Source organism: Callorhinus ursinus, unplaced genomic scaffold (assembly GCF_003265705.2).
Source record: "Callorhinus ursinus isolate GAN/ISIS: 27379988/994484 unplaced genomic scaffold, GSC_fseal_2.0 scaffold15, whole genome shotgun sequence".
In the NCBI taxonomy this organism is placed as follows: Eukaryota; Metazoa; Chordata; class Mammalia; order Carnivora; family Otariidae; genus Callorhinus; species Callorhinus ursinus.
The window spans coordinates 35,706,227-35,774,215 of NW_027397077.1; the positions used below are offsets into that span (position 1 = coordinate 35,706,227).

At 38.7% G+C, this 67,989-nt stretch overlaps 1 long non-coding RNA gene across 2 annotated transcripts; it reads left to right on the plus strand.

The window, feature by feature from the left end:
- Positions 1-21,604: 21,604 nt before the first annotated feature.
- LOC141374251 (uncharacterized) lies at positions 21,605-60,566 on the plus strand. Of its 2 annotated transcripts, none has more exons than XR_012380995.1 (3): positions 21,605-21,802; positions 26,605-26,759; positions 60,469-60,566. It is a non-coding gene; the product is annotated as an uncharacterized lncRNA (long non-coding RNA). The 2 variants fall into 2 exon arrangements; XR_012380994.1 differs by lacking the exon at positions 60,469-60,566 and adding an exon at positions 40,748-41,248.
- Positions 60,567-67,989: the final 7,423 nt, after the last annotated feature.

Below are 67,989 nucleotides of genomic sequence, written 5' to 3' on the forward strand. Positions count from 1 at the left end.
TTATTTGGGTCCTTTCTCTTTTCTTTTTGATAAGTCTGGCCAGGGGTTTATCTATCTTGTTAATTCTTTCAAAGAACCAGCTCCTAGTTTCGCTGACCTGTTCTACTGTTTTTGGTTTCTATTTCATTGATTTCTGCTCTGATCTTTATGATTTCTCTTCTCCTGCTGGGTTTAGGCTTTATGTGCTGTTCTTTCTCCAGCTCCTTTAGGTGTAGGGTTAGGTTGTGTATTTGAGACCTTTCTTGTTTCTTGAGAAAGGCTTGTATTGCTATATACTTTCCTCTCAGGACTGCCTTTGTTTTATCCCAAAGATTTTGAACAGTTGTGTTTTCATTTTCATTGGTTTCCATGAAAAATTAACAGTTTAGATAAAACACACACACCTAGGGAAATTTGGAGATAAGTACTTATTTTCCTGCTAGTATATCATTAATATAAATCTTGCTTTCTGTATATGTAAATTTTATAGAAATTGGTGCATGGGGTAAAAATATATGATTGCTGCACTTGCTAGAAGTCTTCTGTGAGGTACTGCATCTTATGTACTCTTTGGGGAGGCAGAATATGGTACAGCCCCACACAAAGTACTCAGAAATGCATAGTTTATACCCTAAGCTTCCTAACATCATGATATTAGTAAAATACCCAACTTCTCTAAGGTTCAGTTTCTTCACCTACAAAGTAAAGATTAATATAAAAAATTGCTTTCTGTGATACGACTTATCAAAATGACAGGCCCAGCTCTGTGGTCTCCTCTTGTGAATATATGTTTTATTAGTCAAGCGGCTATATAATAATATATTATTATTATATGGTTAGATGGTCATATCTGGAAGAGTCCCACCACTGTTATTTCAGGACTTCCCGTTTTGTCCAACTAATTTCCATGCATCTTTGTTATATATTCTTAACCTGAAAAATGAAAATGATTTGATATTTACACACAAATCTGAATAACTTTGAATACAGATCACACATTAATGCTAGAAGTGTAACCAGGTGTTTTGTTGTCATTTTTAATGGAGATTTGCCAGGACTAATTTAAGAGCTAGATTATAAGTTACATATGGGTAGCAACGGTGTCGTAGTGATTTCTCTATCCCCTGCACCAAGTACGAGGTTAGGCACATAGAAGGTGCCCAGTATATGTTTGGCCTGAAGTAGGAGCCATAAACAGCTCTAAGGGTAAAATATAGCCATGATAAGTTTGTATAAAGTCGATGCCAATGGTAAGCATCTCTAAGAATGGAGATGCATCTTCTTACTCTCCATGATAGCTTCTGCAAGTCATTCTAATGCGGTAAGGGACCAAGAAGGGGAAGAGTTCATATAATAGTAAACATATTGTCTGAGTAAATTGGAGGTTTGGGAACAGTTTCACAGTTTCATTGACTAATAAAAGCATCTTCTAGTTGGAACCTACTTTTCCCTTTTCTATTTTAATACCCAATTTTCACATGAAGTGAGAAAGTCTATTTTAAAATCATTTCAAATTTTCCTAACACAGTCTGGAAGCTATTTTGGAGATGTGGCATTCCCAGAAGAATAAAGTAGATTGACTAAATGCAAAATAAGTGTGTTTAAAAAATAGATTAAAGGCACTCAGGTGTCACCACCATTTTGAAATGATCATCACTTAGAATTATAATCTACTTGTTTTACAAGTCAGGTTAATAAATGCGTAAAATATGAATCACTAATAAGACTTTTTTTTGGTGTCACTTAGAGTTGATGGGGCGTGGAAGTGCAGTGTCTGTTAACTAGCATGTATTTTCTTAGGATTTTTAATGGCAAATACATTGCAAGGATTTAGATGCCATTTACTACGTTCAAAGAAATGGTTCTTCTTCAGTGGTCTCCCAGATCTGTTAAAAAATAAGGCCAGCTTCCTGGAAACACCATATATAAGACCTAAAGCTTAGAAATGGATCCCAGGAGACTTGAGATTTTCTGAACTCTGTATGTTCTTTAGCAGTGGTTCTTCACTCTTGTTGCACATCAGAGTTACCTGGGAAGCTTCACAAAAGTGTTAACATCTGGGTGCATCTAGAACAATCAAATCAGAATCTTTCACGGTAGAGACTGGGTATCAGTATTTTTAAAAGCTGCCCAGGGTATTGTGTAGCCAATGTTGAGAATCACTGACTTAGCTAGAACAAAGATGACAAGTTCATGGTACCCGGCTTATAATTTCTCCTATCGCCTGATAGAAGACATTGTCAGTATATCCAAACATATAGTCCTACAGAAACCAGGTTCAGACTCAGAAAATTTTTAATGGTTTTCTCCAGTTAACTTCTATGAACAAATCAGCATAGGCATTCCAGTTAAAAATTGGTTTGCTGTCTCAGAAATATTTGTGCTAATTATTGGGTCCACTGAAGATATTCAATAAATATTTGGGGATTGATCAGATTGACTTAAATATCTCACTAGCAGATACCCTTTTACCCAACTCGTTATTGACTTAGCTTGGGTTGGCATTTTTGAGCCCAAGAGAAGGCATGCCTCTCGTGCTTTCAAAAATTCATAGGCCCACTCCTAGAGTGATTTATGACTTCAAAGTTTATTTTAATCTTTTATCCAAACTGGAATTCTATGCTATATTTCTATTTGATATATTGAAAACCTGTAAAATAATTAAATCTGCATTGTTATTAAATAGGTAACCTTTGTGAAAAGGCATAGTTCACCAAAATAAAAATAACTTGGATTAAGTTGAGGCATGTCTTCCACATTACATAACTAATTTCTACATAAGGGTTACCGAGTTAACCAAGTGCATGTTGGTAGACATTCTGATTCCTGTTTCCAATGCCAAAGGATAGCATAGCTTTAAAAGCATGAACATTAAAGAAGCAATGTCCTTCAGGCTTCAGCCACTGAAGAGTCATCTCCTTATGTTTAGAAACTTTTGTCTTCTACTTACACAAAATTATTACATTATTTTCTATTCTCAAAATAATAAATACAAGTCCTAGTTACCTCTCCTATGGATTTGCATTCTGCCTTTCCTTAATAATTTCTATCTCAGCTGTGCTACAGTGTCCTTAATTAAGTAAAAATACAGAGTTAGTTTGTAAATATCTCATTAACTCTTGAATAAGGAGTTCACCAGTGTCCTCTTGATTGGCAGCCTTTATCAGACAATGCTGTCCAAACTCTCTTACTTCTCCTTTTCTGTAAAGAGGGGCTTTGGGGAAACCTGCAAGTCTTTGATATAGAAGCACTATTTAGCTTCAGCAAGGAATTTAATCTGCTGTATATGCACAATAGCATTCTTGAGCTATTCTTTGGCACAAATCCAGACTCTGGATCCACCTGTTTGAGACATGGTGAGTCTATATAACATTACATAATTCACTTTAAAATGACAGATCCATACACCCAGCTCTTGGTTTTGGCTCAGGTCATCATCTCAGAGTCCTGAGATCAAGCCCCGAGTCGGGCTCCACCTTTAGTGAGGAGTCTGCTTGTCCCTCTCTTTTCCTTCTGCCCCTTCCTCAGATCGTGCACGTGCTCTCTCTCTCTCTGTCTCAAATAAATAAATAAAATCTTTTTTTAAAAAGGGACAGGTCCAAAGGAAGCAACTATATCACATGTTTAAATGTTCTATGAAGTTAGCAGCCATTGAGGGGGGCTTCAGATTTATTGTAGCACTCCTGTTCTGAAATCACAAAATGGGAATGATTTTAGTGCAGGTTATCCTTGGACATTGTGTGGCATCTCTTACTTCCTATGCCACGTCAGGCACCTCAGAGAAGGAAAGGAGTATGGCTCTCACTTTTCTGACAGGAGCTGTGTCACCCCAAGTCAGTCACCAGATAGTCTCCCTCAGAATGTCACCTACTGGATTCAGAGAATAGTGTTCTACCTGCTCCTACTTACAAAGAAATAGTGAGGTAATTTGACACGGTAAAAAAAGTACTTGACACTGTTTGCCAGTGATGAGAATGTCACGGTGAAATCACCCTCATGGAAAGCAGTTCCCTGTAGGTTGCCAAGAGAGATATTCAATGATCTCAAAAGTTTGTTAAAGATCTGAACAGCTCTGCTTTTAGTTGTGCTTCAGTGGCTTGCAATCTGGAAATTTGTGGCCAAATCTCATCTAAAAATTACTATTATATAGGTCCTCCTTTTTCCTTGCTTGTTTCCACTAACCCGGTGTTTCCAACTTTGGTCATGTGCATACAAACACCATAATTATCATCATTTTGTGTACCACCTGTACTATTATAAAGACAGTATTTTTCTTTAAGCTGTTTCCATTTATTTTAGTTATATGGACTTATTTTAAAAGGAAGTTGCAGTTAATGTATGGAATGTTGTTATATATTTTTCTAATCTGTAATTAAAATGAATTATCAAATTCAGAAATGTTTCCCTACATTCCACATAAAATAATTGGTGATTCACTGGGGATACAAAATTAGTACTCTGAAAATTACTCAGATAAAGCAAATTGCTTTTTATTTCTCCTTTATTTCTTTTTTTCTAATTGTTTTTATATATTTAAAAAAATGACTTAGAGGAGGTCATTCTTCATTTATCCAGGTAAAATAAAGCAGAATAGGGTAAGTACATGCCATGGCTATTTGATCAAACCAATGAGAAAACAAATGTATTGAACACACAATATGTATTCAGCACTACTGATCCTCTTTTAATAGAACTCCTTGTCTAGATCCTCAGTGAAGACAATTTACACATTTGGATGAGAAACCTAAATGCTATTTTCATCAGTGCTATTGTGTTTCACATTTTTTTCTGTCCTTTCTGACTGCAATATGTCCAGGTAGAAGGAAACCTGCACTTAACTTGTAAGAACAAATAAGTATCTGCATTCTTTCCCAGTAGGTCTAAATTATCACTTCTTTACCTCTCATTACTAATTGTGTAGAGGTGGATGTCATACCCCACATAAGATTAAAGACAGAATGTGGCATTTGATGCACTGACATCTTACACACAGACAAACATTCTAGTATAGGGGAAATTCGTTGAATTAGGGCAGCATCCCAGCCTGAATACCCAATGGCATATCCTTAAATTGTTCGCTAAGTAATTACTTTTGAGGACAGTCTGTCTCAATGAAGGAAAATGTCCCACATGGTCACGTTCATCTTCCTCAACATTTATTTATTTATTTATTTATTTATTTATTTATTTATTTGAGAGAAATAGAGAGGGGAGGAACAGAGGGAGAGGGACAAGCAGACTCCGCTCTGAGTCACTTTCTTCTTCTCCGATATTTATTTATTTATTTATTTATTTATTTATTTATTTATTTATTTAAAGAGAGAAAGAGAGAAAGAGGGGAGGAATAGAAGTACAGGGACAAGCAGACTCCCCCTGAGTGCAGAACCCAACACGGGGCTTGATCTCATGACCCTGAAATCATGACCTGAGCTGAAATCAAGAGTCAGATGCTCAACTGACTGAGCCACCCAGGCACCCTTGGTAACTTTCTTCTTGAAGGTTAGCACCCTCTAAATGATCAATGTCTTGATATTTCAGAGCATTTAGAAAATCTCTTTAATTCACTACCCCTTATTTGAATATTTGTGTGAGAAATGTAAATGACATCATTTACTTATTTATTGTGTTCTACATTAAGAAAATCTGATATATAAAATTTAGAACTTATAAATTCTTATATTGTAATGATTGCATGGCCAAAAAACTTATTTCCTTAAGATCCAATCTATAAATCTGTTTATAGCAAGTCTGTTCTATACTTTGTTCATATGATTTGAGTAATAAAAATTTATTATTGTATAACTTCTCAGGAAGACATAAATTGCATAATATATTGTGGTCAGATTATTTTTACTCTAGGATTGGCAGGGGAATGAATTAAACAAATGATTTACTAATGTTTTCTATAAATATTGGATGGCTTATCATTATTTTTATTTTGTCTTTTTTTGTTGTTTTTATTTCAGTTTTTAAAATTTTTTTCACTATTTTTATTTTGATTGAATTTTGATTGTCCAGTTTTCTTGCAGATACAGGTATTGGAAGTTGTAGTCAATCACTAACTTTCTGTGTTTTGAGTGTAGATATCCTAAACTTTGAGGAAACAGTGTGTTTCTTTTTGAAATAAGAATTTTGACTCTGATTTTTCCTGTTGGCTTCTTAGCTTTCTTTCTTTTTTTTTTTTTAAAGATTTTATTTATTTATTTTACAGGGAAAGACACAATGAGAGAGGGAACACAAGCAGGGGGAGTGGGAGAGGGAGAAGCAGGCTTCCCACTGAGCAGGGAGCCTGATGAGGGGCTTGATCCTGGGATCTTGGGATCATGACCTGAGCCGAAGGCAGATGCTTAACGCCTGAGCCACCCAAGAGCCCCTGGTTTCTTAGCTTTCTGACCAACCGATTTTAGAGAGTACATTTATAGTAAAGATGACATTACACATTACCTGACTTCAATATTTAGAGACTTTATTTTTATCTACATGTTCCTGGTTTTTTTTAATATTTCATTATTAGTAATTTCTAATTTTCCTTTCTAATAGAACCTGATGATTGTTTTGATCTCTCACAGAAGGCAGAGACTCTCTCAAATGCACGTATAGATGTGGGTGAGAGAGAGCATGGAGGGTAAGATTTGGTCATCAGTAACTCAAATTTATTTCCTAAAGGAACCTGGTCATAAGCTATAGAGTCCAAGGAATTTGCCAAGGCCATGTAGGAAAATTTGCTCCTCTTGCTTAAGACAAGCTGGACACAAGTGCCTGTCCCATGCAATATATCTGATCATTTGAAAATTTTTTTGTCTCCACTACTGGGCTGAGCAACTTGAAGAGATTGATCAAGACTATGATGAAATTACAAGTTGTTCTGGCCACTTATCCCACTACCACTTGTTTTGTTCTTTTTGAGGATCAGCAGCCAGGAAGCACTTAGAGAAAATACAAGGTATGGGTCTCTATTCCTATATTGGCCACACATGTAAAATTAAGCTGCTGTAACTTGGTTATGTCTCTCCATGAAAACAAGATGTTATTCCTGTAATGGTTCCAAAAATCCTCTATTGGAATGCTCAGGATAGAATATGATTTGACACTAGTCAATTAAACAAGTGATTTACAATTCAACCACATGGCTAAGATATATATATATTATATATGTGTATTATATATATATATATGCAAGATTATGGAGCATTTTTAACTTAGGATCAGTGAGAAAGTACTGACAGGTTTCTAAATATAGCCCTTTGATATCTGGTGAACTATTGGTCTCAAACTCCTTGTGCATTCATATCATTAGTTCTGAATTCCCAGAACTATGTTGTCATTAGTGAAATGCTGCTCTTTGACATGGAACCTGGCTTATGACCACTAGAGAAATGGAAAGCATCTTATTACCATGATCATTTCCCACCATCTTATTGGAATTAAGTAGTTTTCCTCAGATATTTTATCTGCTCTCATCACAGGTTAAACAGGTGAAATTGTCTTCACCAAGATTATTACACCAATATTTTGTTTTACCTATGGCCTTTCCTTTATTGGTTGATAAATTTCATATTCATAGTTGTCTCTCTTAAATGTATATTTTTCTTGTACTATTGTCATAGTTAAAAAAGAAATTTAACAAAGGAGAGATTCTCTCTTTATGTTTTTCTCTCCTAAATATCATAAATGAAGAGCTGCCAATTACCGTATATTGAGGGTTCTAGGGATTCTAGGGTTCCCATCTCTAGCGCCAAAATAGAACTACCTAGAAAGCTTTTATAAGATTCTGATGTCTGGGCCTCACTTCTGAGATTCTGATTAAATGGCAATCTTTCAAACATTCCCAGGTAATTCAAACAGCATCAAAGTGCAGAGCCACTGGCCTTGATTAATTTTGTTAAAAGTGTAACCAAATCAGATTTGGGAGCAAGATGGCAGAGGAGTAGGAGACCTGGATTTTGTCTGGTCCCAGGAATTCAGCTGGATAGGGATCAAACCAGCCTCAACACCTACAAACTCAACAGGAGATCGAAGAAAAGAATAGCAACAACTCTCTGAACAGAAAAGTGGCCACTTTCTGGAAGGTAGGACGTGCAGAGAAGTGAATCCGAGGCAATATTCGGGAGGATAGCCGGCGGGGGAGGGGGCCTCAGTCACCACTTCTGGCAAGTAATAGAGCTGCGGAGCACAAAATCGGAACTTTTAGAAGTCGGCTCCGCTGAGGGATGTAACTCCAGTGGCTAAGTGGGGGGTGGAACCCTCTCTGGGACACTCTGGTCTCAGGACCCTTGGGGTCACAGGAAGACCGGGGGTGCCTGAGTGCAACAGAGCTCCCAGGTCCTGGAGCAGGGAAGCCAGCTGCAGAGACGGAGCCCAGGAATGGGCTCTCAGCTCGGAGTTGCCATAACCATGATCTGTGACAGAGTCAGGCCACTCCTCCTCCAGGAGGAACCCAACAAGTGGCAGATCCAGGGAGACTCCCTTTCCTCCCCCAGGAGGAGCGGTGAGGGAGCACACCGCAGGGATCTGCTAGGTTTGGAGACTCCACACTGGGTCGTGTGCCAGAGATAGAAACACTCGGTCACAGGCTGGGTGAGCATGGAGTGCAGCCAGAGACCAGGGAGATGGGAGTGATTAACTGCTTTGTCTGGGGGCTTACTGAGGAGTGGGGCCCCTAGTTCTCAGCTCCTCTGGGACAGAGATTGGGAGGCTGCCATTTCACTCTTGTCCTCCAAAGCTGTACGGAAAGCTTGCAGGGAACAAAAGCTCCTGAGAGCAAATCCGAGCAGATTGCTTAGCCTGGCCCTGGCAAGGGGGGGCAATTCCGTCTCTGGCAGAGACATTTGGGAACCACAGCAACAGGCCCCTTTCCCAGAAGATCAGCAAGAACAGCCAGCCAAGACCAAGTTTACTGATCAAGGAGAACGGGAGAACTCCAGCGCTAGGGGAATACTGCACATAGAATTCATGGCTTTTTCACCATGATTCTTTAGTCTTTCAAGGTTAATTTTTTAACTTTTTTTTTAATTTTTATTTTTCCCTTTTTCAACCAAAATCTTGTCAATCCCTTTTTTAAAAAATCTTTTTTATTTTTCATTTTTAGAGTCATATTCTATACCTTCAGAGTAGTTACCCTTATTTTTGGTGTGTGTATATATATATATAAGTTGTTCTCTCTTTAAAATTTTGAGATACAGTTTCTTCTCACAGATCAAAATATACCCTAAAACTCTAATGTATGGCGTTGTTCTAGTCTCCTGCCTGATCACATTCTCCCCTTTTTTCCTTTTTTTTTTAAATCCTCTTCTTTCTTTTTTTCAACCAACTTCTTATCAATCCCTTTAATAAAATCATTTATACTTTTCATCTTTACAGTCATAGTCCATCCCTTCATTGCATTAACCCTTATTTTTATATATATATATAGATATATATAAGTGTTTCTTTCTTTAAAATTTTGGGAGACACTTTCTTCTAACAGACCAAAATACACCCAAAATCTAGTGTGTGGCACTGATCTATGCACCAGTCTGATTATATTTGATCATATTCTGTTTGGTTTGGTTTGGTTTGGTTTTTGTTTGTTTTTATCTTTTTCTTTTTTCTTTTTTCTTTCTTTCTTTTTCTTTTCCCCCAGTTTCAGGTCTTTTCTGATTTGTTTAGTGTATATTTTCTGGGACGTTGTTACCCTGTAAACTAGCATTTTGTTCTCTCATTCATTTAGTCTCCTCTGGACAAAGTGACAAGATGAAAAAATCACCTCAACAAAAAGAACAAGAGGCAGTAGTGACTGCCAGGGACCTAATCAATATGGACATTAGTAAGATGTCAGAACTAGAGTTCAGAATGATGATTTTAAAGGTACTAGTTGGGCTTGAAAAAGCAGGAAGTTATTAGAGAAACCATTTCTGAAGAAATAAAAGAACTAAAATCTAACCAAGTCAAAATCAAAAAGGCTATTAATGAGATGCAATAAAAAATGGAGGCTCTAACTGCTAGGATAAAAGAAGCAGAAGAGAGAATCAGTGATATAGAAGACCAAACGATGGAAAATAAAGAAGCTGAGAAAAAGAGAGATAAACCACTACTGGATCACGAGGGTAGAATTCAAGAGATAAGTGATACCATAAGATGAAACAACATTAGAATAATTGGGATCCCAGAAGAAGAAGAAAGAGAGAGAGGGGTAGAAGGTATATTGGAGCAAATTATAGCAGAGAACTTCCCTAATTTAGGGAAAGAAACAGGCATCAAAATCCAGGAGGCACAGAGAACCCCTCTCAAAATCAAAAAAATAGGTCAACACCCTGACATCTAATAGTAAAACTTACGAGTCTCAGAGACAAAGAGAAAATCCTGAAAGGAGCTTGGGAGAAGAGATCTGTAACCTACAATGGTAGAAACATTAGATTGGCAACAGACCAATCCACAGAGACCTGGCAGGCCAGAAAGGACTGGCATGATATCTTCAGAGCACTAAATGAGAAAAATATGCAGCCAAGAATACTATATCCAGCCAGGCTGTCACTGAAAACAGAAGGAGAGATAAAAAGCTTCCAGGACAAACAAACACTAAAGGAACTTGCAAACATGAAACCAGTCCTACAAAAAATATTGAAAGGGGTCCTCTAAGCAAAGAGAGAGCCTAAAAGTAACATAGACCAGAAAGGAACACAGACAATATACAGTAACAGTCACCTTATAGGCAATACAGTGGCACTTAAATTCATATCTTTCAATAGTTACCCTGAATGTAAATGGGCTAAATGCCCCAATCAAAAGACACAGGTTACCAGATTGGATAAAAAAACAACCCATCAATATGCTGTCTGCAAGAGACTCACTTTAGACCCAAAGACACCCCCAGATTGAAAGTGAAGGGGTGGAAAACAATTTACCATGCTAATGGACACCAAAAGAAAGCTGGGGTGGCAATCCTTATATCAGACAAATTAGATTTTAAACCAAAGACTGTAATAAGAGATGAGGAAGGACACTATATCCTACTTAAAGGGTCTATCCAACAAGAAGATCTAACAATTGTAAATATCTATGCCCCTAACATGGGAGCAGCCAATTATATAGGCCAGTTAATAACAAAAGCGAAGAAACACATTGACAACAATACAATAATAGTGGGGGACTTTAACACCCCCCCGACTGAAATGGACAGATCATTTAAGCAAAATATCAACAAGGAAATAAAGACTTTAAATGACACACTGGACCAAATGGACTTCACAGACATATTCAGAACATTCCATCACAAATCAACAGAATACACAATCTTCTCTAGTGTCCATGGAACATTTTCCAGAATAGATCACATCCTAGGTCACAAATCAGGTCTCCACCAGTACCAAAAGATTGGGATCATTCCCTGCATATTTTCAGAGCACAGTGCTTTGAAACTAGAACACAATCAGAAGAGGAAAGTTGGAAAGAACTCAAATACATGGAGGCTAAAGAGCATCCTACTAAAGAATGAACGGGCCAAACAGGAAATTAAGGAAGAATTAAAAAAAATTAATGGAAACAAATGAAAATGAAAACACAACTGTTCAAAATCTTTGGGATACAGCAAAGGCAGTCCTAAAAGGAAAGTACACAGTAATACAAGCCTTTCTCAAGAAACAAGAAAGGTCTCAAATACACAACCTAACCCTACACCTAAAGGAGCTGGAGAAAGAACAGCAAATAAAACCTAAACCCAGCAGGAGAAGAGAAATCATAAAGATCAGAGCAGAAATCAATGAACTAGAAACCAAAAGAACAGTAGAACAGATCAATGAAACTAGGAGCTGGTTCTTTGAAAGAATTAATAAGATTAATAAACCCTTGGCCAGACTTATCAAAAAGAAAAGAGAATTGACCCAAATCAACAAAATCATGAATGAAAGAGGAGAGATCACAACCAACACCAAAGACGTACAAACAAGTTAAGAACATATTATGAGCAACTCTATGCCAGCAAATTGGATAACCTGGAAGAAATGGATGCATTCCTAGGGATGTATCAACTACCAAAACTGAACCAGGAAGAAATAGAAAACCTGAACAGACATATAACCACTAAGGAAATTGAAGCAGTAATGAAGAATATCCCAACAAACAAAAGCCAGAGCTAGATGGCTTCCCAGGGGAATTTTACCAAACATTTAAAGAAGAATTAATACCTATTCTCCTGAAACTGTTCCAAAAAATAGAAATGGAAGGAAAACTTCCAAACTCATTTTATGAGGCCACCATTACCTTGATCCCAAAACCAGACAAAGACCCCATCAAAAAGGGGAATTACAGACCAATATCCTTGATGAACATGGATGCAAAAATTCTCATCAAAATACTAGCCAATAGGATCCAACAGTACATTGAAAGGATTATTCACCATGACCAAGTGGGATTTATCCCTGAGCTGCAAGGTGGTTCAACATCTGCAAATCAATCAATGTGATACAATACATGAATAAAAAAAGGAACAGGAACCACGTGATCCTCTCAACAGATGCAGAAAAAGCATTTGACAAAGTACAGCATCTTTTCTTGATCAAAACTCTTCACAGTATAGGCATAGAGGGTACATACCTCAATATCATAAAAGCCATCTATGAAAAACCCACAGTGAATATCATTCTCAGTGGGGAAAAACTGAGAGCTTTTCCCCTAAGGTCAGGAACCCGGCAGGGATGTCCACTGTCACCACTGCTATTCAACATAGTATTAGAAGTCCTAGCCACAGCAATCAGACAACAAAAAGAAATCAAAGCCATCCAAATCGGCAAGGAGGAAGTCAAATTCTCACTCTTTGCAGATGATATGATACTGTATGTGGAAAACCCAAAAGACTCCACCCCAAAACTGCTACAACTCATACAGGAATTCAGTAAAGTGGCAGGATATAAAATCAGTGCACAGAAATCAGCGGCATTCCTATACACAGACAACAAGAGAGAAGAGAGACAAATTAAGGAGTCGATCCCATTTACAATTGCACCCAAAACCATAAGATACCTAGGAATGAATCTAACCAAAGAGGCAAAGGATCTGTACTCAGAAAACTATAAAATACTCATGAAAGAAATTGAAGAAGACACAAAGAAATGGAAAAACGTTCTATGCTCATGGATTGGGAAAACCAACATTGTGAAGATGTCAATGCTACCTAGAGCAATCTACACATTCAATGCAATCCCCATCAAAATACCATCCACTTTTTTCAAAGAAATGGAACAAATAATCCTAAAATTTGTTTGGAACCAGAAGAGACTCCGAATAGCCAGAGGAATGTTGAAAAAGGAAAGCAATGCTGGCGGCTTCACAATTCCGGACTTCCAGCTCTATTACAAAGCTGTCATCATCAAGACAGTATGGTACTGGCACAAAAACAGACACATAGATCAATGGAACAGAATCGAGAGCCCAGAAACGGACCCTCAACTCTATGGTCAACTAATCTTTGACAAAACAGGAAAGAATGTCCAGTGGAAAAGAGACAGTCTCTTCAACAAATGGTGTTGGGAAAATTGGATAGCCACATGCAGAAGAATGAAACTGGACCATTTCCTGACACCACACACAAAATAGACTCCACATGGTTGAAAGACCTCAATGTGAGACAGGAGTCCATCAAAATCCTAAAGGAGAACACTGGCAGCAACCTCTTCGACCTCAACCGCAGCAATGTCTTCCTAGAAACATCGCTAAAGGCAAGGGAAGCAAGGGCAAAAATGAACTATTGGGATTTCATCAAGATAAAAAGCTTTTGCACAGCAAAAGAAACAGTCCACAAAACCAAAAGACATCCGACAGGATGGGAGAACATATTTGCAAATGACACATCAGATAAAGGGCTAGTATCCAAAATCTATAAAGAACTTACAAACTCAACACCCAAAGAACAAATAACCCAATCAAGAAATGGGCAGAAGACAGGAACAGACATTTTTCCAAAGAAGACATCCAAATGGCCAACAGACACATGAAAAAGTGTTCAACATCGCTCGGCATCAGGGAAATCCAAATCAAAACCTCAATGAGATACCACCTCACACCAGTCAGATGGCTAAAATTAACAAGTCAGGAAATGACAGATGTTGGCGGGGATGCGGAGAAAGGGGAACCCTCCTACGCTGTTGGTGGGAATGCAAGCTGGTGCAACCCCTCTGGAAAACAGTATGGAGGTTCCTCAAACAGTTGAAAATAGAGCTACCATACGATCCAGCAATTGCACTACTGGGTATTTACCACAAAGATACAAACGTAGGGATCCGAAGGGGTAAGTGCACTCCAATGTTTATAGCAGCTATGTCCACAATAGCCAATCTGTGGAAAGAGCCAAGATGTCTATTGATAGATGAATGGATAAAGAAGAAGTGGTATATATACATAATGGAATATTATGCAGCCATCAAAAGGAATGAGATCTTGCCATTTGCAACGACGTGGATGGAACTGGAGGGTGTTATGTGAGTGAAATAAGTCAGTCAGAGAAAGACATGTGTCATATGACCTCACTGATACGAGGAATTCTTAATCTCAAGAAACAAACTGAGGGTTGCTGGAGTGGTGGGGGCGTGAGAGGGATTTGGTGGCTGGGTGATAGACATTGGGGAGGGTATGTTCTATGGTGAGCGCTGTGAATTGCACAAGATTGTTGAATCACAGATCTGTACCTCTGAAACAAATAATGCAATATATGTTAAGAAAAAAAAAAAAGAAGAAGAAGATAGCAGGAGGGGAAGAATGAAGGGGCGTAAATCGGAGCGGGAGACAAACCATGAGAGACGATGGACTCTGAAAAACAAACTGAGGGTTCTGGGGGGGGGGATGGGTTAGCCTGGTGATGGGTATTAAAGAGGGCACGTTCTGCGTGGAGCACTGGGTGTTATGCACAAACAATGAATCATGGAACACTACATCCAAAACAAAAGATGTAATGTATTGTGATTAACATCACAATAAAAACATGTATTTCAGGAAAAAAAAAGACAAGAAATATCAAGTGTTAGCAAGGATGTGCAAAAAAGGGAACCCTCTTGCACTGTTGGTACAGCCACTATAGAAAATAGTATGAAGGTTTCTCAAAACATTAGAAATAGAAATACAATACAACCTAGTAATACCACTTCTGGGTATTTATCCAAAGAAAACAAAATATTAATTCAAAAAGATACGTACCCTTATGTTTAATGGAATATTATTGACAACACACAAGATATGGAAGATACATATGTATGTTTGTTTATATGTTTGTGTAATATTCTCAGTCATAAAAAAGAATGAAACATGGTGCCTGAGTATCTCAGTCATTTAAGCATCCAACTCTTCGTTTTGGCTCAGGTTATCATCTCAGGGTCATGAGACTGAGCCCTGCATTAGGCTCTGCATTGAGTGCAGAGCCTGCTTAAGATTCTCTCTCCCTCTCCTACTGCCCTCCTCCACAACTTGCACATGCACACATGTTCTCTCTAAAAAATATGAAATATTGCCATATGCAACATCATGGATGGACCTAGAGAGTATTATACTAGGTGAAGTAAGTCAGAGAAAGACAAATACCATATGATTTCACTTATATTTGGAATGCAAAAAACAAAACAAGCAAACAAATAAATAAAAAACCAGAAATAGACTCAAAAATACAGAGAACAATGTAGTGGTTGACCAAGGGTGGAGGAGAGGGGAAATGAGAGAAGTAGGTAAAGGAGATAAAGAGGTACAAACTTCCAGTTATAAAATAAATAAGTCTCCACGGAGATGGAAAGGAAAGAATAGGGAATTTAGCTAATAATATTGTAATAACTTTATATGGTGACAGATGGTAACTACACTTATCACGGTAAGCATTTCATAATGTATATAATTGTTGAATCACCATGTTGTACACCTAAAATTAATAAAACATTGTATGTCAACTGTACCTCAGTAAAACACTAAAAATTTAAAAAGTTAATCATGTGCAAAGGAAAAAAAAAACCTTCTTCAAGAAAGTGAGAAGACAAGCAACAGACTTGGAGAAAATATTTGCCAAAGACCTATCTGATTGTTGATTGTTATACAAAATACACTCAAAACTTAGTATGAAGAAAATGAACAAGTTTATTTAAAAATGGGCAGAAGAGGGGAGCCTGGGTGGCTCAGTTGGTTAAGCATCTGACTCTCAATCTCACCTCAGGTCCTGATCTCAGGGTGGTGAGTTAAAGCCCTGCATTGGGCTCCACGCCTAGAGTGAAGCCTACCTAAAACAAAATATGGGCAGCAGATCTGAACAGACACCTCACCAAAGAAGACATACAGATGACAAATAAGCATATGAAAAGAAGCTCTGCATAATACATTAGGGAATTACAAATTAAAACAACAATGAGATACCACTACATACCTATTAGAATGTCCAAAATTCAGAACACAGATAACACCAAATGCTGGCAGGGATGTGGAGCAACAGAAACTCTCATTCATTGTTGGTGAGAATGTAAAATAATATATCCATTTTGGAAAACTGTTTGACAGTTTCTTACAAAACTAAACATACTCCTAACAAACAATCAAGCAATCATGCTCCTTGATATTTACATAAATGAGCTGAAAATTTTTGTCTACACAAAAACCTGCACATGGATGTTTACAGCAACTTTATTCATACTTCCCCAAACCTGGAAACAATCAAGATGTTCTTTAGTAGGTGAGTAGATAAACTGTAGTACATACAGACAATGGAATATTTTTCAGTGCTAAAAAGAAATGAGCAATTAAGCCATGAAAAGACATGAAGGAACTTTAAACGTGTATTACTAAGTGAAAGAAACCAATCTGAAACTGCTACATACTGAATGATTCCACCTTTATGACATCATGGGGCAAAACTATGGAGACAGTAAAGAGATCAGTGGTTGCTAGGGCTTAGGGGAAGGAAGGGATGAATTCAAAATACCATTTAGGATTTTTAGGGCAGTGAAACTATTCTGTATGATACTGTAATGGTAGATATATGTCATACACTTGTCAAAATCCATAGAATGTATAATACCAAGAATGAACACTAATATAAACTGTGGTCTTAGGGTAATAATAATGTATGTATATATGTTAATAGATTTTCATGAATATGTCATTCTTTTTTTTTTTTTAAAGATTTTATTTATTTATTAGAGAGACAGCGAGAGAGGGAACACAAACAGGGGGAGTGGGAGAGGGAGAAGCAGGCCTCCCACGGAGCAGAGAGCCCGATGTGGAGCTCGATCCCAGGACCCTGGGATCATGACCTGAGCTGAAGGCAGATGCTTAATGACTGAGCCACCCAGGCGCCCCATGAATATGCCACTCTTGTGTGGAATATTGATAGTGGGAGAGGCTGTGTGAGTGGGGTGTAGGGAGCTTATGGGAAATCTCTGTACTGTACATTCAATTTTGCTGCTCTAAACAATTAAGTCTTAAAAAATGATACAAGTTGAGTTCACTAAACACATAACAATGACAACAACAGACATAGGTTCACAGGGACATCTAGACTAGTGGGTTTGACCAAACCATTGGGTCCCCCGGCCTCACCAAGTTGACACATAAGATTAACCATCACGGCACAGATATATGATTGCCTGTATGTCAGAAGTTGCAATGAGTGGTGGCAGAACTTGCCTGAGCCACATTGATAGTATGTGGGAGACTGAGAAATGGACTGAGATGGCAGAAGAGGCAAGGGAAAGGCACAAGTTGTCTCTAACATCCTGGGACATAAGACAGCCATCTACTTTGGAGTCTGGTTCTTCCTCAAGAACTGAAAGCTTGACATTGTCTGAGCAACTGATTCTAACAGTTTAATAAGCATTTATTGAGTATGGTGTTTTGAATGCAGATGGATTCTCGCTCACATGGAGCAGACAGTCTAGTGAGAGACAAAGATAATTAACACAGAAACAAATGCATGAACGAAAAGGATCAGTTATATACTGTGAAGGAATAAATGGGAGTGGGGGAAGATTATGACAGAGCACCCTGAATTGCTGTAGAGATGGGATCAGGAAGACCTCTCTGAAAAGGAAACATTTATGGGAATCCTGAAGATTAAGAAGGTCATCCACTGTGTGAAGAGACAAGAGAAAGAATTTCAAGGGAGGTAGGAAATAAAAAAGGAATAAGGAAAAAAAGAAAACAAGAATCAAACCGTAGAAGGGCCTTAGAGGTCATGTTAAAGAGTTTAGACTTTAAACAAAATTGTAGAAAATGAATTCTGGCAGGAGTGGAAACACTGAGAAAGAATAGAGTCAGTGGGTAGGGAGCAGATATAGATGTCCTGGGGAGTAAAGGGTGTGTGATATATTTTGGAAGATTTATTGGATGAATTGAATATGTGGCATGCAAGAAGGGAGAAGCAAAGACTCATTTTTTGATTGTTTCTCCTAATTTCTGTCAACTACAAACAGCTATAGGACTGTGCTTTGTTGGTAGAGTTGACAACCACCCCATGAGTACAGTGACTTAGATACAGTTGTATCATTTAACAGATGCTTTCTTGAAGGATTGAGTTCATTTGGTGATAAAGATAAACCATAATCAAAAAGATCTTAATCATTGGGTCCACAAGCTCATTGGTAAACATGAGGCTTTAAAGTATTAGCTGGTGACAACATCAGCACAGGATGATGTGTCTCACATCTAGAGAATAAAGTAGCTCATGTCACTTATTGTATTGTGTCCTCAGTGCACCAAGAGCTTACCATGCACACTCCCAAAGTCACTGAGAGAACTAACATAGCTTATTCTTTCTCCTCCAGATCTTGGCTTCATAAAGCTATTTTTTTTTCCTTGCTTTACTTTAATCACAAACAGTGTACCCACTCAGAGAAATTAATTATCTTTGGCTCCTTTGAAATTACTCTCCAATCAAGTAAATATAAGAAGACAGAGTGTTACAAAAAAATAATTCCTATCTCTACCTCTCATTAGGTACCAATTGAGTAAACAATATGATTTGCTTCATGGATATAAGTTTAGCAGACAGGGAGTCAGGCTGTCTCTAGGCTATTCTGATAAATGTCCTGTTCTCTTTCCAGGATTTTATGATGTCACACATGATGATCTTTCAACATATTGTTCCCTCAGCATATGGTACCATAGCCATTGTCCTAATCCAAATGCACGAGTCTACTGTTTAAAAAATGTGTCTGTCTCCAAGGTCATATGACCTAGTGGATTCATCTGGTTCTCAGGAACATTGCAAAATCCCATACAAAATAGCTTAGTGAGCCTTTAAAGAAACAGAGCATTTTTAGAATTTTAAAAATAGTGATAGGCAACAGAAAGAGGAATATAGATTTGTTTGTGATAGAACAAATACTAGAAACTTAGGTGCTCTACTTCATGCATTTTAATGCTGGATTTTACTATATTGGTAACATTTTGATCATAAAACTGATGAAAATTTGAACTATTTTCTGTACTTGAGGGATGACAATCAAAAGGATAAGGTCAGAATAAACTGGATTCTAACATTAAGATTAGTAATAACCCTACCATTGATATTTAACATCGATATTAATAGACTATAATGTCCTTATCCATAGTATTGGAACTTAGGCCAAAGTGACTTGCCTCAGATCACATAGCTTACAAATCTGGAATCAAAAATAGAACAAAGCTTTGAACATAGGGTTTTTCTCAATATGTCACCCTATTTTCCAAGTTAGTTATGAAATCCACACAATTGGAAAGTTGGGTCCACCATCTTTTGCCATCATTTTGTGTGTTCCTGTGGTCACAAACACGCTAAATATTGCCTAAATTTGAAAAAAAACGGTTATGAATAAAATTTATTCTTAAGTTTGACTGAACAATCTGGTTGCCAAAGCAGAGGCCTGAGGTGAGGGTGGAAAAATCCTTGTTGCTGCTGTGGTCATAATCTCAACTATAGACATGGGATCAGACCCACTATACCCATAGTAGAATGATTCACACAGATTAGAGGAAGGGTTGTACACCAAGGCCAATTAATCTGACCCCGTCAGGGTAGAAAGGGCTATCTACTGCTTTTCAAATAACACAAAGAGTAGAATAAAACAACTCAGACTGGTGTTATCAAAAACTATTAATTAGCTCACATAATGTAGAAGTCCAGGGGGCAGATTCAGAGAGAGTTGGACCCAAGGCCTCAAATGGTGTCATCAGGATCCAGTTTCTTTTTTTCCATCTCTCATCCTAGCTTCCTTTATCTTCTGGCACTTCCAGGTTTATATTTTTACAACATCAAAGCAAACATTCATTCCAGAAAGTTGAAGGATTAGCTCTGATTTGATCTATTTGAGTTATATACTGAAGCCCAAACCAATCATTGACTCACATGTCCACCTGCGATCTCAGGTGCAACCTCTACTCAAACCACATGAAATAAGAGTGGATAAGGGATGAATCTCTAAGAAACATGGGCGGTTGTTAAAAAGAAAGAAAAGTGGATGCCATGTTGAGAAGAAGCCCTAAAGTCTTCAGCCAAGGAATTAGAACCACAACATTCATAACAGTTTTCTCTCCCCTGTATTTCTTAGCCTCTATGGAGAATATTACAAGGTTAGAGGTCCCCCAAATCATCACTTATATGGCCTTTTCCAATTTTTCTTGAGATGCAGAAAATGAAGGAAAATTGATGGTCTACAGTACCAGCTATGTGGTAAAGGAATGTGGATATAGCATGAATTGTGCGAAGTTGTAAATAAACTTGAACCAGATTTAAGTCCCAGAGAGTTCCTTCTTCTGTCTACCCTTCTGATAACACTGACCTTCCTATAATATAAGGGTTACAGCTTTCACTTAGATGACAGATTCCTTGCAGAGGTTTAGGAATAAACATAATTTTTCTTCAAGCCTATCTTGGCTTTCTATTATCTGTCTTGAACCAATAAAATGATGATTGTGGCAAGGACAATCCAAGCCCTCCTTCCTTGTCACATTCAGGATTGAATCTCTGACATTTGTCTCTTTTCCCCCCCCATAGTTTCTGAGTCTCTGTGTTTCTATTTCACGTGTCTGTCTTCTTTGAAGTCACTGCCACACTGCATCATGACAGACTAAATGATAGGCTTCATTACTCTTTCCTGGCAGCTGCCTATGTTTATTTCTTTTGGGGTCCAGGGAAGAGATTCACTCTCACCCTATGATTTTGCCTTTCAGGTCTAAGTATGAGAGGAGGGCAGGTAAAGAGTAGGCAGAATATGCCATTCCATTATCAGGAGAGAAAGGAGTAAAAGCAGAAATAAAGCTGCCCACAATTCTGATGGCTCCTAAATCCATGGTAGTCTTGTTCTAGCACTGTGGAGTTCCCCATCAGGCCTCTCCATTTCAGATTCTATTCATGAAAGATCACTTATGAACTAGCTTTATATAGATTGTATAGGCAGACTGCAGTTTATAAAAATGGTCACAGCAATTTTTGACATTTTTACTGACTTTGGCACTTCCCCATAGAAAGATGGAAGCTCTTTTCACCTCTTCTTGAAGCTAGGTGGGTTTTTATGACATTTGAATGAATAGAATAAAGCAGAGCTTATACTGCATGACTTGAAGCTAGGTCATAAAAGGCTATACTGCTTCCTCTTGGATCTCTTCTTTGGGACAACTCCTCTTAGAATATAACCATCATTTTGAGAAGATACCCAAGCAACACAGAGACATCATGTGTAGGTTCTGGCTACAGTACTAGCTGAGGTCCAAATGAATAGCCAACATCAACATCACACATATAAGCAAATCTTCAGATGATTCCAGCCCCCAGCTTTTGAGTTACCCCAGCTGACATCAAAGAGAGCAAAGACTGACATCAAGCAGAGCAAACCCTTTCAGACTGCTGATTGTGAGTAAATAGTGTTGCTTTAACCACTAAGTTTAAGACAATAAATAACTGGCCCAAGTTTAGTTGATTTAAAAAAATAATAAAGCGTTATGTTCAATGTCATGAATTTGGAATTGATATTTAGGGGAAAATATTAAGCTTCTTCATTAATGATCAGTTTAGCATATTTTTCTCCTTTGTTTCCCCTTATCTCATTTCTTCTTCCTTCCTTTTTTCCTCCCTCCCTCCTTTCCTTTACCTTTCTTTTTTTTTTTCCCTCATCTATAAGGGTACACTATTTTTTTGCTAGAGATAAGGGGATACAAAAATAAAATCTCATTTTCTCCCAGGTGTGAATAGGACAGCTTGGTATGAGACCGAAGTGGCTTGAAAGAGTTAAAAAAATTATCTGAAGATATATTTCACAAAAGATATATTTTACAATTTTAATAATAGGCATAAAGATATAATTTGATTGGTGAATCATGACATTTTCTCCTTAGCTTATTTCTTCATAGCTTTTATTCCTATCCCTTCTTTCCTCTGACTTTTTTTCTTACTCAACTTTGATAACCTCCTATGTGCTTTACTGTGAAATCTCCAAAAGGACTATTTGACATATTTTTAAAAAATAACTTTTTCTGTTAGGACCAACCATTTATTCCTCCATCCATGAATCCATCCACTTAATGTATATGTATTGAATGTCTATTGTGTGCAAGGTACTAGGGACCCAGAGGTAAGAGTTAGACAACCTACTCTTACAAAACTCACAGTCTCATGAGAAAAACAGAGAAGTAAACATATAAATTGATTGACTAATTCAACAAACGCTTATTAAGTCCCTCCTGTTTTCCAAGCATTATGCCAGACTATGGTGTTAACAGCAGTAAGGGGTAGATAGAGCTCTGTGTCCTATGGACTAGGAGTTAGCACAGAAAACCAAGAAACAACAGTGTAGGACCCAATCACGAGTTCAGGGAATGTCTCTCAAAAGAAGTGAAGTATAATCTGAAAACTGGAGACTGATTGGGAGTCAGCCAGAGGAAGGCAAATTTGGGGAAGAATGTACAAGTTACAGAGAAGAGCAAGTGTGAAGATCTAGGAGTGAGGGAGAAAATGGCACATATTATTTGGGAAACCAAAAACAGTTCATTTTGTGATCAGGGGAGGTTGGTTGGAAATACACCTAGAGAGGCAGACAGGGCCTAAAGTAAAGGGAAGCCATCAAAAAGACTCAGCGCCATGGGGAATGATGTGATAATTGTATGTAGACCCCCTGGCTTCACCATGATGAATGCATGTTTGTGGAGCAAGCCTGGAATTAGGAGCCCTGTATGATGCCTGTAGGGATGATCTTCACCAGAGAGGACAGTGGCTTGAATGAGAGTGTTAGCAGTAAAATGGATAACAATGGAGAGTTTTGAAATTTGGAGTTATCCAGGACATGTTTATTGACAGATTAGATGTCAGGAATGAGGTCAAGAGAAAAATCAGAGTAAGTTCCAGGTTTCTAGATGGGATTGGTTTTAATGCCACTAAATAAGAGGGAGACCCTTCTTGTGAACTACTTTGGGTCTAGGAATAAGATAATGGGTACAGTTTGGGTCGTGTCATGTTGAACTTGATGTTCCTGTAAGATATCTAAGTAGAAATGTCAATATATACTCAATATAGCCAAGTAGGGATTCAATATATAGGTCTGCAACTTAGCAAGAAAAAGTGGCCTGGAGATAAGAATCCAGAAACTATCAACATCTAGATGATAACAAAAGTCTTAAGAATGGAAAAGATATCCCAAGATGAACGTATAGGATCAAAGAAAAAGGTGTGGTTTCTGAATGCCAAAACTGATTGACCTTTGGCAGGAGTGGAGGGCTGTTGAATATCAAAATGGAAACACTAGAGAAAAGAAACTAGAATAAAGCACTAAAGAACAAAATGCATTGAGAATGCATGTATAAATTTAGAAAATGTGTAAGTTTAGGAGCATCATTGGCCAGAGGTTTAGAAACGTGGGCTAAATTAATGTCACTGGTGATGGAGAAAGAAGAGATACACTAGGGAGATAACATGGACAGGGCTTAGAACTGGATGGGAGGTCTTTCATCCATTTTGAGTTTATCTTTGTGCATGGTGTTAGAGAATGGTCGAGTTTCATTCTTCTGCATGTGGCTGTCCAATTTTCCCAGCACCATTTATTAAAGAGACTGCCTTTCTTCCACTGCATATTTTTCCCTGCTTTGTCGAAGATTATTAGACCAGAGAGTTGAGGGTCCATATCTGGGCTCTCTATTCTGTTTCATTGGTCTATATGTCTGTTTTTGTGCCAGTACCATGCTGGCTTGGTGATCACTGCTTTGCAATATAGCTTGAAATTGGGCAACGTGATGTCCTCAGCTTTGTTTTTCTTTTTCAACATTTCCTTGGTGATTTGGGGTCTTTTCTGATTCTGTACAAATTTTAGGATTGTTTGTTCCAGCACTTTGAAAAATGTCATTGGAATTTTGATCAAGGTGGCATGGAAGGTATAGACTGCTCTGGGTAGCATAGCCATTTTAACAATGTTCATAGCAGCTACGTCTGCAATAGCCAAACTGTGGAAAGAGCCGAGATGTCCTTCAACAGATGAATGGATACAGAAGATGTGGTCCATATATACAATGGAATATTACTCAGCCATCAGAAAGGATAAATACCCAACTTTTACATCAACACGGATGGGACTGGAGGAGATTATGCTAAGTGAAATAAGTCAAGCAGAGAAAGTCAATTATCATACAGTTTCACTTATTTGTGGAACATAAGGAATAGCGTGGAGGACATTAGGAGAAGGAAGGGAAAAATGAAGGGGGAGGAAATCGGGGGGAGAGATGAACCATGAGAGACTATGGACTCTGAGAAACAAACTGAGGGTTTTAGAGGGGAGGGGGGTGAGGGGATGGGTTAGCCCAGTGATGGGTATTAAGGAGGGCACGTACTTCCTGGAGCACTGGGTGTTATACGAAAACAGTGAATCGTGGATCACTACATCAAAAACTAATGATATATCGTATGGTGACTAACATAACAAAATTAAAAAAAAGAGAGAGAGAACTTGTTGGGAGGTAAGGAATACAATGGGGGAAGGCGTACAAAAGGAATTCCCTGTTTGTTCCAGGCATCAAGGAAAATTATGGAGGCTTCCTTACCAGTCAAGTCTATCATGTTTGTTCACACTGAGTATTTTTAAAGAACACACACGCAGAGTGTTTATATGTCCCTGTGGATCCTTAAAAAAGAATCTGTTTTTAGCATGACCAGTTTTTACTGTGTGGCCTTTGCAACAATAAAAGAAATAACACAGTGAGATACTTGAAGATGCTCAGTAGAAAGGCATTGGCAAAGCTGCAGGTCTCTAAATGACATTTTTCCCGACAGTTTCTTAAGTTGGTTTTGGGTGTTTAGTATTGCATCCCAAAGAACACAATCTGCTCTGCTCTCTCCTAACAACCAAATGTAATTGTTTAAATTCAAAGGAATTGTTTGTGATTCCGCCACACAGCTCATCCCTCCCTTGCTAATTTTGAATTGATTAAGAACTTACTTGATCCTAAGAGCTAGAAGAGCATTCTGAGTTTCTTGCAAGTTTCTGCCTAGTTGTTACATATAAGGGGCATGGAATTCCTTCCCCTCTCCCTCCTTCCCACCCTCCCATCCTTCCTACCTTTCATCCTTCCTTCTCCTTTACTCCATCCCTACCCCCTCTCCACCTCTTGATTATCATAACTTAATGTTGTGATAATATCAGGGCCTTTAGGAAAGAAGACAGAGCAGAAGAAAACACAGGTTCTACCTACACAAGGAGATAATCGAGGGCCCCTGGCTTGCAGGGTCAGAGAGCATGACCCTGAGTTTGGCAAGTTCTCTTTGTGTTCCAGTGAGATGCTTATTTCATCATTTGCAACTCAAACACCCACAACACTGAGCACATTGCAAAAACTCATGCAGCTTTTAAGATAGCCTCACCTAGGCATTGTGTTCAGTCAATTAAGAAGGAAAATGGTTTAGCAACTTAGCACATAAAATGGTCTAACCTGTTTGTGCATAAAAGTCAACTTTATGTTTCCCAGACCTTAAGGAGGAGAAAATTTGCCTTACCAATCACTAAATATTCAGAAAGCTTTGCAAACCATTACTCACTCCCACTAATAACAAGTGGTCCAAGATCTATTGTTTTAGGATTATTTCACTTTTGGGTAGGAAATCTTAATCTGTCCTTGATCAGGGTCTATTTTTTTAAATTAGAAATTGCCTTAAAAACTAATGAGAAATGAATAAAAAAGTGGACTTTGCACAATTTCTTTTCATTATTAATAATCCACTTTATATATTTACTATGAATATCCTTGTAATAATCTTTTCATCGTTTTGATGACTAACATGTGTTGCTAATTAAAAGGCCTTGTTGGGGCGTCTGACTGACTCACTCGGTAGAGCATGTGACTCTTGATCACAGGGTTGTGAGTTCGAACCCCACTGTGGACATAGAGCTTACTTTAAAAAAAAAAGAAAAAAAAAAGCCCTTGTTAGGCTGGATTTTATCTCACTATCTAGTATCCCTATAATTTATCAGGTTTTCTTTTCTCCACTGACTATCAGGCCTTGGCCTCTTTGACTTATTCTTTCCAGCCTTAGTGGTTTTCTAAGCACAACGTGGGCAGGTTGTCATGAAATTCTGCTGTTTGCAAAGCTCATATTGCCCAAAAAAGGAACCAAGGGAACATTACCTTGAAAACTGGCAATGCATTTTGTTCAGTGGGTGCATTGGAACTCTATTCCAGAAAGTCTACAAAATTGAAAACTGGAAAATATGGCTGTTGGAGATAAGGAAGAAAAAAGAAAGAAAAAAAAAGAAAGAAAAACTTGAACCATTTAATTGAAACCCCAAGTGATGGAAGAGAATATTGAAACACATAGATGTGAAACAATCTAAAAGGTAAGTCAAGTAAACAATTGGCAAAATCAGTTATTTTTCCATCATGAGGCCAATATATTGGAACAAAATACTTTGGTAAGTTTGGATCTGATCCCCTGGGGTAATTTAAGGAGATGTCTGCTTTCCATTCCTACTGTATTGGAATAACTTGTGAAAAGAACACGAATGCCTGAAGTTCAAAGGTCACTTGTTCATTCATTCAGTCATTCATTCATGTATTCAACAAGTGTCTATCAAATGCCTACTCTGTGTCAGACTCCATGCTAGGCACCAGGGTTGCAGCAGTGGACAACAGTATCCTTCCCTGAATGGAGCTTCCTTTGTAGGAGGAGCCAACAGACAATAATTAAATAAGTAGATAAAGTATTTTAAGAGAGCAATAAATACATAAAATAATTTAAGAGAATGACAGGAGGATGAAGAATAAACCTTGACTCCTCATTCCCCCACAGCTCATATTCAATCCATTAGCAAAACCTGTTATGCTAATTGTATCCAGAATCTGACTCATTCTCAACCCTCAACATCTCCACCCTGGTCCAAGCAGCATCCTCTCTCATTTGTATTATCACAGTAGCCTCTAAGTGGTCTCTCTGCTTCAGTTCTTACCTTCCCTGCAGCTTACTTTCCATGCAGCCCGAGTAATACTTCTACTATGAGTGGGGTCATGCCACTAAGTTCAATAGCTTATGACCTCCGAGTAAAAGCTGAAGTCCTTGCAGTGGCCTGTCATCAGCTGCTGCGCCTTCCTCTGCCCCCACCACCTCTATGTCCTGATTGCCCAATGCTCTGGTTGCCTGTGGAGACCTAGAACACTGGCTTCCTTGTTATTCTTTAAGTACAGGAGGTTTGCTTCTGCCTTATACTCTGTGGTAGGCAGAATTCCAAGATGGTCCCCTAAGATTCCTAGGCGCTGATGTACACACACCACCTGCCAGTTAATTAGCCAAACACAAATCTAGGTACTGCTGTAAAAGGATTTTGCAGGTATAAGTCAAGTCCAAAACCAGCTGACTTTAAGATATGGAGATTATTTGCGGGGTGGGGGCGGGAGGGCTGGTCTGATTATATCAGCCTTTAAATTGGGGTCCAGAGGTCAGAGGCAAAGAAAGTCAGAGATTCAAGGCATGAGGGAAATTTGACATTTGAAGAGTTCTCTGTTGCTAGCTTGAAGGTGGAGGAGGCCACATGACAGTGAATGCAAACGGCCTGTTGCTGACCGCAGCCCCTGGCTGACAGCCAGCATGGAAACGGGATCTCAGCCAGGTCACCACAAAGAACTGCATTCTGCCACCAACCTGAGTGAGCTGGGAGACAACCCTGAGCCTCACATGATATAGCAGCCCAGCCAGTACCTTGATTTCAGCCATGCTAGACCCTGAGCAGAAAACCCAGTCATCCTGTGCCCAGACTTCTGATCTATAGGAGTTACATGCACGTTGTTTTTAAGTCACTAAGTTTGCTTTAATTTACTAGGCTGCAATACAAAACTAATTCAGGTTCTTTGCATTTGCTGTTTTTTCCTAGAAAGTTTTTCCTAGCTATCCCTCTGCTTGTTCCCTCACTTCCTACAGGTTTCTAACTAATTACCATCTTCCCAGTGAGGTCTTTCATAATTCCTAGACTCCTGGCATTGGGCAATTTGAGAATTTGAATAAAGTGACTCTAAAAGTGCAGGCAGGTTATAGAGAAACTATAGGGGGGAAATGTAGTACCTGGGATTAATGAGGAGGGACTCAAGGAGAAGAAACAATAATAAGAATTTGGGACATGGCTGTGTGGTGAGGATATTCCAGCAGGAGCTGTGATCTTCCATGCAGGCATGCAGCCAGCTCATGGCAGTACCAGAGGGAGAAAGCCAGGAAAGTAATGCTCCTCAGGAGCTCTCTTCCATCTCTGATTATTGTCCAACACGCTCACTAGAATAGAAGTATCATGAGGGCAAGTACATACTTGGCCAAGTTCATTCCCTGCTTTATCCCCTGGGCCAAGAACAGTATTGGAACACAGTGCTCAACATTTATCAAATGATGTTGTAAATAGCAAGATCTCATTTTCTTTTATGGTGAGTAATATTCCTATATATATATATATATACACACACCCCAAGAGAGGGTATAATACCAAGTGAAGTAAGTCAGACAAAGACAAATACCATATGATTTCACTCGTATGTGGAATTTAAGAAACAAAACAAATGAACAAACAAAGGGACAAACAAAAGACTCAAATACAGAGAACATGCTGGTGGTTGCCAGAGGGGAAGTGGGCAGGGGGATGGGTGAAATAGATAAAGGGGTTTGAAAGTACACTTAACGTGATGAGTACTGAGTGATGTATAGAATTGTTGGATCATTATATTGTACACCTGGAACTAATATAACACTGTATGTTAATTATACCTTAACAAAGAATAAAACTTAAAAAATCATCTAATGAATGAGTAAATGAATGGATGGAGGTGGAGCAGTGTTACTGTAGACTGGGTGGCTGAGACTTCTCCAACATTTGAAATGAGACTTCACTGATGAGATAGAGCTGACCAAGAAAAGAAAAAGAAAATGAAATTCCAGATATAAGGAAGAGCAAACACCCAGACCCTAAGGAGGAAATGAGTTTTCTGTGTTTGAGGAAGTGCGGCAGAGGCCAATGACTCTGGAGTTTGAGGGTTCAAGGTGACCCCTGGTGTCAGGAAGGTAAAGGCTGGAACATGGTGGGTCTGGCAGAACATGGTAAGGGATTTGCCTTTTATTATAAGAACAAGGGACAGATATTGCACGGTATAAAACTGAGAAGAGACATTATGGGTTTCATACTTAGCTTAGCGCATAGTTATTTTCATTAAATCGGAGGCAGAATTCTTGGCTATTATTAGATATTGCAGGTGGAATATGGTGCATTAGGAGGGGAAAAAAGACTGTTTTTTATTTCTTTTCCCACCTGCTCACTCCCACCCACAGAAAGAGAGCTGGCACTGGTGTTTCTACAAGCTCAATGAAAGGAGAGAGTACTTCTCTTGGAAGGGGATTCTATGGTGGAAAGGAGAGAGAAGTCAAGCAGGAATCCTGGAGTACACTGCAGGCTAAAATGGGCTATTTTGGTCTAGGGGTGGTGAGCACCAGTGCCCACCACAGAGCACTATTTCAGTGATGATGTGGGGCCTTAAGGATGCTGGGGGCCTAAATCGTAAGAGATGTGGCTTTGACCTTTGATGGGGTGCAAGGATGGGCAAAATGGCTGAAGGGGAGTGGGAGAGGTACAGGTTTCTAGTTATGGAATGAGTAAGTCATAGGAATAAAAGGTACACCATAGGGAATATAGTCAATGTATTGTAAGAGCATTGTATGCTGCCAGATTGTAGCTACACTTGTGGTGAGCATGATGTACAGAGTTGTTGGGATGCCTGGGTGACTCAGTTGGTTAAGCATCTGCTTTCAGCTCAGGTCATGATCCCAGAGTCCTAGGATTGAGTCCTGCATCAGGCTCCCTGCTCAGTGAGGAGCTTGCTTCTCCCTCTACCTGCAGCTACCCCTGCTTGTACTCTCTCTCTCTCTCTAAGTCTTTCAAGAAAACGTACAAAGCTGTTGAATCTGTTGAATCGTTATGTTGTACACTTGAAACTAATGTAACATTGTGTGTCAACTGAACTTCAAAAAAAGAGAGAGAGAGGTATGCCTTTGACCATTTTATTTAAATAGCTGTGGGTCCTATAGTGGGCACAAAGGACCCAGCCTGTCTCCAATGGATCCCACTGGACAATTCACATATTGGTGGTTACCAAGATTGAATAAAGATAACAAGCCCTTCACCAATTGTTCAAACATTGCACAATGCCCCTGGATTCTTATACAACCTAAGAAGAGTGACACCTTAAAAAAAGAGTTAAATTGCTTTCTTATCACTCTGGCTAGTGGGATCCCCAAGTCAGATTTAATTTAATATAGAAAAATAAGGCGGGGGGAGTAAAAATAAAAGTCAAAATATTTCAACAATGATGACAATGTATATGATAATTAAGAGTAAATCTACATTACCCATTTTTCTGTTTGCCACCCTAAGCTGAAATCATTCTTGTTGGCTTGATAACATTTGTAAATTTCAGAAGGGAAGATTTCTGGAGAAAAGGGATTCAAATAGAGCTAATGGATGGATATGGAGGTTTTGTTCCCACCTCCTCTTTTTATTGCAGGATCATTGAGATGGAAGGGATCTCAAAGGCATTTTAATCTCTCTACTTGTCTCTGAGAATGGCTGAGAGCATTATTTCTTCCTGGTACTTTCCTCTGGGATTATTCTGCTTACCAAAATCTGCTATTTTCTTTATAGGTTTATACAATAGAAGTATTTAGATGAGCTGAAGTGCAGCTCCTTTTAAATACATGTAATTTAAGTTGGCTTTTTGACTGGCTGTCTCTGAAATGCAGAGATGCATAACAATATCAACAATGTTTCAATGGGCAGAAATACTGAATGTGCCTTTGTTACCCGGGACATCTTTGAAAAACCAGAATGCATTTACAGTGCTTGGTGGTCTCCCCAGAGACAAGCATCAAACAATACTCTTGATGGTGAGCTGGTTTGGTGACACAGAGGTGTTCTTAGGTTTGAGGGTTCTCCATAGTTTTATAAATAAAAAATGGGATTTTTCTTCTAGTGAAGAAACAATTTTCTCCCAACGATTTCTGATCAGGTTCATGAAGTTTGGGGACTAGATGCCTTGAGATTCAACTTTTCATCTCCTAGATTATGGAGGACAAGGATCAGTGCTTCTGCAAACTTAAGGGACTACACTGAGGAAGTAAAATATAGTGAAAAATAACACAGGATGTGGGATTGGGTTGCCTGCATTTGGAACACAGCTCTACCATGTTCAAGCTGTGTAAACTTGCCTGCTCCTGTAAGTCAACCTGAGACGGGGACTTAGGTGTGAATAGTCAATTTGGAAGATGCTATCAGGAAGCATGGAGGAGGGAGCAGGGAAAATGAGACATGATAGAAATACCAATGGAGGTGTGTTAATGGCTGGGTAGCGCTGTGGGCAATGGGGACCTAATCCAGCCAGGGCCTCTTTGAGGTTCCCTGTAGAATATGTTTTGGAACTGCCCTATGGGGAGACAGGGAAGCTGGACCCATTTCTTATGACTGAGAGTTCCTGCTCACAGTGCTCTGTCTGAATGGTCCCAGGAGCTGCAAAAACTCCCCCAAAACCCCCAGGCAGGCAGGGAGTCAGAGGTAGAGGCTGGCACTTGATGGACAGGGGAGCTTGTGAGTGTGAACAAGTGAACTAAGAGGTGGGCTGGAGGATATGGGATATGTAACAACAGTGTCCATTACAGGACTTTTCAAACATGAGAAAAGGATTTATTGAGATTGGGTCAATCTGTGAGGAAAATTATATACAGCATGTTCACCCACTTCTAGACAATACCTATGGATAATACAATACAGACTGTGTTTCCTTTCTGAGGAATCTGGACCGGGTCCTATTACTTTTCCAGTTTGTGTAGCAAGGGAAAAAAACTCATCTAGTTAAAAATGATACTGCTGTTTTCTCATGCAATGGGCCCCGGGATGTCTGATGTATGTGTCAGGGTGCTCACGAATGATCCTAGAAGGTTCTGAGTCTATCTTTTTAGCAGGGAACTGGCATTGTAAAGCAGTAGCTTGGTGACTCCCTGCTTTATTTCTGCATGGATTGAAGTTGTTCCTCTCTGTAACTGTCCATGTGTTGTGTTGATGGGAGGCTACTTTTAAGCCCCTGAAGTAGGGAGAGGTCTTTAAGATCTGAGAAGAACTGAAAATGGTCCTTTCTATACAGCTTTGGACACTTGTGTGTAACACTGTTAACCATCCTCCCTGCAGCCTTGGTTAAGAAGCAGCATGGGCTGTTACTAAGAATTTCATCCCCAGTATAGCATGGGCTGTATCTGTAAGCATATAAAGTATTACTAACCCTATTTTATAAATGAGGCAACTGAGGGCAGAACATTGAATCTTGCATCGGAATCACCTACTGGACTCAGATGGCTAGGTCTTACCCCCAGAGTTACTGATTCAAGGGATCTAGGATGGCATCTGAGAATTTGCATTTTGTTTTCAAAGATTTATTTACTTGAGAGAGAGAGAGAGAGAGCATGGCAGGGAGGGGCAGAGGGAGAGGGAGAGAGAATCTTAAGCAGACTCTGCACTGAGTGGGGAGCCTGACTTGGGGCTCAATCTCACGACCCTGAGATCACAACCTGAGCCAAAACCAAGAGTCAGACACTCAACTGACTGTGCCACCCAAGTATCCCAAGAGAATTTGCATTTCTAACAAGTTCCAGGTAATGTTGATGCTCCTGCTCAGGGGACCACCCTTAGAGAACTGCAGAATTATTCTATATATACTGTATCTCATTTAATGTGTATCTTTGTAGACAGATGATCTAAGCACTAGAGACCATGTCTGTCTTGTTCACTGATCTTTTGGTAGCTCAGGATCTGGCACATGGTAGTAAAATATTTGTGTAATGAAGTGTCTGAATCAAATATCTAGGTTAAAGCCCCACTACAGCCTCCTGTAAACAGAGGATATGTCCCTGAATGGAATGTCCATTTCTAAGACACATTTCTTGAGCTCTGGTTTCCCATACTCTCTTTTCCTTATCATTGATACCTGCTCTTTAAGCCCTTCTGGGTTGACAGTCATTCCAGGTAGGTGTTGACTTCCTGGTCCCTTACATGACTCATTTCCTGGATGAGTTGAGCTCAGGGATCCATATTCTTTCTCTTGACTGATGTACCTCGCCTTAAGCTCTGCTGTCTCTAGTCCACAAAGTGTCATCTCTCATCTCCACTAAAGCTGCGGCTCCTGAGGACCATAAAACATTGGTTTTGAACATGGCAGCCTGTCTCATCTCCAAAAACTCCTCTGAAAGGACCAGGAAAAGAGCCAATGATTTTCTACTGCCTTTGATGAGGTGCCATTATCAATTTGAAAATAACCTTTGGCTTTTATTTTTGTCTTCCTAATTGCCAGTGCCCTTAAGTTGCTTTCTGACAGAAGGCTGTGTTGAAGGAATATCCAAATGTATATTATCAAGATTCTCCTCCTTAGAATATTTTATGGGAAAGATATGATTTTTCTGAAGTGTGACCTTTGGAAGATGTTCACAGAAGCAATCATAGAAATTTACAAATGCAGATCCTTGGGGCCCAACCCAGGAGTCAGTGTTCCTGAACTAGAATCAGGCTTTCTGTGGAGAGTCTGTTTGTTACAGCACCTCTGGTAATCGCAGTGTTGTAACACAAGAGGAAGAACAACTGCCCGGAACAGGGGTTGTCAAACTTTTTCTCTAAAGGGCCAGATAGTAAATACATTCAGCTTTGCTGGCTGGATGCATTGTCACAACTACTCAACTGTGTCACGACAGCATAAAATCGAGCTTAGACAGTGTATAAATGAATGATTGTAGCTGTGGTCCAATAAAAGTCTATTTAAGGGCACTGATATCTGAATTGCATATACTTTTCCTGTTTCATGAATAGTACTTTTCTTTGGATTTTTTTAAATCACTTAGCTCATGGGCCCTAAATACCCAGGTGGAAGAGTGGATTTGGCCCACAGGCTGGAGTTTGCTGATCTCTGCCCTAGAGCAGGAGATGGTTGTAAGGAGACAGAGTGGTATGCAGAGTTGAAAGTACTCTGCTGATACTGAAGTCCAAGATGTTAGTAGACTTTAAATGCCCTCTTCTCTCTTGTTGGAATTCTGGAAAGCTTAGGAGACAAGGAAATGTCAGAGAAGCAGGGGAAATGACATAAGCAGTCTGAAAGTCTGTCTTAGTTGAGGCTGCTATAACAAAAATACCATTGACTACTTTAAACAACAAACATTTATATCCTGAAGTTTTGGAGTCTGGGAAGTCCAAGACCAAACTGTCCACAGATTTGGTGTCTGGTGAGAGCTCAATTTATGGTTCAGAGATAGCTATCTTTTTGTGTGTCCTCACATGACAGTGGGAACTCTGAGCTCTTCATTCTTTAAAAGGCACCAATTTCATCATGTGGCTCCACCCCCACAACCTCATCCAAACTTAATCACCTCCTAAAGACCCCACTTGCAAATACCATCACCCTGGGGACTGGGCATCAACATATGAATCTTGGAGGGAAATAAACTCCCTGACCTTAGAGCTCTGATGATTTTGACCTGACCCCTAAGTCCAGGGGCTGACCCGTGCCTGAGGTCTATTCCCTGGGCCATATGATTGGTGTTGCACTGGATACAGCAATCCAATCAGCAAATGGCACTGTCCTCTTCAGGAGATGCTGGAAAAAAAGAGAGGTCCTCTGTGTTGATGGATTTGACCCTGAGAGAATGCAAGCACAGAATTTCAGCAGCCATCAGGGTGCTATAAGGAGCAAGCTTCTTCGAGAATGGAGTCAGTCCAACTCATGGTGGGAGAATAAGACTACAGACAGCAAAAATCCACCAGACTTGACTGAAATCCTCCTTGAAGTGATCCCAGCCTTTAGAGTTCCCATTACTTAAGTCAATACATTATTTGTTTGGTTAAGCTAAAAATGAGTCAGATTTACTGTCAGTTCCAATTTGTAGAATCTTAATTTACATAACCCCATTCTGGTTCCAAAATTCTACAGTTCTCTGTCTTTGGAACCAGCTATGCAAATGACAAAATCAGCTATCCCCTATTGCACTGACCTGAGCATAAGTGTCTAGAATTTAAGAGATGTAACAGCAACAGTTGCACTGAGAGAATTGTCAATTTTCTTATTGTAATGCCAGTTCATTATTCCTATCCAAATGGCATAAAACAGATAAAAGATACACAACTCTCATTTCGTATAAATGCAGAAATTGATTGTTATAAAAAAATAAAAAAATGGAGATGAATCCCTAAGTTCTCCATTATCACAGGGTGAGATGCGGGGATGGAGAGCAGAATGGCATCCTTTCACTTATTTGACATTTTGTCCTATATTCTGGGAAAGATCCCATTTTCTAAAAAAAAAAAAAAAAAAAATGAGCCTGATATTTGCTCTGCACACATGTGAGCTTTAAAAAAATATAATAAAAGTCCTATTTGTATTTACCATTTGTAACTTTAGGGATGCTTATGAGCGCTGATGTCTTTGAAAACCAGGGAGAGCTGTGAAAAACAAAAGGCAGAGTTAATCCAAACAACCCAGAGTCGCAAGTACAATTAAATTGGCACTGATTATAAAGTAACATCACTCAGCCTGCCAGTCATTTAGTCTCCAGCCCTGGAGTATTCCTGGTAATAATGCAGGTGAACACTTCTGTGTTGGACAGCGGCCATACATTGTGTAAGGGTTGATCCCAAACAAGGTACTTACTATGTTCTCCGATTCTGTTCTAGATCATCAGATTCCATCAAAAATGGATTTTTTTTTAAAGATTTTATTTATTTATCTGAGAGAGAGAATGAAGTAGAGAGCATGAGAGGGAGGAGGGTCAGAGGGAGAAGCAGACTCCCCGCTGAGCCGGGAGCCTGATGCGGGACTCGATCCTGGGACTCCAGGATCATGACCTGAGCCGAAGGCAGTCACCCAACCAACTGAGCCACCCAGGTGCCCAAAAATGGATTTTGAAATTAAAAAACAGAGCTGTTTTTTCCCCTTAATATCTCATACTAAATCAATTTACAAATAAATAAGGATCACTTGTCTTATGTTTTTGAACACAGATTCTTCATTTTTATTTTCTGTGATGGTGAAGACACGTGCAGAAGAAGTACGTGTTGAGAGAATAACAGAAATTATATAAATCTCAAGTTCTAGTATTTTCCAGTAGTGTTATTCCCACCCAACCCCCTTTTCCCTTCCTGGAAAACTCCAGTAGGTCCCCCAAGATGTACCTTAGAGATAAATTTCTCTGCAAAGTCTTCAGAAATTTTCCACCAACTGAATTATCCTCTTTTCCTGCTATGTTTCAATGACATTTGATGAATACCGTTATAACACTGATTATGATTGAAGATGGAAGAAATTAAATATCAGTTTTTGTCTCCTATGTCAAATGTCTTCTTGAGGACACAGAGTGTTATTTACTTTTAAACTTTTACATCTAACAGTGCCTGACTCAGAATAATTACTCAGTCAATATTTTCAGTATTTGTTGGTCGAATGACTAGGTCACCAGAATGCTGTTTGGAGCATTTAACTGCTTCTGCATGGTAACTTTAGAGCATAAAATATAAAAATGGAAATAAAAACATTTTGAAAATCGTTTCCACCTCTACCTCGCTGAGGTAAACAATTTAACAGTGTGATGTGTCCTTCCATAACTTTTTCCATATTGTATTGGTGAACTGTTGCTGTGCGAGAAATTACCCAGAAATTTAGCACTTACAAAAACAACAAATATTTATTACATCACAGTTTCAGAGAGTCGGGAATCCAGGAATGGCTTAGCTAGGTGGTTCAGGCTTAAAGTCTCTCCTGATTAAAGTTAAGGTTTTGACACAAGTTATCGTCATTTGAGGGTTTAACTAAACCTGGAGATTCTGCTTTTAAGGGGACTCCATCTCTGTTGGTTGTGGCCTCAGTTCCCTACCACGTGAATGTCTCCATAGAGCTGCTTGAGGGTTCTCACAACATGGTCACTGGATGCTATCAGAATGAATGAATGAATGAATGAATGAATGAATGAATGAATAAATAAATAAATAAATAGAACAAGGCATAAGCTACAATGTCTTTTATGACTCAACCTAGAAAAATCATATACCATCACTTCTGGTGTATTTTGTGGGTCACACAGACCAACTCTGATATACTGTGGAAGGGGATTACACAAGGGCTTGAACACCAGGAAGCATGTGTCCTTGGGGGGCCAGCTTGGAGACTGGCTGCCACCCATATAGCCAGTTTTTGGTATTATTTTTATAAAAATGTAATCATTATATATATAGAGATATATATATATATCTCTATATATTTCTTTTTCCCCATAAGCCATAATTTATTTATTTTTATTTAAATTCAATTAACATAGCTTTGCAACCTTTTTTTTTCATAGAAAAATATCTCACTACCCTTCCTCTGGATTGGTAGATATGGATCTAAGTCATTTTTTACATTGCAGCTAACTTTAGAACTAATTTATTGCACCCCTCCTGCCTCAGGTTGTCCACAGTTTTCTAGAAGTATAAATAAAGTAATACATATCCTTGTACATATATTCTTGCCTTCATTTCTGTAGGGGCTACCAAAACTGGGATTGCTTGATCACAAGTTGGTATTTTACTTTTTTATTTCCATAAACACTGCCAAATTTCAAAAGAGGTACATTTACTTTGCACCAACCATGCACAAAAGCAGTCATTTTCTCTTATGTTCTCCAGCACTGGGTTAGTGTTCAGATAAGTTTTGTCCTTCTGATGGGCAAGAGAAATGCTATCTCATTTTTACTTAATTTATATTTTCTTTCTTAATAGTCTGGGCCCATTTACCATGTGTATTGACCTTATTCCTTCTCTTTTCTGAAAATGTCTGCTTACAACCTTTCTGTGGAGTTGTTTTTCTTTTTCTCATGAACTAATTGGGAGTTTTTAGAATTTGCACATAACTAGAAATATAATTTTATAATCTCTGGTCTGGGAAGTTCATAGTATAGTGTCTTCAAAAGACTAGATGTCACCTTTTGATTGGATTTTCCTAAAGGTCCAGCAGGGTTCATGGGAATCAAACATAAAATACTGAACATCTTATTTCTGGAGAACTTTAAGATTAGGTGAACCTGGCTGGAGATGTTTCTAAACTGAACCCTATGCCCCAGAAAGTAGTGAATTAAGCAGGCTGTTGACTTTAAGATTACCTTGGAGATAGATCACCGCATTTAAAATGCAGTCAATCAGAAAGCAAAATTGCTTGGGAATAAAAGGCAATAATTACTATCACTCTTTCTGCAACTAGTGAAATAAAAAAAAGGAAAAAAGACAACTCCCACTCTAAACCTTAAAACCTCAGCAAATATCCGGAGGCTCCTCAGATCGCATATTGTGATCAAAGCCGTAGTCCTTGGGGTAAGCAAAAACTTCAAACTTCCCTCTCTCTGTGTTTTTAAACCCAAGCTACTTTGATTGCTTTTCTGTCTAAACACAATAAGCACCCTTGACCTTGAATTATACTGTTAAGAGATAAAAAATCTGGTACCTGGAAGAGCACTAAAAATTAAATCCTTGCTCTCTGGCATTTTAATGAACAGTGTGGCCAGTAACAAATCAATAAAGATAGTATGACAAGCTTTGATGAAATGATTTTTGATAAAAACCCCAATATATTCAATGTTTAATACATCGGATATCTAAAAGCACATCTCTTGGATTCCTGCTACACTATTTAGGAATTACTTTGAGCTAATTAGCAGTGGGGATTATTTGGGAAAAGAGCAGACAACAAATTTTTTAATATTCTCAGAAATGCCTGGAAGATATTCTCAGATTTTAAGTTCTTACCATGCTGTTCTGAGAAATTTGCAGGTAAGAAGAACCACACTTTCAATTATTTGGCAGGCATTGGCAGGTATGTTCTTATGTCCTTAGAATAGTTCCTGATATATTGTCACTAAAAATCAGTGAAGTCTCATTACTTATACCTCTTTCCTGCTTTAACCACTATGTCATCTTAGGACTTAAAGAAGACCAAGTTATTGATCACTGACTGATATTTGTTGCCCTTCCCTAGTCCCAACAGAAAACCAATGGTATACCCAAACTAAGATAAATCCAGCTGTTGTTACTTATGAAGGGACTGTTTATAAATTATAGACAGGATGGAATATAGGTTTAGTAGTCTAAAAACAGGGTCAGAAATGTGGAGAAGTTGTTACTAATCTAAGCATAACTGGATAAGAGCAGGGAGTAGGAACCAGAACCTGGAAGGAGGGAATTCTATAGAGGAAAAAAAAGCCTTGAGAGAAGCAGTGGCCTGAGGGTTCAGAAATACAGCAAGCTGGAGGTGACCTTACAGGGGAGTTGCCAGGGGACTAAACACCTTCACCTGGCTTTTCTTCCTCCCTCTAATACCCCAGAGGACAGGGGACCCACTGATATAGTTTCTCTAAGTCCCCCGGGGGTGGAAAGCCTGGTATAAAATGGTGGAAGAGACTGGATTGGCTAATGAAAGATGGCACACTGGGGAAACTTACACTGCTGATGTTAGACTTTGCCTTTGTCTTTTTCTGGTCAATGACACGTGCACAGAAGTGATATGTGTCACTTCTAACAGAAGCTTTAAGAACTGCCATACACTTCCCCCAGCTCCTCACTTTTGCCTTCTGAGAAATACATGTCTACAAGGGAGGCTCCTTCAGCCTGATTTCCTGAAGGACTTTGTTCAGCTGAGCCCTCTTCCCAATCCTCAATGGAATGAGGTGAGGAAACTTCGTTGTTGAAGACTTTGGGATCATGCATTGATAGTTACTGCAGCATGACTTTGTCTATCCTGATGGGTGCAGTGTGTCATTAAACCTCTGGGCCTCACTTTCCTAGTCAGGAAGGTAATCCCCTATAATAATCAAATTGCTTCCCAAATACTAGAAAGGCTCTGTGCATTCAAATAATTTTGGGAGGTAGGCAGGCACTTCTAATTTTTTTTAAGATAGCATATCCAGGATTAGCACAATATTTAAAACCCAGAGTGAATTAAAAGGAGATGATTGTTTTGAAGTAGCAAATGCCTTTAGCTTATTTTTTATGTTCTTTATGGCTTCTTTGAATAGGTTGTTTTGGAAATGTATGTTTTCAAGCTCTTTTGGAGGCTGATTTCAAACTCTGAAAGGGTAGTACCTAACCATGAATTCAATTACTTCAGTCTCAAGCCACTAAGGCCCTTCTGTGCCTGTTGTATTCCAGTTAATTTTAAGAAGCCTTATTCTCATCCAGGAAGCAAGGATAGAGGACTCAATTTTTGTGGAGAAAAGATGCTGGCTGAATAGAGAAATTTTTTTCCTTTTTTCTTGCAGTTCTCTGGTCTCCCTTCATATTGCTGTTTGTGGCAGTTCCATATACGAAGCTTTGGAGACCCTTTTGGAGAAAGGCCTGACATCTTGGATGTTTTGATGCTCATTTATTTCCTCACTTATTAAATGGGAGTAAATATGCGTACATCCCTAATTACTAAAGGATACAAGACAATGAATTTGGTCCTTGTGATAAATGGAAAAGGGGTCTTGCTTTGGGGAAAGAAAGTGTGTTAGTGTCGGCAAGATCAGAAACACAGTTCTAAAATAAACTCTCAGGGGCCCCTTGTATGTGAGTGGACTTGGTCTCCAGTGGAGTCTCATCTTGACACCTTCAAAGTATTGCCACGTACAGCTCTGCAGCTCCTAAGCTTTTAATCACTGCTGAGTGACAAACCTGGATGCCCACCAAAAGGCGGACTGCATTTCAATAGCTCCAATATTGGTTTCACATTGTTCTCACAATGTCTTCATGTCATACATGCAGTAGAAGGATCTGGCTTATTAAAGTAACTTACTGTATCATGAATATGGTATTTCATGTTTATGGCACTAAAAAGTAATGTTTTAAAATCAGGAAAATGACCAGTTTCTTCCAGTATTTTGTTCCCTGAATACTCGCAAGATGTTTTAGAAAGACTTTTTAGACCTTAACTCTTAGAGATGGCCCATGCCCTAGTATGCTTTACCTTAACAGGAATGACTTTTATCTGGGAATCTGTTGGTCATCAAGAACCAGCTATAAATTTTGTGTTGCACAAAATAAGGGGCCAAATGTATGGTTCGTAAGATATAAGCTACTCTGTGTTAAAGAAATGGAAGATAGATCTGTAATATTCAGATTAAGTTCGTCTATGCCGGGTTAACACACCAACTCCCAAAACTCAGTGGCTTACGACAAAGAAAGGTATTTCTGGCTTACGCAGGTCTGCTTTGGGGTCAGCTTCTGTGGGTCATCCCTATCATCTAAGAAGTTCACATCTGCTCCCATCTTGTGATTCCACCTTCTCAACACGTGGCTGTCAAGGCTGCTGTTATTCATGTTCCCTGGCTTCATCCTCTTGGAGGCTCTTTCTTTCCATTATCCTTCTTGGCCACATTTAAAGTTGCCATGGGGCATATGCTCTATTTAGGGGCTACACAGCTTTCTCATCCCACTAGAATTGGTAGACCAAGGGCCATTTTAAGTTTCATGTTAAGTCACAGGCCTTTTTTTTTTTTTAAATCATAATCTACTTCCCAGTATGTGCCAATAACCACACTTAGGATTTGTTCTCAAATTTTCTTAAGTCTTAAATTTCTTTGCTTTCTCACCTCCATGCTTCTTGACTTAATGTGGTTATCAAGCCTTGGAGGATGTCTTTTTTTTTTCTTTCTTTTTTTTGAGAGAGAAGTGGGGGCAGAGGGAGAGGGAGAGAGAATCTTAAGCAGGCTCCATGCCCACCATGGAGCCCTTCATGGGGTTTGATCTCACAATCCTGAGATCATGGCCTGAGCTGAAAGCAAGAGTCAGATGCTTAACCAACTGAGCCACCCAGGCACCCCCCCCTTTTTTTTCTAATGGAAATTCTCTCCAGGGAAGCTCTCCCTAAGCTTCCATCTTATTTCCTCTGCCATCTCCTCTGTATTGCTTCTTATTGCTAAGGCAGAAGAAGAATGAACAGGTTTCCTTATACTTTCACCCATGGCTCACCAGAATTAGTCACATGTCTCCCACCTATCTGCATGGTAGGCGGGGAGGTAGAGTGTTCTGTACACACAGGAAGGAAAGAAAAACTGCTTCAAATTCAAAGTCATAAAATGTTAAAACAAGAAGATATTTCAGAGTAATTTAGTCCTATAGTTTTAGTTTAGAGATGAGAAAACCAAGGTGCTGAAACATTTATCTATAATTACAACTATTTATGACTTTTTATTCATCTAGCACTAGACCTAGGTCTTCTCGAAGTTTAGTCCAGGAGTATAGCTCCCTGCTTTCTAATCCTACCATTGTAACAATTTCTAAGTCATTAGAACAACTAGATTTGCATTTCAAGGTAGCATTCAAATATGTCTATGAATGTGTATGTGGCTGTTAGCCATTCTTTATCATTCAGTCACTGACTCACTCATCCATTTACTCATTGATTCAGTGTGTTTGAACCTATTCTAAACAAAAGAGGGTATGTACACAAATCCTATCCTCCTTGTCTTTAAGGAAGAATGTCAGAAAAAATAGTAAACAGAAGATACTAATATGAAAGTGCTAGAATAAGTTGTACACTGATACTGGAGGAGGAGTAGATCTCATGGAATTTGACATGAAGACAGCTTCCTGACACGGAATAAAGGAGTCATAAGAAATCATGCTTCCAGTTTTTCATAATGAAGCCAGACATAGGTTCCATAGTTTATAAGCAAGGTGCCTTTGGCGGATGGCTATCTAAGCCTTACCTTTCCCAATTATAATGGGATTAATAATACCTGTCTTTCAAGGTTGATGTATGCAATAAATTAATGTATATAAAGTACTGCCCACAATTCAGCATTTAGTAGCCACTCAGTAAATGGTAGCAATTATTGTTATTCATGGTTTTACTTAAGTAATCATGGGATTCAGAATACCGGAAATGTCACACTCACTATAATGATGGGTTAACTAAATCAGTACCAAATGTAATTAAACTACATGGAAAATATATCAATTCTGTAACTGGTAAAGGCATTCCCATACCACCCCACCCCAATTATCATCATTATAACATTACAGAAAGAATAATGGTTGGTGACATGGATTCACGAGTTCATATTACAGATGTTATGTTATGTTGATCTCATTTAAACATCACGGTATCTATCTTCAGCCCTATCAGGATACTGAGATCCAGAAACTTTGAGTAATATGCTCATATTGATGGGAGGGTTATTAATTTATTCTCACAAATGCTGACTTAAATACTTTCTAGTGCCAACTGTGATATATATGAATGCATGCATGAATAATGAATGCATGAATGAATGAATGGATATAAGGTCTGGGATGTTGAATATATGAAATAATGTCGTAAAATACAAAAGAAAACAGGATTGCCTAGGTGGTTCAGTTGGTTAAGCATCTGACTCTTGGTTTTGGTTCAGGTCGTGATCTCAGAGTCATGAGATCAAGCCCCAAGTGGGGCTCTGCACTCAGTGCAGAGTCTGCTTGAGATTCTCTCTCTCCCTCTCCTTCCCCCAGCTTCAAATAAATAAATAAATATTTTTTAAAAAATATAAAAGAGCACTGTGAATTGTGTAAGACTGTTGAATCACAGACCTGTATCTCTGAAACAAATAATATATGTTGAAAAAAAGAAGAAGATAGTAGGAAGGGAAAAATGAAGGGGGGGAATCAGAGGGGGAGATGAACCACGAGAGACTACGGGCTCTGAGAAAAAAACTGATGGTTCTAGAGGGGAGAGGGATGGAGGGGGTGGGTTAGCCTGGTGATGGGTATTAAAGAGGGCACGTACTGCATGGAGCACTGGGTGTTATATGCAAACAATGAAATCATGGAACACTACATCAAAAACTAATGATGTAATTAATGTATGGTGATTAACATAACACAATAAAATAAAAAAAAATAAAAGAAAACAAAAATAAGAACTATGAAAAATGCTGATCCATGAAAAGGAAAGAAACTCCAAGGGCCAGAAATACATTTCACACATTTTCACTGCAATTTGAAATAACACCAGGGCCCCATGGGCCTGGTGATCTGCTGCTAATCCATGGATAAGCATGGTATTTGCAATGCTTTTTCTTTGAGCTCAGCAAATATTTATTATAAGAGTACTAGGCTAGGAGCTTACAATCTAATGAAGAGGATTAAACAAGGATACCAGAAACAATAATACCAGACAGATTAAGGTAAATGAAGTTAAAAGAAATACGATGTGTTATAATAAAGGCTCCAAGGAAGGAAAATGTATATTTGACAAGTTGCATAGCATGAATAGTACTGTTCTTCCAGTTTGTCCTATCCCACCACCCACTGGAGGGAATGAATGTGCATCCAACTGTGCACACTCCCTAGACAATGATATTCTTATTGAAGGCTTAAAGACAGAGGTAGGAGGTAACCTTTGGCTACTCCAAAGCCTCATGTCTTGCCACTTTCCCCCTTATTTTCTAACATCTTGCTGCACTGGTGATCCTGTTACTTGATGATACCAAGCTTCCACTTCTTACCAATTCTTTGCATATGCTGATGCCACCATATGGCCCTTCTCTTTTATCCAGTTTCCCTATTCTTCCCTTTCACTAGTAAATTCTACTTACTCTTTTCATCTCAGGTATAGAATCACTTCTTCAATAATGCCTTGCCTTACCTCTAGTCTAACTCAAGGTCTTTTGTTATTGCTTTGAGGGACTATGCTCATTTCCTTCATAGCTCTCATTTCTATAATTGCAAACCTGTAATCAATATAAGAGAGGGCTGGACTCAGTAGGATGCAAACAGATAGCCCCTTCATTTTTCTCTGTCCATATTTTTTTTAAAGGTTTCATTTATTTATTTGAGAGAGAGAGAATGAGAGATAGAGAGCATGAGAGGGAGGAGGGTCAGAGGGAGAAGCAGACTCCCTGCTGAGCAGGGAGCCCGATGTGGGACTTGATCCTGGGACTCCAGGATCATGACTTGAGCCGAAGGCAGTCGCTTAACCAACTGAGCCACCCAGGCACCCATCTCTGTCCATATTTTTTAAAAAGTGCCTTCTAGCACATGTTGTTTGGTACCACCACGCCCTGAGTAAATCACATAGCTCCTCTGGAAACTTTCGTATATTTACAAAATGGCCTCATTTTTAGGATTTAAAAAGAACAGGCCAGTCCAAAATTAAAACTGTATCTCATCCAATTCAACTCTTTGACATAACACAGCTTGAGGCTGAACCAGGATCAGAAGATCCTTCTGACTTTCTGTGGGTCCCTTATACATGATAATACCACTATCTGGTTCATTCTTGGCTATCCTGTGAGGAATGGATGGGAAAGGGAAGTAGAGGTATATATAGTTTGTTTGTTTGTTTGTTTGTTTTCCTGGTAGGCATCGTAGATACTCAACAAATATCTTTCAAATGGGTAAACTAATTCTATGACCTGTAGACTGTATTTCCTCACACCTGAGACAATGAAATGCTAGAGCTCCATTTGGACAAAATAACTGTAGAACACCCTAAAAAGTAGAGAGAAGTGGACATTTGTTTCAACCATGTGGTGCCTGATGGTGAACATTCAATCTGGATGTTTTCAGCAATCTTTGTCACCATTCCCCCACCCCACTGCACACTCCTCCTCCTCCCTTCCCATGTCCCATTCATTTCCCTTTGTATCCTGTAGTGAAGCAACCAATGGGTCTTCCTCTACCTGTGATCTCCTCACCCAGGCCTCTTGGACATATCTTTGGCTTCTCTGTCTTGTTTTACACTATTTACTGCTTCTAAAAGACCTTACCTTACCCCTATCTTCACATATCAAAGCCCTGCCAAATTCAGCTTTCAGTTTGATGGCATTTGACTACCATCCTTCTAAAATATCTATGGAGGATCAGAAAACAGATACGAGTTCAGAATGGCATAGAAAAACGAAAATAATCAGTCAACCTACAGCTCCAATCTGGGGGCAGTGTCCACTAAATAAAATGAAAGCACAGTCATCTGCTATTGCACAGCTCAGAAAGAATGATTCCCCCCCGACACAAAAGCAAATATAATTCATATCATACCTTTGGTCCAGAATAGCTTTCAGTCTTGCCACACAAATAATTGTGTTAGGTTTCTATGGAGTCATTAACTTAGAGGTTGCTCAGGGAATGAAAGAAGAAAAACATGAAAGAATATTAATCTTAATTCAAGCTATTGGTTACATACATCCCTTTAATATGTGCCAAATTCAGTTGTCATTAAATTACTGAAAAAAATGTTCAATCCATATATTTCACTTGATGTTCTCACTTAGAGGAGGGAAAAGTATCAATAAAGCTATTAGATGCATAGTTTTTATGTTAACTCTTGTGTCTCATAAATGTACTGATTGCAGTTTAGTGGCCAACAACCTTGGTTATAGAAATTTTGAAGAGTTGCTCAGTGATTCCCACCTTCATAGAGGAGATGTTCTAATAAGTTGTTTCTGTAATTACAATTGCAGCTTTAAGATCTATAGTAGTTTTAACTTAATTTTGTTGGTGGTAAATAATGAAATTTTCTTTACACCAATAGTTTACTACATTTTTCAGATGATTTGAGTTCCAGATACATTATACAGAGCAAAGATATTAACAAAGGGAAATTGCAGTCTCAGTTAAAAATACATCGGCTATACTTCTCAGCAGTTCCTTAAATACGGTATGTTCATTTAAAGTCTTTGCTGCACAAAGGAAACAGTCAACAAAACAGAGAGACAACCCATGGAATGGGAGAAGATATTTTCAAATGACCCTACAGATAAAAGGCTGGTATCCAAGATCTATAAAGAACTTCTCAGATTCAACACCCAAAAAATAAATAGTCAAGTCAAAAAATGGGCAGAAGACATGAACAGACACTTCTCCAAAGAAGACATATGAATGCCTAACAGACACATGAAAAAATGTTCAACATCAGTAGCCATCAGGGAAATTCAAATCAAAACCACATTGAGATACCACCTTATACCAGTTAGAATGGCAGAAATTGACAAGACAAGAAACAACAAATGTTGGAGAGGTTGTGGAGAAAGGGGAACCCTCTTACACTGTTGGTGGGAATGAAAGTTGGTACAGCCACTTTGGAAAACAGTGTGGAGGTTCCTCAAAAAGTTAAAAATAGAGCTACCCTATGACCCAGCAATTGCACTACTAGGTATTTACCCCAAAGATACAGATGTAGTAAAAAGAAGGGCCATATGCACCCCAATGTTCATAGCAGCAATGTCCGCAATAGTCAAACTGTGGAAAGAGCCAAGATGCCCTTCAACAGATGAATGGATAAAGAAGATCTGGTCCGTACACACAATGGGATATTATTCAGCCATCAGAAAGGATGAATACCCGACTTTTGCATCAGCACGGATGGAACTGGAGGAGAAAAAGTCAATTATCATATGGTTTCACTTATTTGTGGACCATAAGGAATAGCATGGAGGACATTAGGAGAAGCAAGGAAAGGAGGGGGAGAGGAACCATGAGAGACAACGGACTCTGAGAAACAAACTGAGGGTTCTAGAGGGGAGAGGGATGGAGGGGGTGGGTTAGCCTGGTGATGGGTATTAAAGAGGGCACGTTCTGCGTGGAGCACTGGGTGTTATGCACAAACAATGAAATCATGGAACACTACATCAAAAACTAGTGATGTACTGTAGGGTGACTAACATAACATAATAAAAAAAATATTTAAATAAATAAATAAATAAATAAAATCTTTGCTGCGCACTATTCTCTTGATTTGCATTATTCCACAGTAAAGTACTATGAATGTATAACAAAATACTGAATGAGTAGTGGGTTCAATGTGGCCCTCAGAAAGTTATGTCCATGTCCTAACCCATACAATCTGTGAATGTGAGCTTCCTTAGAAAAGGGGTCTTTGCAGGTGGAATTAAGAAGGTCAAGATGAGGTTTATTATCTGAGTGGGCCCTAAATCCAAAGACAAGTTTCCTTATAAAAGAAAAGCTGAGGGAGATTTGAGACAGACAAGAGAAGGGCACAGAGATACAGAGGAGCGGTCCAGGTAAAGACAGAGACAGAAATCAGAGTAATACATCCACAAGGAATGTCTGGAGCCACCAAAAGCTGGTGGATGCAAGGCAGAATTCTCCCCCAGAGTCCCAGAAAGGAGTGGAGTCCTGCCAACACCTAGATTTCAGACTTTTAGCCTCTGGAACTGTGAGAGAATGAATTTCTGTTTTTTTAGCCATCAAGTTTGTGGCAGTTTATTACAGCAACCCTAGGAAAGTAACTACCTATTCTGTATACTCTTGTAGGTTTTGATTTCATGTTATTATAGTCTATAGTAATATTAAAGTACACCATTATATTCATATATTTCAAAATGATTTTGCAGTTAGAGTAAATAATAGTGTAAGATGTACATATTAAACATATTTATAGAATGTACCAGGACCATTGTTAGGTGCTGAGTAGCCAATCATAGGTAAAAAATAGCATCAGTGACTTTACATATAGTTCGTCTCATATATGTTGAAGAAACTAAGACTTACTACAATATCAATGTATTGGCCAATAGTTGGGAAAATCAGTTAACCTGGCACTTTCTGGATGGATCTATTACCAGATTATTAGATTTTCCTCTTTGAAACTGAAAGCAAAATTATTAATCATAATGGTAGCAGACGAGGCACAGATACACATATTATCACTTAAAAGGTGTTCAACACACTAGCCAAAAAACTGTTTACCCAGCCTCTGCTGCATAGATATTGATTTTTGAAGTGACTAGTTAAATTCCTGCCCTAATACTTATTCTTTTTCCTTTACTTAAAAACCACAACTCCTAAATAGGGCAGGAAGGACAGTTACCAGATTATGCACATTATACTCTGTAAGATGTATATACAATAATTAAAATGTCAGCATGAGAAGCAGAGAATGGAAGCACATTACTAATGTGGGGAAAAAGTAGGTTCTTATTTTTTATTTTATACTGTATAAACTTTGAGCATCAGAGAAAGAAGCACAGAGCAAGGGCTCTGGGGAGTAAAAGATGTTTACACTAATTCAGGTTAATCATGTTAGATAAGTACTGAATGAGTGAAGGATGTGTACAAATATTAAAATAGATTTGAAAATTCATTAAAGTATTTCCTTTGGGCAGAGCCCTGTGCTAGATGCATCAGTATTGAAATTCTACTTGTAGCTCATGATCCAGCCAAGTTACATATCTTACATGAAAGCTTCTCTATTTAAATAACTTCTCTATCTTATAATACACAATACTAATTATGATCTATGCAACAAGTTGAGCACTCCCAATCTTGATGGCAAGGTTTGGTGTTAGCAAAGAAGACAGAAAATCAGAAAATCCTGGCTCAGGTTCTGGTAATGGCTATATGTCATTTGCACAGCAGCCCACCCTTTGGAGAACTACTACTGTCTCATTATACATAATCCATGAGGTGGTCAGTGCAGTGTCTTACAATTTTTTAGTAAATGGTAGGCATGCTGAGATATTTGAGGAAAGCCTAATGATGTTTGCAATGAGTCTGAAATGCTTAAACATGAGAAGGACTTACACATGGATAGAGATATGGATCAATGGATAGATATACAACAAAACAAGTTTAGTGAAATATTAGTGATAGAATGTAGGCGGCAGGTATTTTTATGTTTATTGTGAAATTCTTTCAACTTTGCCAATAAACAACTTTGTATGTTTGAAAACATTCATAACTAAATCTTGGAAAAAATGCTAATTGTGCCTCTTTGGCCTGATTTGAATTGTAAGTGGTATTGCTTCTCAAATACCTCATTTTAAGAGGGCGAAAAACTGAAATTTGTCTCAGAGAAGTCAGCTCTTGGCTTCAACTAACCAGCCACAAACAGAAGAATTATTTATGAAAGGCTAATTCTAAAAGAGAAGAGACCAACTGATACTTTGTTTCTTGATCTTTTGACAAAATGATTTTGATATTCATATAAATAGTACAAACATTTAAATCTGCCTCCATTTCCTGATACTTTTCAATACCAACATGACCTAATTTTGATGCCTTCTTATGAAGCTATTTCTGAGTAGATCAAATAAGAACCCTTTTGGTACCTAATGGGGATCCCAGGAACCCAGCAAAAATGGTCATTTGCAGGGCTGGAGTACCTCCAGGGGGACAATAAGCATGTGCCTACAAATCACTGGCTCTTTCAAGTAAAATGATAGAACTATTCCCTTTGAAACATCAGCTGTATTGGGCACTTATTTTTTTTAAATTAATTTTATTTTATTATGTTAGTCACCATACATTACATCATTAGTTTTTGGTGTAGTGTTCCATGATTCATTGTTTGAATATAACACCCAGTGCTCCATGCTGTATTACGCACTTATTATGTGCAAAGCCCCATTCTGGACACTGGGAGCTCAAAGATGAGTCAGGCATTGGATTTGTCCAACAGTAGGATTCATGTAATGGTCTAACTATGCTGCTACCTTATGGCACATAGGATGTTAGTTGAGCCATGAGTGGAAAATATTATGGAAATCTTGATTAAATTAATGATAGGAGTCTACATGTAGAATACTATTTTTTCTCTCTCCATTCTCACCAATCTCTCCTCATCTAGTAATTTCCATCTGTTTTATCCATATCTCCTATCCAAAGAAAGTGAGAATATCCTCCAAATTTGCAACTTTAAACTCATCTAGTGTCTATCAGGCCAGTTCTGTTTCAATACCAAGGTTATTCTTATACCTGAAAAGATATAATCATAACCCTTTGTTATTAGGTGGCACTTCAGTGATCTAAATCAAATTAAGTCATATAAAAATGAGGAAATAAGTCCTATAAAATGAAGAAATAACCAGTTTGGATAAAATGACATACACATAGGAACTTAAACTCTCAAGTTGTTATACCTTATGAATGATTGACCAAGTTCTTGAAGTTCCAGAGTAGAACTGAAACCTCTAAAAGAATAATTTTAAATTGCTCTAACTTTTTCAGATATAAATTATAGTGCATTCTTATATAGAATATTCCTAAAATTGTTTGCTTTCTCAATAAGTCACTCCTTTATTTTCTCCATGCCAAATACATAAATATCTCTTTCCAACCTTGCTTGACACTGCAGACTTTCTACAAATGGTTCATCTGAGCAGTGCAGTTCCTTTCAACTGATCTTACTACCTTCATTCTTGTTCCTCCCTAATTCATTTTTCTTGAGACTGCCAGATATATTTGATTTTTTTTTTAATTTCCCTAAAACTCTTTACTGATTTCCCATCTCCTGGACAGAATTTAACATTGGCTTTCAAGGCCCTAGAAGACACGGTCCCTGCTTATCTTTCTTCCTTCCCTCTATTTCTTATTTTCTTCCTTTTATCAAATACATATTTAGTCTATTCTATGGACCAGGTGGTCTTAATAGATGTTAGCTGTACAGAGATTCTTTTTTTAAAAAAAGACAATGTTGTTATGGAAAAAATCCTAAAAACTCATTGAAAGACACTAACAATACTTTAATGGAGGGATATGCCACATACATGGATTAGAATATTGCAAAGAACTCAATATTGTACAGAGATTGTCTCCAACTTGATCTATAGATTAAATTCCATCAACTCTTTTGCTATGTTTTGGTTTGATCTTTGTGGAAATTGACAAAAAGATACTAGAATTTTTATGTAAAGCAAATGGCAAAGAATGTCCAAGTTAGTCCTGAAGATGACATGTTTGAATAACTTTCCTTACTAAATAAAAAAAAAATAAAGTAGATAGATATATACAGCTTTAGTAATTAAGTACATGTGACATTCTAAGAGGGAGAGAAAGTTGAAGAATGGAATAAAATATTGATTCTAGACAAGGATCCACACAATTGTGGAAACTCAATTTAAAACACTATTGAAATATTCTTAGATCATTGGCAAAATAATTTACTTTCAATAAATGGTGCTGAGATAATTAATTATCTACATGGAAAAAATAGAAATCGGACCCCTACCTCACACTATGTACACATATCAATTTCATTTAGGTGAAAGGCAATCTACAAAAGAATATTTTGGAGAATATCTTTATGATCTCAGGAAGTGAAGAGATTTTTTTTTAAAAGATTGTATTTATTTATTTATTTGAGAGAGAGAGGGTGTGTGAGCAGGGAGAGGGGCAGAGGGAGGGAGAGAATCTAAGGCAGACTCCTCACTGAGTGCAGAGCCTGACTTGGGGCTCAATCTCAGGCTCCTGAGATCAGGACCTGTGCTGAAACTGAGAGTTGGATGCTTAACCAACTGAGCCACCCAGGTGCCCCAGGAACAGAAGAGATTTTTAACTAATCTTTCAATGCTGCAAACCATAAAGAAAAATATCAACATTTATTTATATTAGAACTAAGAATTTCAGCATGTCAAAAATGTCCATAAATAAAAGAGAAGCCCCAAATTGGGAGACACTATCTAATATCTCCAACATATATAACTAAAAATAATTATTTAGCATAAAAGAAAGAAATAGAAACAAATGAGAAGAAAACACCTACAATCCAATAGAAAAATTAGCAAGTGTGATTCTCAGAGTAGAGGGTTACAAAAATGTAAATTGAAACCCTAAGGAGATACCATATGTCACTCACTCATCCTGACAAAATTAAAAAGTCTTTCAAAGAACTACCAATAGCCAAAGTTAGAGCAGTTTGAGCAGCACAATAAATAAAATAGTACTGAATTATAACCAAACTATAATATAAATATAGATGAATTTACATCAATCATGTAAATATTTGAATAAATAGAATAGTATAATCTCCCATGTAGAAAAATTCCAAATAATTTTTATAGATATGCCACCCTCAGGGAGCTGGAGTATATCTCTCCTCTCCTTAACTGTGTGGTGCTGCACACAGTGATGTCCTTTCAAATAGTACAATTATGGAAGAAGGGGAAAAAGAGTAACTTTACAGTTAAGAAATCTGACAAACACTACCTAGGCCAGGTGATCAAGGTCAACACCAGCAGTGATAAGTCATGTTGGTCGCATATGTGTTGCTGTCATGCGATGAGAATGGCACTCTACCTCTGTGGTCTTCTTCCCAAGAATACCTAGTCCCAGTGTAATCATGAGAACAAACATCAGACAAATCCCAATGGAGAGATAGTCTACAAAATACCTGACCAGTACTCTCCCAAACTGTCAAGATCATAAAAAACAAAGAAAGTCTGATTAACTGTCACAACCAAGAAGAGTCTAAGGAGACACAAGGACTAAATATAATATGGTATCTTCAATGATATCCTGGAACTGTAATAGGACATTAGGAAACCACTAAGAAAATCTGAATACAGTATAGACTTTCATTAATGACAATGTTTCAATATTACTGGTTCATTAACTATAATAATGTAGTATACTAAAGTTAATGGAAAAAACTTGGTATGGGGGTATACTATACTCTCTTCACAAGTTTTCTGTAAATCTAAAATTGTTCCAAAATAAAAAAGGAATTAAAAGAAAAGTACTTCAACATCAATGTCGGCATGAGTGTGGATCTACTCAAACACAGACACATTGTTTGTGGAAGTGTCTATTGTTTTGATCAATTTGTCACACAACTTGGCATTATGTAGTAAATTTGAAGATGGGCAAGCCCTATGATCCAGCAAAATAGCCCCTAGGATAATCCCTAAAGAAATGATTCCACTCTTCTATCAGGACACGTGTGAAAATGTTAATAAATGCCAAATAATGAAAATGGTACAAATATCTATCAAGAATAGATTGGATAAATTGAGGACTAGTCATTCAGTTGAATATCATATATCAGTGAAATGAACTATAGCTATGTATAATAATGTGGATGATTCTTGGAAATACAATGAGTGAAAAAGCAAGTCACAATAAAATATAATTGTTAAGATTTTATTAAGTAGATTTGAAATCTGCAAAACTGATCAGTAAGTTGTTTAGGGGAATGCTGTTTGGTAAAATTTAATGAAAATCATGGGAACCTGAGATAGGATAAAAGAGGAACACACAGGTACCTTCAAAAGTAATGTTAGTGTATCTTCTTAGGTGAGAGCTAGGTAAAAGTGTTCATTGTATTATTACTTTAACTCTTATAAATTCTCACAAATAACATTGTTTCTACTCAAATTTGCTTGTAGAAATTATTTTTAAAGTGTAATGGTAGCTTCTTATTTATTCCCAACCTGACAGTACAAGGAGTCCCCTTATATGACTTCCTTCTTCTGTGGGAATAGGAAATGCATCAAAAACCTCATCTTTGAATCTAACAACTAGGGAGATGTATTTATCTGTCTGTAAGCAATTGATTCATTTTGGCATTTTGGGAAGAGAGAGAGAAAAGATGCTTATAAGTAGTTCAGGGAATAAACCTTGGCTGATAATTCTTTTAAGATGACAAAACTCTGTTCCCACTCTTATATGTCTCAGGATCCTGCCCATGGCCATTAGATTTTCCAATAAGGGCAAGTTTAAAGCCAAATGAAAATGTCCTTAGAAAGACAAACCTTGAAGGTGGAAAAGTGGGAGGGTGGACGAGAAAAAAATGTGGAAGCTATTAAGGAGGTTGTTTGCATCTGCAGGAACAACTGTTGTGTCAATACTGTGAAGCACTTGTTTGCAAAGCCACTAATCTATTGCAGTAGAGCACTTAGCCCTGACCCAAATCAATCAGTACATCAGAGTCCCTTGATTCAAAGTGATTGTTAACTTGATTCCCATGATCCAAAGTGGTTATTGATTTTTTTCATAGATGGCATATAACCCAACCCAAACCTATGCATTATAACAAAACTGTGTAGAATTCCTGAGAAAGTCTGTCTTTCCCATGGGCTATAAAAATGAGGAAGCATAAAATCTCATGCTAATGTAGCTGTTTGACTACGTTGAAGGGGGAATCTTAGAATGCAGCACCAGAATTGAAAAAGGCAGATGGAAGACAGGGAAGAGTAACCAAATACCAACAAGACCATTAAAGTCTGCAATCCAGCTGTACCTGAAGATGGACTCACCCCCCCTTGCAACAAAAAGACTCATAAAAAAAGAGCATCCTAACAGAAGATGTCTTTTGTCCCACTGTGGCAGAAGCAGGGATTCAAACAGAGAAGTGGAAGCAGCCTGGGAATTGGATAAGATGATTCAATATAGAGCTTCTGAATTTTGGTTCTGTGCTTGGAAAATGGAATTAAAACTCTACATTTTTATGATTGCACTTGCTGTCTCGTCTCCATCTGAAGTGGTATAGCAAACAGGCAAGCAGCTACTTCTTTCCATTAAGTTATTTTTCTTCTAAGTTCTTAAGTGAGAATCTGAATCCTTTTGGTGCACATGGGAAAGGTATGTACCAGGGTCTTAGGAAGGTGTATTGCTTGCTCTTCCAACGTTCAGTAAGCAGATACTGAATGCCTCCTAGGGGTGAGGAACTACCTGAGGCCAAATAAAACAGAGATAAATATATTTCCTCTCTGTCCTCAAAGAACAGAGACCACTATTAATGACCAAAAACATACATTTTTAGCTTCGAATTCTGGCTTCACCGTCTACTAGTATTAAAAAGAAAAGAAAACCACAGGTACAAAATGGCATCACTTAAATTAAGTCCCCAAGTTAGTAAACCAGGCTTAATGTCTAATCTAATTGTAATTTCAACCTCCCCCAGAAATGTAGTCTTAACCAGTCAGTCAGGAATTTTCTGATCAGCATCAGTGAGGTTATCTGTCACATGCGCCTTCTCCATTCTCCAAAGGAAGATGAGTTAGTCTGTTTAATAAGACTTCCTGTTCCCCCCCACAAAGGGAAGGTGATCCTGCCTGAAACAATTCTCTTTACTTTAGCTAATAACTTTCTTGCCCCACCCCCTTCTTACAAAAACCTTCCATTTTGCGCAACTCAGAGCATCCCTCTCTTTGCTAGATGGGATGCTGCCAGTTCAAGAACCATTTAATAAAGCCAATTAGAACTTTAAATTTACCCAGTTGATTTTCAGTTTCTCTATTTGTAAAGCAGTGTTTATAACTGACCCTACCCTATAGATCTATTGTAAGGATTAAATGCAGTATTATATATAAAGTGCTAAGAAGGTTGCCTGGCACATAGTTACACTATATACATGTATGTCAAATAAATATAAAGAAATAAATGAGGAACTCTTACTCCAGATGGCAAGTTACACAAAACAGGGAAAGAAAAAAGTGGCCAGAGTTTTGAATGTTTACTGTATTCCAGGCACTGTGCTTTCCATTTTATTTACAGGATCAGGTTGACCTCGTCTATGTGGGTTGATTTTCAAAAGAGTCCTGCATTGAAACACAAGTCCTGAAAAGTCTTTTCCAAAGTACCCTATAATTATTAAGGTTATAACCAATGTCCTGGGGGAGGCAGGACCACAGAGCCAGTGAAAGTGGAGCCTGACTTTTCCTAACTTTTACCTGTATTAAGAATATCTGTGAACTTGTTAAACTCTTCTTGACTTTCTCTGTAATTTCATCCCACACCTGTGGTGCCTTCAGAAGACAGAACCTCTCATGAGATAGCCAAGTTTATTCTAACGAAACCTGTCCACTCATCCTGGCTGTGAAACAGTGTTTGAGTTTTTCTGCAGCCCCTTGTGCCGTCTCTGTCTCAATGTCTTGGTAACATTTAATGAGCAACCAGAGACCATCTTCCTTGACACCCGCCTACCAGGAGAACATACCTATTAAATACTCCATCTCCCTGCTGCTTTCAGGACATTTTTGTTGTTCTGGAAGGTATTGCCTTTCATGTCCATGTTCTGTGGAGTAGAAGCTGAGCCTGGCTGGCTGTCCAGGTTCCTATTCTGAAGTTATTATCTGGTACCCTGAGGCAAGAATGGCTGGTAGCCCCTGATGGCAGCATCTGCACAGGGGCTGCAGGCTGCTATAATTGGCGTTCTTGCCTTTCACTCCCTGCCTTAATGAGGATACGCCATGTTGGCCTTCACCCACCCACCACTTCAGTGGACAGGTTTTCACTCCATATAAAGTTGATCAAGAATAGTCTCAGCAGTTTAACAAGGAGTTTTAAACAGAACCAGTCCATTGGAGGCTGAAGCAGATCTCCCTAGTGCAATGTGTAGTAGCTGCTAGGTTAACCAGGGGTTCATAAACATGGGGGCCAGGGAGCTTTGCCCTCAAGGAGAATTTTAGTCTTCAGTCCCTGTACTTTTGATTACTAAGACCCGAGATCATGGATAATCTATTTGCAGTACTCCTTGCTGTACAATTCATTCAATGCACTCACTGAGTCCTTGTCTGAAATTGTCAGTTTGGACACAGATCTTACAGACCTACTATTTTAATAACAGCTAATATTTATTTAGTGCTTACTGTGTGCCAACCATGAATCTAAGAGTTTTAGCTTAATTAGCTTCTTTGTTGTTCAGAGCAACCCTATGAAGTAGGTATTATCATTATTCCCATTTGCACATGAGATTTTAAAAATCTCCCAATCACATAGCTACTAGGTTATGGACCTATGACTCAAATTTAGGTAGTCTGCCTTCAGCACCAGCAAGCTTAACCACAGTGCCTCAAGATCAAGTCTGAGAACTATTTTTTCCAACCCCTGCAGCTAGATGCCCAGTATTTCTTCCTCAGCCACATCTTCTCAGACATCTCTTGGATAACATGCAAACTAACCCCCTTCAGCTGCAGCTGATTGTACCAGGAATGCATACTTGACACAGGATATCCCAGTCCAAGAATTTGGAATTAAGAAACAGACTTTAAGTTACTCAGATGGTCCCAATCTGGAGTTATAAGATTACCTGGAGATGAGGTTCCTGTTTAAGATGAAAATGCAAGAGGATCCTGAACTCATCTCCTCCCATGATAACATGGAAACTGCAGCTTGGAACAACTCCCTCTAAAACAAAACAAAACAACAAACCGGCTGAGGGATCCTTATGCATCCAGCAGAAAGAGGAGGCTCACAACAAAGTGGGTGGGGCACAAGTTCACCACGAACTCCACTCTTGGTGCAGTAGTCCAGAAAGAACGCAAAACCCAGAGTTTTGCCCTAAGGAATGAAGGGTTTGAATCCCATGTCAGACACCCCCAACTATTATGACCTGCACCTGGGAGATGAGCCCCCCCAAACATCTAGCTTTGAAAACCAACAGGGCTGCGACCACGAGACCCACAAGACTGCAGCAGCACAAGGGACGCTCTTAAGCGTTCCAACTCACCTGGCCCAGTGGGAGCGGCTGAAGAAGCGTGCCCAACTTCGCGTGGGAGAAGCTTCGTTGCTTGTCTCAGAGCGTCAGTCTGAGGGGCAGGCTTCTGATTGGACACACGTTTGGGAGTCCGCTGGGCTGCTCTCAGGGGCCGCAGACCGGTAGGGGCTGGCTTGGCGTCTCCCTCTGCTTCGTGCCTGAGCATGTGTCTCCCGGAGAGGAGCTGGTGCCTGGGTTTTTGCAGCTGCTGCCAGAGGACACCTCTACATTGCTGGCTCTGGTGGCCAGTGGGGCTTTCTCTGGACAGTAAACCTTTCCAGAGCCTGGAGGGCGGGCGTTTCCTACGTGCTCTCCCCCAGCTGCCTCGTTCCAGAACGCCAGGAGCTCTTCGAGGGGCTTGCCTGCCGAGCCCGGGGACTGTCACGATCAGACACAGTTCCTGGCAGGCTCCCACCCCCCCGCGCACTGCACGGACAGCGGACTGAAGCACACCTTCAGTGTCTCCGTGAAGCAGGCCCAGTGCTTGTCCTGGAGTTTCAGCCTGAGGGGCAGGCTTCAGGTTTAGCACACATCTAAGTGCCTGCGGACTTTCAGGGAACGGCTGGAGGACGCCATCTTTGCCTTCTCTCCCTCCCTCACTGCCGCTGGCCAGGATCTCCCAGAAAGGAGCTCATACACTGGTCTGGAGCCCCAACATTTCCAACAGCCATGCAAGGGACACCTTGTAGGTCGCCTGGCACGGTGACCAGTGAGGCTTATGCTTGCAGTCCCACAGGACTATATCTGCATAAAGCTGCTGCCTGAGGCTCTGGCTCCTGATCCTCTTGTCACTCGCTCAAGTACGGGGTGTCACGAAAAAGTAAAATAGACTGCTTGGACAATCACAAAGGTTTGAGAGACAGCCAAAAGCCAGGGCAGGTTCAAATGTGAAGATTCATCTATGAAGGCCTCACCTTCAAGACTGGGAGAGGCAGCTGTTTTACCTAATGCACAGAAACCGTGACAGAAACAAATAAAAAGAAGAAATAGAGGGCTATATTCCAAACAAAAGGTCACATGGAGATGGGGCCGGAGTCAGCATTTTTCTGTTTCAAAACTACTAGCAAGACACTTTTGGGAAGAGGTATCAGAACCTGAATAAATAACATTCCAGTGGCAAGTTACAGAAAAAGGAAAAGATATCCGCAAATGACAGACATAGGAGATAAAGGGCTAGTATACAAAATCTATAAAGAACTTATCAAACTCAACACCCAAAGGACAAATAATCCAATCAAGAAATGGGCAGAAGACCTGAACAGACATTTCTGCAAAGAAGACATCCAAATGGCCAACAGACACATGAAGAAGCACTCAACATCCTTCGGCCTTGGGGGAAATACAAATCAAAACCACAATGAGATATCACCAGTCAGAATGGCTAAAATTAACAAGTCACGAAACACAGATGTTGGCGAGGGTATGTGCCATGGTGAGCGCTGTGAATTGTGTAAGACTGATGAGTCATAGACCTGTACCCCTGAAACAAATAATACATTATATGTTAACTAAAAAAGAAAAGGGATAGATACCTCAGTTTTATCAGCAAGAGAATGAACATCCTTATTTCTCGAATATGGAATAAATTTATCTGCAGAGAAGAGAGTGATACAGATGTGCAGAGAAATATAATAATAGAAGACTCTAAAATCCTCAATAACGTTCTTGAGAAACTGCAATTTCTTGTATGAGACCCAGCTATGCTTGCTATAGTTCTCACCATCAGGTTCTCTAAGTTTCTACTGTAGACTTGTGATAAAGTCCTCTCCACCTTAAACCAGCTGAAATAACTTTTGTTCCTTGCAGCCACATGATGACTGACCAAGATATCCAGGATACATTTTGGTAAGTAGTTTCATTTGGTACTAATGTTCCATGCTCAAGTTACCTCTCCAAGAATGAAAAAATATAACCATGCTATGTTTAGTGGAATATTATGTTTTCAGATTTTTGGTTTCCATATTTTAGCATGTTTGTAAGACCTTGATTATTTGTGGTAACCCAGGGTACATTTACCTTATTACTAGCTTGGCTCCTCTCAGGTTTTACCTGGGGATTTACCATCTTCATTTCATCAGGTCTGAAAAGGCTGAATGCTTAGTTCAAAGGGCTAAACTCTTTGGGGATTTGCATTGCCCTAACCCTGGGGATTTCTTGGAGAAAAGCAGATGACCTAAATCAACTCAACCAGAGTGAAAGAGTGAAAGTGTAGGGGTTATTAGGATAAAAATGCTCCCTTCTGGCTGATAAAAGTAAATCAGTAGGGAAGTAGCCCTGGGGTTGCCAAAGGCTACTTTTTGTCCCCCTCAAGGGAAGAATCTATCTAAGAAAATAATCATTCTAGGAGAAAGGAAAGATGGAGATATTGTTTGAGCCTCTGTAGGCAGCCATGCCTGAAGCTGTATCTTTCCCCAGATTATTTAATTATAGAAACCAAGTGTTTTCTTTTTTATTTTCTATACCAGTTCACTTGAAGGAATTTTCACATTATATTGTAAAATGAGAAAAAATATACATATATGTATGTATATCTTGTTCGTCTATCTAATCATGGAGAGCTGCACACCACATTTTCAGCATTGGTCATCTGGGATGGGGGCAGTGTTGACTGCAGGTAGAGTTAGAGAAAGAGAGGAAAGTGGGGATAGTCATGATGAATCATCACATGATGAGATCTGATTTATGCAAAACCATTTGCAATTGCATATAGATATGGATAGAGATATATGATAGTGTAATCAATGAAATGTTGTCAGTGGTTCTCCCTGGGCCATAGGACTTAAGCTGATTTTTATCTCTTTATATTTTAATGTATTTTAGTATTTTTTAACAGTAAGAAAATATTATATTCAAAAGAAATAGCAGTTACAGATGGCAAAATAGGCAATGCATTGTAGTTCAACATTTCTTAATTTTTAATCAACCTGACCATCCACTCTTCAATTTATTAATAGCTCTTTTGGCAGCATGAGTTTAATAATGCTTTAAAATGATTCCTTGGAAAATATGTTGGTCAAATCCTGGGTTCAGTGAAGTTGAGTACATTTCTTTACAGACTATCTATAAGTGTACATTGTAAATCTCTAAAAGAGGGATTGAGTATTTAGCAGTTCCCAAAGTTATTGGACTATGGAATATTCCATGAGACTATATGGAACACATTTTGGGGAACAAATAAATAAATGAATAAATAAATAAAACAGCAATAAAAAGGAAGAAATATTAAGGCTTTTAACTCATATATCCTGCATTCATATCCAAGACAGATGAATTACTTGATATGTGATCTTGGACTAGTCATTTGCTTTCTCATGCTTCATGGTCTCACTGGCCTCCTTCCCAGGGCCATTGTGAGAGTCAACTGCAATAAGTGTGATTGCATATTGAAAAAAAACCTGTGAATGTGTATGTTACCTATAGTATTTTTTTCACAGTGTATTTTCCCAAAATTTACAAAATACTGGAAACAAACGTATTTTGTATTTTTTTATGCCCTTCCCTACTGTGGCTAACACACACACACACACACCACACACACACACACACACACACACACTCTCTCTCACACACACACACACCCTGAAGAGATATATTCATGATTTTTTTGTTCTATTTTGAAAGAACAACCATTGCATTTTTTATGTGGAGCATACAATGTACTTTATTCTTACCGGGACTGGAAAGACAAAAATCCCTTAAAGAACTAGTCAACCTTCTGAATTAGTGAGTGAGAGGACAGTGGTGAACACAATTGTTTTGTTCAGGTTTACTTTAGTCAGATCAAACAGAAGCTTACTTAAATGGGTTTAGGGGGAAAAAAGAGGGGGGTGATTATTATAAAAATGTAGGCTGCTCTTCTAAACCAAGAATGAAGTACAAGAGGCAGCAGGTAGAACTAGACACCTTGGGAGCAAAGGCCAACATTCTTTCAGATTCCCTGCACATCATCTCGCTTTTACTCCTTTTCATTCTTCCCTCTCTGGAGAGTTTACTTTGCTTTCCTATTTATAAGGCAGCTGAGGGCTGCTCCCTACTGTCTGAGTCTCCATTTCTTTAATCCAGGTGACTAAGGAAGACACTGAACTCTGTCAGCCCCAGTTAGAAATTCCCAAAGGCATGGTTGTTATCGATCCAGTTCAGATCCAATCAACCATAGGCATGTGGCAATAAAGTAGAACATTTGGCAATCACCTATGCCCACCCATGTGACTGGGGTTGGCAAAGAGCTCAGAGAATGGTGTTTGTGTCCTAGGCACTCACCCCAAAAAGGATCTTTCAGCTAATCTTTTTTTTTTAAAGATTTTTATTTATTTATTTGACAGAGAGATAGTGAGAGCAGGAACACAAGCAGGGGGGTGGGAGAGGGAGAAGCAGGCTTCCCGCGGAGCAGGGAGCCTGATGCAGGGCTTGATCCCAGGACCCTGGGATCATGATCTGAGCCGAAGGCAGACGCTTAACGACTGAGCCACCCAGGCTCCCCTCTTTCAGCTAATCTTGACCTTTTCTGCCTCCTCCTCTGAGCTGAGGGTGCAGGTTTCTTAGCCTCTCTGTAACCCTCCAAACCTGGGAAGTCTTGCCAAGATGTGGTCAGGGCTGCAGCAGCAATCTGGATCTGGATCCTCTAGATCAGATTTGCCCAAATACCCGTAGAAAATATGGTTAACTACTCAGTGGGGGAGGAGTAGTGACCAGCTAATAAGAAAGGGGAGTAATCCAACATCCATTTTCTTTTGGTTTTGAATTCATTTTATGACTGTTGTTTTGGCAAAGGTATTGACAGCCTATATCATTTAAATTCATTTGTATTTGCTAACCTTCAAACCAAGCACATAATGCCACAGACATTTATAGTAAAAAAAAAATACACAGTTGTGATTTGTGATAAGGGGCCCTAAAGTAAAATTTGAAATAAATCATTAATTATTCACACTTATTGGACTACATATACATTTATTGAATACTTAATATATGGCAGGCATGGTGGTAGGAGCTTTACATGCACTGTCACATTTGACCCTCACAATAATCTTGTGAGGTTAGTACCATTTTCATTCCCATTTTATAGATAATAAAACTGAGGCTAAGATGTTCAGGAACTTACCCAGGAGCACACATGTAGTTCTTGGTGAATTGGAACCCACGTTGGTTTGGGTCTAAACCTAAGCCCTAATCTGGATGCTATACTACCTTATAAGTAAAAATTCATTTTCAAATAATTGAGAGACAGTTGGGAGCTGATTGCTACAAAGGACAGTGACCTGGGACTCTGCAAAATGAGGGAAAGTATTGAACGCTTATGAGGCCACTCTTTCACTGACCCAGCTTCCACAGAGGCTAAGATTTGGCAAGCCTGCGCTTGGAGGTTAAGCTCTGCTCTTCAGAAAGTTGACAATTTATTTCCCTCATTGCCACCAAGTAGGCTGAGGAAAAAGATTACAATTTCCACAAGGAAGCTCCACTACTAAATGATCCTAATTCAGAATCAAGTAATAGTGTAAAATAAAAACAGAGGAAGGAACAGCGCCCAACTTAATAGTTGTATACTACACAGGAAAGATGACTTGGAAATAAAACAAGATTCATTACATGAGGTTGAAGTCTAATGAGGTGAAGCTCTGAGATGTTACCAGCAACATGCCTAAAGAAGTATTAATGTCAGAGCATTACAATATTGTGTTTTTTTTAGTGCTGTCTTCAAGCAGTCACTCTGAACATGAATCATTTTAAGGACTTTGTTCCATATAAGTAATTGGTCTGTTACTTTAGTTCACAGTGAATAACATAAATGTTAATAAACCTTTAAAACTTCAGAACTCACAGTATATTAAAATAATACATTTTATAGCCTACAGTATTTAGGAAACTACATCATATGCACCATTATTTGAGTTTAACTCTCTAATTGACCTGCTACAATTGCAGAAATCCAAATTCTATTTAGATGGATGTTCAATTACATATTTAAATAACTCTTAATGTGCACTATTTGCTTTTTTTCCCTTTGATGAAATTATTAGTGTTTTAAATTAAATGGACTTAGAAACATCTTATAATCATAAAGAAAATTAATGGCATACTTCTGTTTTCTCCCTAAAAAATATACTAATTTAGGCCCACTGTGGTTTAAGTTTTGCCTTTGAACTGGGCACATATTAGATCTTTTAAGAGCCTATATTCAAATATCCTGATGTGCTAAATAATGTATGAAATTGCCTCCTGTTTATCTATGAGTAGATTATCTATTAAGTAGAAACTCCACTATTAATTTCACATGGCAGGTAGCGATTTCTCTTTCTTCTTAGGTTTTTTTTGAGTTCAAAAAGGCAAAGAATCCCAGAATAACTAAGTACGTTATTTATATTAAATAAATGCCAATCCTAATGTAAATTATTTTTATATTATCTTCTATTTGAACTAGGGTACCTAGAATTATTAATATTTGACTATGTCCAAATGGCAGCCAACATTTTTCCTGTTTTTCGGGGCATTTCTTACATCAGAAACTATTTAGATACCAAGATTTTTACCCAAATATAATTTCTCCCAAATTTACTGTATTAACGAACTGGCTTTTTATATTTATCCCTAAAGTAAATGACTAGGATATCATATTATTTGAATGCACACTAAAAGCGTTCTGGTACCAGTTCTAATGTGGTGGCAGGGGGAGGTCTGTCCCACACTGTTAAGCAATTCTCAGATACCAGAATTTAATTCACTGACACTATCTACTTGGAGATAATGTCATTCCACAGGTAGGAGGGTTCTGTCCTACAAAACTGTTTCCCCACCCCACTTCAGAAGCCAATCACAATTCTGAGTTGTTTCTTGGTACTTCTGACCAACTGGCTATCAATCAGAGGTTCACACAACCTCCTTCTCAAGTTTGGTTAATTTGCTAGAGTAGCTCATAGAACACAGAGAAACATTTTACTGACTAGATCACCTTTTTTTTTTTAAATAAAAGGATATAACTCAGAAATAGCCAGATGAAAGAGATGCATAGGGCAAAGTTTGGGGAAAGGACAGGGAGCTTCTCAGCAACTCCACGTGTTCACCATCCAGAAGCTCTCTGAACCTTGTTCTTTGAGGTTTTATGGAGGCTTTATTATATAGACATGATTGATTAAGTCTTTGGTCATTGGTGAGAGAACTCAACCTTCAGCTCCTCTCCCCATCCCAGAGGTATCTGAAAGTTCCAGGCTTTTAATCACATGGGTGGCTCTACTAGTAGCCAGCCTCCATCCTTAGGAGACTTCCAAAAATCACCTGATTAGTATAACAAAAGATGCTTTTGTTGCTCTCATTATTTAGGAAATTCCAAGCATTTTAGGAGCTCTATGCCAGAAATAGGGATAAAGACCAAATACATATTCCTTATTATAAATCACAGTATCCAAACATATATATATATTTTTTATTATAAATCACAGTATCTCTCATGCACACATACATACACATGTGCACAGATATTGAGTCCCTTGACAAAGAGGTATTAACTTTTAAACCCCTAAATGTATTGGATAATTGAAAGCTATTATTAAAAAACAAAATTCAACTGAGTAAGTTTGAAGATCCTCTTGGCTTTATTTAATGGTTCATGAATTAGGCAGCATTCCATTTTAATAGATAGAAAGTAACTATGAGGAACTATACACAATGGAAGGCTTCTCTTGGCACAAGGGAGCAGGACAAGAAAGATACTCCAGCAAAGAGTACATTATTTCAGGCAAGGGCACCTTCCTTTGAGGGAAGGCAGAGGTTTATTAGGCAAATTACTTAATTAGTGCTGATCAGGTAATTCTAGATTGACTGGTTAAAGGTCACATTCCTGGGTGAGACTAAAACTACAGTTATGTTAGGTATTAAGTCTTGGTTTGCTGATGTAGGGCTTAGCATAAGTAACTCCATTGTGGGCTTGTTGTTTCTTTTTATTAACACTATGATCTGAGGCTCAAGATTTATAGACTTCCCAGGAAATGTCACCTACCCTTTCGTAACATGCTTTGGACTTAGCCATTTTTATTTTATTTTTTATTTTAAAGATTTTATTTATTTATTTGACAGAGAGAGAGACAGTGAGAGAGGGAACACAAGCAGGGGGAGCAGGAGAGGGAGAAGCAGGCTGCTCGCAGAGCAGGGAGCCCGATGCAGAGCTCGATCCCAGGACCCTGGGATCATGACCTGAGCCGAAGGCAGACGCTTAACCGGCTGAGCCGCCCAGGTCCCCTGGACCTAGCCATTTTTAAATTAGCGATTCCAAATTAATTAGAAAATAGACTCTTATGGAAACTTGTGGATAGACTGATAGGGGAACTCTGCTCTATGACTGAAAGCAAAATACATGTCCCTGTAAAGGATGGCTTTATTTTGACAGCGTATCCCATAAAGAATGCAGAATCATTCTTAAGTTGTAAATCTAGGATTCTGTCACTGCGGCCAAAGTGGCTAGTGGAGCATTGTTATCTCTTTTCACAGATGGTACTACCCTGAAAGCTGGGTGAACTACAGGATGATGTCCTATTTTACTGCAGGAAACTTAAAAGCAAAGAATATCACCTTCTTACTGTTAATCTTTTTTTTTTTAAGATTTTATTTATTAGAATGAGAGAGAGAGCATGAGAGCGGGGAGTGTCAGAGGGAGAAGCAGACTCCCCGCAGAGCAGGGAGCCCAATGTGGGACTTAATCCCGAGACTCCAGGATCATGACCTGAGCTGAAGGCAGTTGCCGAACTAACTGAGCCACCCAGGTGCCCCATCTTACTGTTAATCTTAAAAATAGACAATGCCAAGGTATTTTACCAGCAAAAGATGGGTTTGTTTGGTAATAAAAGAAAATTGCAATCTGGGACAATAAGCTGTGGCAAAACCCTGCAAGTTGCAGGGGTGGGAGGAGCAGGGGAAGAAAAGGCATGCTTTTTTATGGAGGAAAAGGGGTAAGTTGGGAAGACTGTTATGAACTAAAAGTCCATTGGAGTAAACTGGAGTTCACAGTGTGGTAGCTTCTCATTGGCAGAGCTGTTGCCAAGGGGGATGAGGAAAGTGTGTCTTTCTCTGGCTGGAGCAGTAGAGTAGTATCCAGCAGCAAGGTCAAGTCTGTGTAAGGTCGAATTCATCTTTTCCTGTTGGCTCTCCAATTGACAAGGAGTGGTAGGGTGTGAGATCTCCCCCTGCTGGCCTCCCCACACCATTTTAATGAGCTTCCCATTACTAAATTTCACATGACCTTTTGTGTTTATTTAGCCGTGTCTAAACTCAGAAGTTGCTAGTTTATAGTTCACTGTAAGTGGAATCTTCTAAGACACAGGTGGAAGTGTACCTAAAGCA